At 37.7% G+C, this 72,089-nt stretch overlaps 1 protein-coding gene and 2 long non-coding RNA genes across 5 annotated transcripts; 2 read left to right on the forward strand and 1 right to left on the reverse strand.

Annotated features, from left to right (window-relative positions):
* Positions 1 to 48,921: 48,921 nt before the first annotated feature.
* LOC111877182 (uncharacterized) lies at positions 48,922 to 51,529 on the forward strand. Of its 3 annotated transcripts, none has more exons than XR_002845313.3 (4): positions 48,922 to 49,745; positions 49,898 to 50,001; positions 50,201 to 50,278; positions 51,131 to 51,529. It is a non-coding gene; the product is annotated as an uncharacterized LOC111877182 (long non-coding RNA). The 3 variants fall into 3 exon arrangements; XR_002845312.3 differs by having other exon boundaries at positions 48,922 to 49,152; positions 49,384 to 50,001; XR_002845311.3 differs by having other exon boundaries at positions 48,922 to 50,001.
* Positions 51,530 to 53,853: 2,324 nt separating this feature from the next.
* LOC111877184 (gallate 1-beta-glucosyltransferase 84A23) lies at positions 53,854 to 55,525 on the forward strand. Its single transcript, XM_023873711.3, has one exon. It carries the CDS (start codon positions 53,976 to 53,978, stop codon positions 55,386 to 55,388), a length of 1,413 nt encoding a protein of 470 aa, XP_023729479.1. The 5' UTR covers positions 53,854 to 53,975; the 3' UTR covers positions 55,389 to 55,525.
* Positions 55,526 to 57,579: 2,054 nt separating this feature from the next.
* Positions 57,580 to 58,673, reverse strand: LOC122198309 (uncharacterized). Its single transcript, XR_006192819.1, has 2 exons — positions 58,539 to 58,673; positions 57,580 to 58,369 (listed from the first exon to the last, which is right to left on the reverse strand). It is a non-coding gene; the product is annotated as an uncharacterized LOC122198309 (long non-coding RNA).
* Between the last annotated feature and the right edge of the window lie 13,416 nt (positions 58,674 to 72,089).

Here is a 72,089-nt window from a genome sequence, read left to right on the forward strand (position 1 = left end):
CCCCACCTAATTATCACTAAATTCTGAAGCTTTTGAAGATAAGAAATATTATAATTTCCATTAACTGTATATATATAAACATAACTATACACCAATTAATCAATCAAATTTTAAATTTCAAAAACTTTTCAGCAAAATCAGCAAATAATTTCATCAACTTAGAGAATAATTTCATAAACTTTTTATCACAGATTCCTTAACATCATAACATAACTCCATCAAATAATTTCAGCAAAAACAGAAAATAATCGATTTTAGCAACAATCAACAAATAAACTCCAAATTTCATCAACGATTTTAGCAAGAAATCACTTATTTCAATAAGAAGTAGTCGATTTTATTGTATGGAAGGTGTGAGGGGAGAGCATTACAACTTCATCATTGATTTTAGCACATAACATCGATTTTCAGAGGAAGAACAGACCACATGTGAATGCAACATAAAAAAAATTGAACATCTACATCTACAAACTGAATATCTTGAACTCGTTTTTCATATAAAGAAGAAAAGAAAACAACATATGATTTCAGAAGAACATCATTCAATTTTCAAAAGAAAAGAAAACAACCCCAATATCTTGAACTCGATTTCATACAAAAGGGAAATCAAAACCCTTACCTGCAGAAGCTGGCGGAGGCGGAAGCAGGGTTGTCGAAGCTGTCGGTGGTGGACGGGGAGCTGGCGGTGCCGGCGGCAGCGACGGCGTAAAATGGAAGGAGGCGGACACGAATTAAAACCAATATCATAGGTACAATGTTTTAGCTACAAAACCAATAATAGAATCTTTCAAAAACAAAAGAAAATAAGTAACATTCAAAATAGCTTTGATTTGATGATCCTATCTTCTCTCCGATGTCATCTTCTTCTAACACTTGCATCAACTTGGAAAATGACATTTGTATCCATCGACCAAAAATAAGATCTAAAAAAAATAAATATACCATCAATTTGTATGATTTTGGGATAACAGAAACAGACAAGAGAAAAATTACATCTGCTTGTTATAATTAGAAACTCAAGCTCTGTGACATCCCCATTTTCATGGCCAGAAAAGACCGATTTTGTTTATGCTTTGTTTGAAAATCAGAGTAACATTTTAAATAAAAGTGTTTCGGAATTTGTCCCATAACAAAATATGATAAAGATTTATCAAAAGCATTTCCAAGGAAATGTATTTCATTAAGAGACTTGGGATGTCATGTTTGATACAGATCAAAAGCATAAACAGTACAATATAAGCCTTACTACATTATTTCGTATCTACAGGCCTATATCCGTAATCCCTCATCCCAAAACATCACATCTATGCTCATGCGCCACTACCTGTAATACAAGAAACTGAGTAGGTCAGGCTGGGGAGCCTGGTGAGCACATAGGGTTTTCAACCCACAATAAATAAATTTATTAATTTCATCAATCAACAATAACCCGATTACCCGTTCCCGTTATCCTCACTTTACGTCCCTAAACACCTATCATAAGGGACCTAGCCTAAGGATCATCATCGGGATGGACACTACTGCTAAGGGGATTCCTTAGCCATGAATGTCCTAAAGGCAACCATGTGGGGGATGGAGTACACCGGTGAACACATCGTTCATAACACCTACAGGTTGCGAGCCTGCTAGTGTTCCACTGGACTGTCTAGAAGAGTCCGTGGTCGTCATCCATACTCCGCTAGATGACAGAATCAACAACATCAACATCGAGGTCTCTCATCATTTTATCACACATCACCTATTACATCTACCCATGTTTTACCCCAACATTTTCGTAGATATAAAATACATATACAGTTTAAATCATTGAAAACATGTATAACAATGTTCATCCAGCATAGATAGCAAGTATTCAGATAATATGCACACATAGCACGTAATTTATATAAAATACTTCATATCTATTTGTAAGCTGAAAGTAACTATGCACTCACCTGAGTAGGTAGTGACTCAGCACTCGGACAACGCTTTGATACTCTTAAAACAATTTTCCTTCGATAAAACCTAGTATCAATACCACTAGGGTTTAGTCTAACGATAACCGCGACAAATTAATAGTCTGACTATTATTATTATTATATAAGCGTTAATAACACTCAATATAACTCATAATAATAGACCAAATAATTATTTTAAGGACCTAATAACATTCCTATAATTATTTGAAAGCTATATTAAAAATTGCGTAAGCGTAGCTCACTTACAACGAATTTTATCGAAAACCGGAACTTAATTGGAGCAGCGTTTCGAAACCGAAAGACTCATTTTCTCGGGACTCCGGGAGCCTCGGGGCTTCCCTCGGGAGCTAGGGGTTTTATCTAGGGCTTAGGGGTAGTTTGGGGTCTTAGAGAGAGAAAGAAAAGAGAGAGAGAAAGAGATTTGGTGTGAAAAATGAAGCTGCCTTCGGCCCCTTTTATAGCCTGCGAGGCCTCGGTACGTTGGGCGTACCTCGGACCTACGCTGGGCGTAGTGGCTCGGATAAGGCTTCTAGCTGTCTCGCACATGGCTCATTCTCGGAGTGGATAAGAGCGAAGGTACGTGGGGCGTACAGACTTAGGACGCTGGGCGTAATGCGAGGCGACGTGTCATCATCCGAAGCGAGGACTGTGGGCCACAAGCGACGGTCAGGATTAAGCCACGTCATCAGTCCATGCATCAGTTTCGCAAATTCACTTTCCAACTTTAAAAATTCGTAACTTTCACATACGAGCTCCGTTTTCGACGTTCTTTATATCCACGCGAAGGTGGGAACATACTCTACAACTTTCGTTTAGACTCTGTCGGCTAGTTTTGATTCGATTTTAAATTTTATATTATTAACAGGCCGGGACAGGATTGGTCCGTTAAATCCTCATAACTTCTTCATCCGACGTCCGTTTTCGCCCATCTTTTTCTCGTTACGCTACTCTTAACGAGATCTTCGATTCTCGTTTAGGTCGTGTTGGCTAAAAATCACTCGATCTAATATTCGAATTTCGGGCTGTACACTGCTAATCCGAAACTTCGAAAAATCATAACTTCTTCATACGAAATCAGATTTGGGCGTTCTTTTTATCGATGTTCTTAGTTTAACATGTTCTACGACTTTCATTTAGATCGCTAAGGCTAAATCTTGCTCTATCGTAAATTCACTATTTACGCTTCCCGGTATCGTGCCGGTTCTGTCGCGAAACTTCGACGGGTCATAACTTCTTCGTTATAACTCGGATTTCGGTATTTTATATCCCCAAAATCCTTGTTTCGACCACTACAACTTTATATAAAGATATCGGGCTTATCTCACACTTTAATTTTGACGCTTATTTTTATTCTTTATTAATTATACATTTATAATTAAATAATAAGCACATAAACACACATAATTCACATAATACTAAAATATTTCATCTTGATTACTTCAAAAAGAGTTACAATAGTTGACCTAGACTATTACATTGACAAATATGCTTAGCCCTGAAACCCGGGCATTACAATTCTCTCCCCCTTAGGATGATTCCGTCCCGGAATCATGCATCAGCAAACAGATGTGGATAGCGACTCATCATGTCATCCTCTGTTTCCCAAGTGAGATTCGGCCCATTCGAATGTTTCCATCGGACTAGCAGTAAGTCAACCATCCTGCGTCGTAACTTCTTAGTCTTACGGTCAACAATTGCCTCAGACTCTTCGACCAGCCTCTTATTTTCATTCATCCTTAACTCTGAGATTGGAATTATGTCGGGAACATCTCCCGTGAATTTCCTCAAATAACACACATGGAAGGTGTTATGAATACCATTGAGTTCTTTGGGCATTTCCAGCTTGTAAGCTTGGTTCCCAATCTTCTGAAGAACTTTGAACGGTCCAATAAACCTTGGACTCAACTTTCCTCGTTTCCCAAATCGTATAAGTCCCTTCTGTTGGGTTTTGAGCAATCTAACACTCCTAAGTGTACATGCAACCCTAAATACCTTGGATCTATGTTTTCTCTATTATACATGCAAATATCAACTTTCCAAGGTATTGTTCTATTCTAGCATACAAAACTTTGAATAACACAAGTTAGAATAACATACCTTTTGTTGGTGCTTGTCTTCATGAAGCTTGAGTGCCTAGTGCCCCAAGTGTGACACCTCAAATGGTTCACACAACACCATAAGCACTTGGAATAACTTAGAGAGAAATTAGAACACTTCAAGAATCGGCTTGCCCTCCATGCATATCATAGTGGCCGATTTCTCACATCAATAAGATGCTTATATAGTTGTTACAATTAGGGTAAACCCTAATTGTCATGGCTTTCCATTTCCTTGGATCCATGGATTCAAATACACCATGGAGCATCCAATGGGTTTGAGCCCAACTTGATAATCCATGGAGCATTAGCCCACTGTATAAGTATGGATGATTTACACAATCAACCCATATATTTAATTAGTCTTCTTTTGATCACATAATTAATTCTAAATCAATTATTGATCAATACTAATTAAATAATCTTATTAATATATTAGAACTTATAATATATTAATAAACCTTAAGTGTTATTTCTCTCATTTTAGTCTATCTAATTGCATGATGCCATGCAACCCAAATGGACCATGCCGGGTCGGGTCAAGTCTTACCAATTATAGTTATGGACTTAGACATTAATCCAACAGTCTCCCACTTGGATAAGTCTAAAACTATTATTGCAAGTATGACTTCAGAACCCAACTAGCAATCGTAGCTCTCAAAAGCTTCTGTCGATCTCTGACCTTGTCGATGAACTCTGACCTCTGTCAATGACTTGTCCATTAGATAAGTGATCATATATTCCTCCATTCTAGATATCATATGGACTGAGACATGGATTATAATCATTCTCTCTATCTATTTGTTGTTTCCCAATTTCTGATTTATGACGACTGACTAATTGAACAAATCAAATCAGTCCAGGCCCGGCCGAGCACTTACTTTTGTCATCACTAAATCATCGAGGGGCCCACAGATATCGCTTTTATCCCGAAGGTAAAAGGAATGGATAAACTTCGACTCATATGCTTGTACTAACTATTTGTTGAATCATACACAAAGGCATGTTTTATAACATCGAGTTACCAATGCGTTTACGTGCAATCAATGTATAACCAACTCATAGTCAACAACTCATATCTCTAGGTTTGAAGAATATAAGATATTATTGTCTCATGATTCACTCGTGATAAAATCCATGAAGTGAATCCAAATGAGTGTGGGTTGAATCCAATACTCAGCCCTTATGAGTACTCATGAATGTTGTAGCAACTATTGCATTGTCTAAAGCACTTTAAACAAATCATACAAGCCAAATTCACGACAGTCTTGATTCATATCTACTTCCAACATATGACCAACTGTGGATGGTTTGAATAACTTGGTCATTCGGGAGAATGACCTAGTTATTCTGGAAGTCAAAACATGCAAAGTGAAACACAAAATAATACTAGTCCTATATGGCCTCAACACTTTGAGCGTAAATAAAACACCTTTTATCTAAGCACCATATTGATCACTCATTATTCATGTTTCGATTAATCAACTTAAATACTTAATACTTGAATTGAAACAGTAGTGATGTCATGCTCCAAGCATGCATACTATGTTTCTCTAAACAATAGCTATGCCATACTCCAAGTATGCACACTATGTTTACATATGGTCATCTCTTTGTGAAACGTATATCAATTGAACATGACTTCAATGATTCTCATTTCACAATCCCAATCCTTATTGTAAATGTAAGAATACCAAGTTCTTGTCATTTACCGTAATCTATGCAATTATCCTCTTGTAATGATATTCACACAAGTCACAAAGACTTGGCAACAAACATTACAAAGTATTCCAATGGAAAGCAATTCCATGGAGATGAAGTCTCAAATTCAAAGTACATTCATTTGAACATCCTTCTTTACATTAAGTTCTTTAATCTCTCACAGATTCAAAGAATAACTTCCACCTATGGAAATAATTCCATATTCCCATATCGACCATCACTTTTGAACAAGAGTTGCCTCTTTCCAAAATATGTCAATACGATCCTTACTCTATACTTCCAATTGTCCATGAGTAACCAAACTTTGGAAAACCCCAAATTGTTCTCGACAATTGCTTAATCATCTTAGTCATATCCAGTTCTAATCCCTTTTCCCTTCTTAACGCCCTAAGCATTAGGAAAATTTAGAATGGATGAATACTATAACACATGCAATCGATCTTATATCCGAAGCATATGGGATACGATTTATGCTATAAAAAAATTATTTGCCATGTTCTCATAATTCGAACTATGAAGAGGGATGCCGTAATCATAATCGAATTTTGAGAAAGCAACATATATAGAAATTCCTTATGTTGAACCATTCCAACATAACATTCATATATATTTTTGACTAAACTTGATTGAAATCTCAATCTAAGCTTGTAGAATTGGAATGAAGTATAAATTTCTCTCCTTTAATTATAGTAAAACAACTTTTTCAAAGCGAGCTGAAACTTTTGTTTTCTATAATTAACATTGCTAGCTTGCAACATAATCATCATGCTCCCACTATCATAATGATTATCATCTATCTAGCATAACACTTTATGCTCTCACTAGCTTTGACATGTACCTAGAAATCAATCAGATTTCTGATACTAGATTGCCTTGATAAGACTTTATCAAATCATACACCTGGAGTCTAAACCTTTCCTTAGATAGCTCACATGTGAGTCTAAACCTTTGCCATTCTCATTAGTTAGTGTGCCGGTTAACCACACACGCTCCACTAACGATATGAGAATGCAAACTTCACACTTGTTATCCACTTAAATCTACTTAGTGAAAGAGTTTCCTCACTATCATTTTCATGAATCGGAGAGAAACCTTATGACACTTAGATTTTGATGGTGTATGTGTTCCTATCCATGTGAATTTGACATAACCATAATCACACGACAAGGTTAATGACAAATCCAAATTCATATGGACTGAACTTGTGCAGTCTTAATTTCTTGCCACCTGGTAGCACAAGGGCCTGCCATTGCTTCCAAGTTGTTATGCAACCAGTTGAGAACTCTCAGAACTCCAATGCAAAACCAACTTTAACTGGAATGGGCACAGAATATGTCAACACGATAGGTTACAAACCTCAAGTCGTGGTCTAGTGATTAACAAAACTCTTGATTAGTTCTTGAATCTATCTTAAGATCCTTTTAAGACTCCTACTGACCTCTTGACGTATAAGATTCTCTTTGTTAAGAACCATTCCTTGACAAAAACGAATATTCAAGAGTTAGTGCAGATTCTTATCAAGTTAAACACTTCTCACAACTGGTCTTAGTTGGTCTTTGTTTTATCCAAAATATCACAACTTACCAATTTCAAATGTACAAGAGTAAGAACACATTTTACTCTACATTTAACAAGTGTTTTAAACCTTTCTTAAGATTATGTCACTCAAGGCTTAATCTTGGAGTATGACTCTAAGATTTAATTTTGGAACGAAGTATAATTTATCTTTTGATCTAACCATTTCAACAATTCATGATTCCTCTCCTAAGTCAAACAAAATGAACTAAGGTGTCCTAAGAGGATCAATTGTGACATGGTTTCATAATCACTAAGATAATCATAAAACAAGATACTCAAGTACTCTCCCATCTCTTCAGATTAGAGAAACTTTTATCTTTCTGCCTTATTTGATTCTTCTTACTCATTATGTCTACCATTGAAACTTCTCCAATGATCCAGAACTATACTTAAACTTGTAAGTATAACCACATTTACTAAACTTTAGTAAATCATAATGAATAATCTTATCAACTTTGTGGTGGTCCTGATCAGCGCACACCCAAGTGTATCCGATCCCTTCGTCCTTCACTTGATTCACATATACATGTGAACAAGGAATTAGACTTAATTTCCCAAATATATAAAAAATTCTCATGATCATACAATACAAGTTGCATGATTCCAAGTTTCTATCCAACTGAAACTTGGGCGATGAGAATCTTTCCTTATTTGATAAATTATGACACTTCCACTAATGAAAGAATCAAATCCATTTACCATATTGCTTATCAATGGAAACATCTAATCAACAATTTTTCACAAATGCCATTGTAAGGATACTTAAAATAAATAAAATCAAAACCATTTTTCTTTTATTTTAAAACTTTGCGGAAAAATTTATCCTTACAATCCATATGGAAAACTTGTTGTTATCTATTCCTAAGCAATATATCATAACTCTTAAGTAACAACTCAAAATTCTGATCACCGAACCATGCGATCAAAATCCATCTTCGCGATCAGAATCAGCATATACTTCCTTTAAGTTTCTTCACTTTTTCTTTGATTCTTAAAACATCAACATATGACCTCGTCACATTATGCAATAAGAATCTCAGAATAGAAACTTAATAGAGTTAGACAATGGACTTTACCTGAAGTAGAGTCAAACCTATTGACTTTACCATCCTTAAGATGTTTCAGGTAAATTTAGCAGCTTCGCAACCAATGTCTTTCCTTTGGCAACAGAATCATATGGACTCTTTGGAAACGGTACATGGGACTATCACAGACTTAACCTTTCTCTTTACCATTTGGTCAACCGAGTTAACTATGGCCGATCCCTTTCCATTGGGAAGAGAAAGTTTTTCCTGGACCTCCAATGTCACCATTTTCAATGTCCAAATAGGTTTGGAAAGTAGATCTTCCAATCCAATTTGCTTTACTAATGCTCCAAATCACTGCTGATTTAGCATCATCAAGCAAATAGGTAAGATCATTAAGGGTCTTGTCGCGACCTGTCATCAGGGAGTGACTAAAGAACCAAGTCAGCAGCCAGCTACCTCGAGACTTCGACACCCGACTCTCCCGACTTGTCAATATGTGGCTTAATCCCCAAGATCTAAGTACATATAGACTTTGCTTGCCAATAGGGATTGAGTGACTTAGAACTTATCAAGTCTTAAAACTTGTGGGATAGGGAGATTTATTGGAGGAGGTGGATGAAGTGAAGTATGATTTCTAGTCCCACAAATGCCCAACAAAGGGATTGATCTTTCACCTTGATTGCCATTTAGGATATCATCTTCATTAGGAAGCTTGTTCCTAAAGATTTGGGAAGACCATAGCTGTCTAAACTAGACATCTATAATAGGAGAAATTCAAGTTAGTTGATTTAAAGTCCTTAATATAACACCCAATATGAAATACTAAGGCTAGGACCCAACAACCTATTTATAACTGGAAGAGGGATGCCGTAATCCAAATTATAAAATAGTTGAAGGTAGGTAAATGACGATTTACCAATTTCCACCATGAAAACGAAATATTTTATTATTAGGTTTTATTGGTTTTGAAACTCCTAGATCTTTTGAGATACATTGAACTTTCAATGCCATGTTTGAATCTCGATTGTGCCCTCTCAAATTTGTGACTGGGATGCCGAGGATCACAAACAAGGTGTGAATAACCATACAAATTGACTTGGTACCCTTAACAATATTACCTAATCGATGTGCCGGTTAACCACACATGCTCCACCGATCTATAATAAAGTCAATTTACCCTTTGCCACTCTTACCAGTCCATGTTAGTGTGCCGGTTAACCACACACGCTCCACTAACGACTTGGTAAGGTACAAAGTGTAATTTTATGGGCTAGCACCTTTTCACATTTTCCTAAGTAACTAAGATTGGGAATTTATAAGTGTTTAGTTACTTAGTATTTTTCATTATACTTTTAATGAAGGGAGAATTATATTCCATTCCTACCCGTTCGGCTAACGACCCTCCACCAGTCAAGGAAGCGGTGGGTGAGAGTGGACACCCATTAAACTGCCATTTTATAGGCAGTAACCTTATACCCCCTTATAGACCGGCTTCGTGAATGAGGCCTACTAACGGTAAGATTGACTTCCTCTTATACATATCTATATAATTAAAATTATAATAATAGTATAAGGGTTGAATTTTAAACTTTTTAAAATTTTAATGTTCAATTTGGAATTAAAGTATACATGAGGAGTAACTTTTCAAATTCCAAAACTTGAGGACAAGTTTTGAAACTATTTCAAGACTCTTTAAATCATAACTTATGAGTTTAATGGTTCATTAAAATGAAGACTCTTCATTTTAATGTAACCCCTTATTCCTTAAAAACACTTTAAAAAAGTGTCTCTTCAACATCCATAACTTGAGGACAAGTTATGGAGTCATTAAACTATTTAATGGAAAAAACTCTTACATTTTATGTAACCTACAAAACTTTTATGAGTTTTTAAGATTCATAAATATGACTTTTCACATAACTTGAAGACAAGTTACAAAAACATATTTTATGAACTTCTTTTAGACTAATATGGATTGAAAACAACTAAAACATAATTTTTTCATTATCAATCTAAACTAACTCATAAATCAAGGAAACATAAAATTCTTGAAAATTCATAACTTGAGGACAAGTTATGAACTCCATACAATTTTCAACAAGATCACGAATTATATCACCAAACAATTTGCACACAATTCCTATGATCTAACAAAACTCATAAGCATGATTATTCATAATCAACAATTTTCAAGAATAACATGAACACATATAAACTTGAAACTTTTATTATAGCATTGAAATTGGTTTAACATAATCATTACCACATTCAAAACAAGTTATATAAGCCCAAAACAGTCAAAGGTAATGATTCTAGACCAATTCCACAACCAAAACTCGAAAATATGCTGTCTGGGTGTCCAACTCATCGAGTGCATGAACAAACTCGGCGAGTTGGATGCATTTTGCCTTGGACTCGTCGAGTCCCTTCATGGACTCGGCGATTCTGCTGGGCAGACAGCACCAAAAGTCGATTTTTAAGCAGTTTAAGCAAGTACAACAAGAAAACAAGCCTAGGCTCTGATACCACTGTTGGGTTTTGAGCAATCTAACACTCCTAAGTGTACATGCAACCCTAAATACCTTGGATCTATGTTTTCTCTATTATACATGCAAATATCAACTTTCCAAGGTATTGTTCTATTCTAGCATACAAAACTTTGAATAACACAAGTTAGAATAACATACCTTTTGTTGGTGCTTGTCTTCATGAAGCTTGAGTGCCTAGTGCCCCAAGTGTGACACCTCAAATGGTTCACACAACACCATAAGCACTTGGAATAACTTAGAGAGAAATTAGAACACTTCAAGAATCGGCTTGCCCTCCATGCATATCATAGTGGCCGATTTCTCACATCAATAAGATGCTTATATAGTTGTTACAATTAGGGTAAACCCTAATTGTCATGGCTTTCCATTTCCTTGGATCCATGGGTTCAAATACACCATGGAGCATCCAATGGGTTTGAGCCCAACTTGATAATCCATGGAGCATTATCCCACTATATAAGTATGGATGATTTACACAATCAACCCATATATTTAATTAGTCTTCTTTTGATCACATAATTAATTCTAAATCAATTATTGATCAATACTAATTAAATAATCTTATTAATATATTAGAACTTATAATATATTAATAAACCTTAAGTGTTATTTCTCTCATTTTAGTCTATCCAAGTGCATGATGCCATGCAACCCAAATGGACCATGCCGGTTCGGGTCAAGTCTTACCAATTATAGTTATGGACTTAGACATTAATCCAACACCTTCATGGTGAGACCTTTAGCAAAACCGAATCCCCAACTTCGAAGGTTATCGGTCGTCTTTTCTTGTCAGCATAGCTCTTCTGACGATCCTGGGTTGCTAACATTCTTTCCCTAATCACCTACAACTTTTCAGCAGTTTCATGGACTATCTCGGGGCCCATAAACTGCTTCTCTCCGGCTTCAAGCCAACAAGACGACGTATGACATTTTTGTCCATACAAGGCTTGATAAGGTGCCATCTTGATGCTCGAGTGAAAACTGTTGTTGTAGGAGAATTCTACCAGAGGTAAGTGCTCGTCCCAATTCCCTTGGAACTCGAGGGTATATGCTCTCAGCATATCTTCCAATGTTTGAATCGTTCTTTCGCTCTGACCATCATTTTGCGGATGGTAAGCCGTACTCAAACATAATTTCGTACCCAATTCCTCTTGTAAACTCCTCCAAAACCTTGACGTGAAACGACTATCACGATCTGATACAATCGTAAGAGGAACACCGTGAAGTCTTACAATTTCCTTCACGTAAGCATTTGCGAACTTATCCATAGACCACTTCTCGTTGGCTGCTATGAAATGTGCACTCTTGGTGAAACGATCCAAGACTATGCAAATCATGTCGTGTCCATTCTTCGTCCTGGTAGTTTAGTCACAAAATCCATGGTGATGTCTTCCCATTTACCCATGGGTACAAGTAAAGGTTCTAAACTCCCATACGGTTTCTGATGTTGTGCCTTAACTCTTGCACATGTCACACACTCGGCCACATACTTCGCAACATCGAGATTCATCGTCGGCCACCAGTAGTAGGGTTTTAGGTGTTGGGTTTTGAGCATTCTAACACTCCTATGGTGTACATGCAACCCTATAAACCTTGGATCTATGTTTTCTCTATTATACATGCAAATAAGAACTTTCCAAGGCTTTAATCCTAACTAGCATATTATGAAGTTCTTATACTACAAAGTACTAGTTAGATGACATACCTTTTGATGTAGCTTGATGTTTTCAAGCTTTAAGAGCTTAGCCCCAATAGTGTGGAAGCCTCAAATGGAATCACAAATCACCAAAACACCTTGGAAGAATTTAGAGAATATGAATACTTGGTTCTCTCTAGTGAAATCGGCTAGCCCTTCGTAATGTACCACACTAGTGCCATTTCACCAACCAAGGACATCTTTATATAGTATGGAGACTAGGGTTAAACCCATGACCTTTCATTTCATATGATCCATGGGTTAAACACTCCATGGACTATCCATGAAAGCTTAGCCCAACCTAAATGAACTTGGCCCATTCCATATATATAAGAGTCCATATTTAATTAGTTCATTTTGATCACTTAATTAATTATAAATTAATTCTTGATCAATACTAATTAAATAATATGATTCCATATTAATATATTAGAACTTATAATATATTAATATTAATCATAAACCTACTATTCTCAAAAGACTATCCATATACTTTGTGTCGGTGAAGTGTGTGACATCCCCAAAATCTCGGCCAGAAAAGACCGATTTTCATTTATGCTTTTAAATATTTTCAGAGTAAATCCTTTTGATTTGAAAGAGTTGCGGAATTTGTTCCCAAAAACAAAACATGATAAAACATTGTTTACCGAAGCATTTCATAAAAGAAATGTATTTTCATTATAATCAAAACTCGGGGTGTCATGTTCCGATACAGACCAATAAGCATAAACGAATACATTACAAGTCATATAACAAATATAAACATATGCAGACTTGTAAACAAAACAACTTGATGGTTCATCCATCTCATGCCCTTCCGCCACTACCTGTAATACAATTAAAACTGAGTGGGTCAGGCTTGGGAGCCTGGTGAGCATATAGGGTTTTCAACCCACAATAAATATCATATTTAATTTTCACCAACCAACAATAACCCAATTACCCATTCCCATTATTCTCACTTTAATGTCCCTAAAACAACTAACATAAGGGACCTAGTCTAAGAATATTTCATCGGGGCGACAACACATGCTTCGGGGGTACCTTAGCAATATAAGTCAAATAAGGCAACCATGAGGGGGATGGAGTACAGCGAATGAACACCCAAGTTCATTAACACCTACAGGTGGCGAACCTGCTAATGTTTCCACAAGACTGTCTAGAATAGCCAGTGGTCGTCATCTAAACTCCGCTAGATGACTCAATCGAACAACAACGAGGCCTCTCATCTGTTTATTACACACCAACTGTCTACCCATGTTCTACCCAACATATTAGTAGATAAAAATATACATTTGTATACATAGTTTAAAGAAAACCTGTATAGCATGCTTTAATCAACACATATATCACATAACAGATGAGGCACACACACACATAACACATATCTCATAAAGAAATAAGCAGATCTATAAGATAGAAGAGAGTGAATACTCATTCACACATAACACAACCAAATATATACACATAGCACGTATTTTTATATAAAATACTTCGTATTATTGTATTAGAAGAAATAACTACACACTCACTTGATCAGAAGATGATCGGACAGCACTACGGCTTATAGAAGTAGTAATCCACAGCAGATCTGGAAGATCTTCTCGAAAATCGAACTTCTCGCGGGCAGAGCTTCGACTCGGGAACCGCACTTTTCGGGATCTTCAGGATCTCGGGACTTGCCTCGGGGCTAGAGTATAATACCGGGGCTTTGGGATAGCTTCGGCACGAAAAACGATGCAAAAGACTAGAGAGAAGAGAAGAAAATGAACAACAAAGAAGGCTGTCTTCGGATCCTTTATATAGAGGCTGGAGCCTCGGAGTACGCGGGGCGTACTGCGTTACGCGGGGCGTACTGCCCAAAACGTCATTGCTTACGTATCCGAAGTGCTCGAGTGCGAGTGTCGACATCCCTCGGAGTACGCGGGGCGTACTCGAGTACGCGGGGCGTACCTCGGATCAGATCGGTGACTCCTTCGGATAATACTTCCGAATTTTGAATTAAAAATAAATACAAAATGATTAATAAACTTCGGAAATTCATAACTTCTTCATACGAACTCCGTTTTCGACGTTCTTTATATCCACGCGAAGGTGAGACTACGCTCTACAACTTTCGTTTAGACTCCGTCGGCTAATTTCGACTTTATTTTTATTAATTATTTTTAATAGGCCGGGACAGAAACTTTCGTTATAAATTCATAACTTCTTCGTTTGACGTCCGTTCTCGCCTAACTTTTTATCGTTTCAATACCAACAATGAGATCTTCGATTCTCATTTAGATTGCTTCGGCTAACAACCGCTCGATCTCAAATCGAGTAAAACAGGCTGTATATCGCTAAGCCGGAACTTCGATAAATCATAACTTCCTCATACGAAGTCAGATTTGGGCGTTCTATATATATTCGGAAACCTCGTTTCAACTACTACAACATTAACCAAATATATTAAGTTTATTTTACACTTAAATTTTGACGCTTATTTTTATTCTTAATTAATCAAACCACATAATTAAGCAATTAAGCACAAAACACACAATACTCAAATAATACAATCTTATTATTTCAAAACGGGTTACAGAGGTTAACCTAGACTATTACATTGCTACAAATGGCAAGCCCGAAACACAGGCGTTACAATTCTCTCCACCTTAGAATGATTCCGTCCCCGGAATCACACATCAACAAACAAATGCGGATAGCGACTCAACATGTCACTCTCCGTCTCCCAGGTGAGATTCGGCCCATTCGTGTGTTTCCATCGGACAAGCACTAACCCAACCATTTTGCGTCGCAACTTCTTAGTCTTTCGGTCAACAATTGCCTCTGGTTCTTCAATCAACCTTTTGTTCTCATCAATTCTCAATTCAGAAATTGGAATTATATCGGGAACTTCTCCCGTGAACTTCCTCAAATAACACACATGAAAGGTGTTGTGAATTCCATTCAGTTCTTCGGGTAATTCGAGCTTGTAAGCTTGATTCCCAATCCTCTGAAGGACTCTAAACGGTCCAATAAACCTTGGACTCAACTTTCCCCTTTTACCAAATCTTATAAGTCCCTTCCACGGCGAGACTTTAAGCAAAACCGAATCTCCAACCTCAAAAGTCATCGGTCTTCGCTTCTTGTCAGCATAGCTCTTTTGACGATCTTGAGCTGCTAACATTCTTTCCCTAATTATTTTCAACTTTTCAGCAGTTTGATGAACCAACTCCGGTCCCATAAACTGCTTTTCCCCAGCCTCAAGCCAACAAGACGGCGTACGACACTTTTGTCCATACAAAGCTTGGTAAGGTGCCATCTTAATGCTCGAGTGAAAACTATTATTATAGGAAAATTCTACCAACGGTAAATGTTCATCCCAATTACCTAGGAATTCCAAGGTACATGCTCTCAGCATATCTTCAAGTGTTTGTATCGTTCTTTCACTCTGACCATCAGTCTGCGGATGGTAAGCTGTGCTTAAACATAACTTGGTACCCATTTCCTCTTGTAGACTTTTCCAAAACCTTGAGGTGAAACGGCTATCACGATCCGATACAATCGTTAACGGAACACCGTGAAGCCTCACAATTTCCTTCACATAAGAATTTGCAAGCTTCTCCATAGACCATTTCTCCCTGGCCGCTATGAAATGTGCACTCTTAGTGAATCGATCAACGACCACCCAAATCATGTCGTGACCATTCTTTGTTCTGGGCAGTTTAGTGACAAAATCCATAGCAATGTCTTCCCACTTACCCATAGGCACAGGCAATGGTTCTAAACTCCCGTAAGGTTTCTGATGTTGTGTCTTGACTCTCGCACAAGTCACACACTCGGCCACATACTTTGCAACATCAAGCTTCATCGTCGGCCACCAGTAGTAGGGTTTCAGGTCCCTATACATTTTAGTGCTACCCGGATGAATCGAGTACATGGTCTTGTGAGCTTCTTCCATCAGAAGATCCCTAATTCCTCCTGACTTAGGTACCCAAATACGATCTTGGAATACCTTCAGTCCATGACCGTTAGTACCAAACACCAATGTTTTACCCAACCGTTCCTCCTTTCGGTCATTTTTCTCAGAAGCTTCCTCTTGAGCTTTCTTTATACTTTCCACAATGGTCGAGACAACTTCAATTTTCAACGCTCTTGGCCTCTTCCTTTCAAGATTGACTTTCCGACTGAGAGCATCAGCAACAACATTAGCTTTACCGGGGTGGTAAAGTATCTCGCAGTCGTAGTCTTTAAGTAATTCTAGCCAGCGTCGTTGCCTCATATTCAATTCTTTCTGATTAAAGAGGTATTGGAGACTCTTATGATCAGTGAAAAGTTTGCACTTCGTGCCATAGAGGTAATGCCTCCATATTTTCAGAGCGAAAACTACCGCTGCCAACTCCAAATCATGAGTCGGGTAATTCTTTTCATGCTCTTTCAACTGTCGAGACGCATATGCTATCACCTTTTCTCTTTGGGTCAAAACACAACCCAATCCAACACCAGACGCATCGCTATAAACAGCGAAGTCTTCGACTCCATCGGGTAGAGAAAGTATCGGTGCCTCGCATAGCTTCTTCTTTAACTTCTCGAATGCTTCTTTATGCTTCTCACTCCAAGCATAAGTAGCTCCTTTGTGGGTTAAAGCTGTTAATGGAGTAGCAATCGAAGAAAAGCCTTGGATAAACCTTCGGTAATATCCGGCTAATCCTAAAAAGCTTCGAATCTCCGTGGGACTTTTCGGTTGTTCCCACTTCGTCACAGCTTCAATCTTCGCTGGATCAACCATTATCCCTTCTTGGTTGACCACGTGACCCAAGAATTGGACCTCACGAATCCAAAAATCACATTTGGAGAACTTCGCATAAAGCTTCTCCTTCTTCAAAACTTCTAACACTTCTCGCAAGTGCCTGCCATGCTCCTCCTGGCTTTTCGAGTAGATCAGAATGTCGTCTATGAACACTATCACGGATTTATCAAGGAACGGGTTACAAACCCTATTCATCAAATCCATGAACGCTGCTGGAGCATTAGTTAGTCCAAACGACATAACCAAGAACTCGTAGTGTCCATATCTAGTTCTGAATGCAGTCTTCTCGATATCTTGCTCTCTTACTTTTAGCTGATGATATCCTGACCTAAGATCGATCTTCGAGAAATAGCTCGAACCTTGCAATTGATCAAACAGGTCATCAATCCTCGGCAACGGATATCTATTCTTTATTGTTGCCTTGTTCAGCTCTCTGTAATCGATGCACATTCTCATACTTCCATCTTTCTTCTTTACAAATAACACCGGAGCTCCCCAGGGCGATGAACTAGGTCTAATGAAACCTTTGTCCAATAACTCCTGAAGTTGCATCATCAGCTCCTTCATCTCCGTCGGTGCTAATCGATAAGGTGCTTTTGCAATTGGCGTGGTTCCTGGTAACAAGTCTATTCTGAACTCCACTTGTCTATCAGGTGGTAATCCAGGAAGATCCTCGGGAAATACTTCCGGATAATCACACACCACTGGAATACTCTGCATCACCTTCTTTTCTTTCTTAGCATCAATCACGAATGCTAAATATGATGTACATCCCTTGGTCAAACACTTTCTGGCTTTCATTAGAGAAATGATTCCAGAATTTACTCTGCGTTTGTCCCCATATACCATAAACGAATCTTTCCCAGGCGGGTTTACTTTAACTATCTTCTTCTTGCACAAAATTTCGGCATCATTGGCGCTAAGCCAATCCATTCCCAACACGATGTCGAAACCATTTAGTTCGATAGGCAATAATTCCTCGAGAAACTTATTCCCATTAAGGTCGATCAAGACGTTTTTCATACGATGGCTAACAGGTACAAACTTGCCACTAGCTACTTCGACTAATAAAGCAATATTTAGTCTATCAACAGGCAAAGCTAGCTTTCTACCAAACTCATGCGAAATAAAGGAGTAGTTGGCTCCAGAATCAAACAATATATGAGCAGGTAATTCGTTTACGAGAAAGGTACCTGAAGCGACATCAGTTTCATCTTTCGCAGCCTCAAGTGTCATCTGGAATGCTCTCGCCTTTGGCTTTGGTGGAATGTTGGGCCTAGCTGCCTCCTTCTTCTTCGGACAGTCTTTCAAAATATGCCCCTCTTTATTACACCCAAAACACATCCTTTTGTTGTTCGGACATTCATTGGCAAAATGTCCAACCTTTCCACACTTGTAGCAGGTTACATCCTCGCTACATTTCCCAAAGTGCTTTTTCCTACACTTATCACACCACTTCGCTTCGCCTCCTTTTCCTCCAAACTTTTTCGAATCAAATTTCGAAAATTTACTCTTCTTACTGGAACCAGATGTTCCTTCAAACTTCCTTTTCTCACCAACCTCAACCTTGTCGGTGGTTCTCCCCTTGATCATGTTCTCCACAGACTTGGCAGCCCAGATAGCTGCCTCTAGAGTAAGTGCCTGACGTACTGGCACCTCGTACTCCCATGGAAGTCCCTTCGCATACCGATCCACCTTTGTCAGCTCGTCTGGAACGATACGCAAGGCAAACTCCATCTTATCGGTGAAGTTATTGGTGTATTCATCTACTGACATGCTACCCTTCGTCAATGTCAGAAACTTGTTCTCCAACTCCAACAGATTTTGAGCCGAGCAGAACTTGCGCTTAAACTGCACCAAGAACTCTGCCCATGACAATTGCAGTGGCTCGCTAGGGCTTAAGGTCTTCCCTAGAGTGTTCCACCAACGAACGGCTCCACCTCGGAATTGTCGCACGGCATAGATAGTCTGCAACTTGCCTCTACAGCCACATGTCATAAAGGCTAACTCCATTTCGGAGATCCAATCCATAACCCCAATCGGATCCTCCTTTCCATTGATGGTCGATGGTTTACAAGTCAAAAAGTCCTTGTACTTGCATCCCATTCCATCATTCCTTCCATCATGGTTATCTTGCCTAACTATCGGTGGGTTGGCTGGACCAACAGACCCACTGAAGTTTCCACCTTCCGAGTGCCCTTCATTCAGTTCAGGCTCTTCCACACGAATCGACAGTTCTTCACGATTTTGTTGAAGCAACCGTCTAGTTTCATCCATCTGACGATCCAACATCGTCTGAATCATCAATTGCACACCAGCCATGGTTATTGGCTCAGGTGCTGCTGCTACGACAGGTATTGGCTCAATCACTGGTGGTTGATTCCTGTTTTCGTCAGCATTTCCAACTCCACTTCTTGTTCTCACCATTTTGATCTACACCGAATAAGGTGAAATTAGATCCTCAATCATGATAGATATTCAAATCATCCTTATCACTCCGAAACGTTTACATGCTAGTTCCAATATCGTAGACGTACGCTTAGAATCCTACACACATAAGGTTTCTAGATCCGGTCGGCAACAGACCATAGATCCGAACAAATAATATCATATATGGCAACATATAACATTTAGCACATAAATCATTTTAGGCAACTTTCCTAAAATAAACTAGTGCTCGTGTCTAAATCACAACAGACACACATCTCAAAACTTCACTTAGCATTCTAAGTTTAAGTCTAGAAATCCTACAAATTCCTAGTTCGCTTAAACTAATGCTCTGATACCAACTGTGACATCCCCAAAATCTCGGCCAGAAAAGACCGATTTTCATTTATGCTTTTAAATATTTTCAGAGTAAATCCTTTTGATTTGAAAGAGTTGCGGAATTTGTTCCCAAAAACAAAACATGATAAAACATTGTTTACCGAAGCATTTCATAAAAGAAATGTATTTTCATTATAATCAAAACTCGGGGTGTCATGTTCCGATACAGACCAATAAGCATAAACGAATACATTACAAGTCATATAACAAATATAAACATATGCAGACTTGTAAACAAAACAACTTGATGGTTCATCCATCTCATGCCCTTCCGCCACTACCTGTAATACAATTAAAACTGAGTGGGTCAGGCTTGGGAGCCTGGTGAGCATATAGGGTTTTCAACCCACAATAAATATCATATTTAATTTTCACCAACCAACAATAACCCAATTACCCATTCCCATTATTCTCACTTTAATGTCCCTAAAACAACTAACATAAGGGACCTAGTCTAAGAATATTTCATCGGGGCGACAACACATGCTTCGGGGGTACCTTAGCAATATAAGTCAAATAAGGCAACCATGAGGGGGATGGAGTACAGCGAATGAACACCCAAGTTCATTAACACCTACAGGTGGCGAACCTGCTAATGTTTCCACAAGACTGTCTAGAATAGCCAGTGGTCGTCATCTAAACTCCGCTAGATGACTCAATCGAACAACAACGAGGCCTCTCATCTGTTTATTACACACCAACTGTCTACCCATGTTCTACCCAACATATTAGTAGATAAAAATATACATTTGTATACATAGTTTAAAGAAAACCTGTATAGCATGCTTTAATCAACACATATATCACATAACAGATGAGGCACACACACACATAACACATATCTCATAAAGAAATAAGCAGATCTATAAGATAGAAGAGAGTGAATACTCATTCACACATAACACAACCAAATATATACACATAGCACGTATTTTTATATAAAATACTTCGTATTATTGTATTAGAAGAAATAACTACACACTCACTTGATCAGAAGATGATCGGACAGCACTACGGCTTATAGAAGTAGTAATCCACAGCAGATCTGGAAGATCTTCTCGAAAATCGAACTTCTCGCGGGCAGAGCTTCGACTCGGGAACCGCACTTTTCGGGATCTTCAGGATCTCGGGACTTGCCTCGGGGCTAGAGTATAATACCGGGGCTTTGGGATAGCTTCGGCACGAAAAACGATGCAAAAGACTAGAGAGAAGAGAAGAAAATGAACAACAAAGAAGGCTGTCTTCGGATCCTTTATATAGAGGCTGGAGCCTCGGAGTACGCGGGGCGTACTGCGTTACGCGGGGCGTACTGCCCAAAACGTCATTGCTTACGTATCCGAAGTGCTCGAGTGCGAGTGTCGACATCCCTCGGAGTACGCGGGGCGTACTCGAGTACGCGGGGCGTACCTCGGATCAGATCGGTGACTCCTTCGGATAATACTTCCGAATTTTGAATTAAAAATAAATACAAAATGATTAATAAACTTCGGAAATTCATAACTTCTTCATACGAACTCCGTTTTCGACGTTCTTTATATCCACGCGAAGGTGAGACTACGCTCTACAACTTTCGTTTAGACTCCGTCGGCTAATTTCGACTTTATTTTTATTAATTATTTTTAATAGGCCGGGACAGAAACTTTCGTTATAAATTCATAACTTCTTCGTTTGACGTCCGTTCTCGCCTAACTTTTTATCGTTTCAATACCAACAATGAGATCTTCGATTCTCATTTAGATTGCTTCGGCTAACAACCGCTCGATCTCAAATCGAGTAAAACAGGCTGTATATCGCTAAGCCGGAACTTCGATAAATCATAACTTCCTCATACGAAGTCAGATTTGGGCGTTCTATATATATTCGGAAACCTCGTTTCAACTACTACAACATTAACCAAATATATTAAGTTTATTTTACACTTAAATTTTGACGCTTATTTTTATTCTTAATTAATCAAACCACATAATTAAGCAATTAAGCACAAAACACACAATACTCAAATAATACAATCTTATTATTTCAAAACGGGTTACAGAGGTTAACCTAGACTATTACATTGCTACAAATGGCAAGCCCGAAACACAGGCGTTACAAAGTGCAACCCAAATGGACCATGCCGGGTCGGGTCAAGTACATACCAAATATAGTTATGGACTTAGACATTAATCCAACAGTCTCCCACTTGGATAAGTCTAAAACTATTATTGAGTATGACTTCAAAACCTAACTGGCAATCATAGCTCTTAAAGCCGTTGTCGAACTCTGATCTTGTCAACGAACTTGTCCATTAGATAAGGGATCATATATTCCTCCATTCTAGATATCATATTGACTGAGACATGGATTATAATCATTCTCTCTGTCCATTTGTTGTTTCCCGATTTTCGATTCATGCTGACTGACTGATTGAACAAATCAAATCATTCCTGGCTTGGCCAAGCACTCACATGTGTCATCATTAAATCATCGAGGGGCCCACAAATATCGCTTTTATCCCGAAGGTAAAAGGAATGGATAAACTTCGAATCATATGGCTTGTTCTGCTACTTGTTGAATCATACACAAAGGCACGTTTTATAACACCGAGTTACCGAATGCGTTTTCGTGCAATCAATGTACAACCAACTCATAGTAACAACTCATATCTCTAGGTTTGAAGAATATAAGATATTATCGTCTCATGATCACTCGTGATAAAATCCATGAAGTGATTCCAATGAGTGCGGGTTGAATCCAATACTCAGAACTTATGAGCACTCATGAGTGTTGTAGCCCTTTGTCCAACATCTTAGACCTCTACAAGCCAACCCATGACAGTCTTAATTCATATCTACTTCCAACATATGACCAACTGTGGATGGTTTGAATAACTTAGTCATTCTGGAAGAATAACCTAGTTAATTCTGGATGTTTTATTTATCACCATACTGATTACTCATTATTCATTGTTTCGGTTTAATCAACTTTATACTTGAATTTAAAACACCAGTTTTACCATGCTTCAAGCATGTACACTATGTTTTCTAAACACTAGTCATGCCACACACTAAGTATACATACTATGTTTGTCTATGATCTTTACTTTGCGAAATAGACCGGTTGAACATAACTTCAATGATTCTCATTTCACAGTCCTAATTCCTTACTGCAAATGCAAGAATTCCAAATTCATGCCATTTACTGAAATCTGTTAGATTCTAAACTTATATGCATTGATCCTCTTGTAATGATTATGCACAAATTCACAAAGACTTGACAACAATCATTACAGTGTATTCCAAAGGAGATCAACTCCTTAGAAACATCCTTCTTGCATTAAGTTTCCTAATCTTACAGATTGAATACTTTCTAACTTTGAAGCATTTCCATATTCCATTTTGACTATCACTTCTGAACAGGAGTTGCCTCCTTACAGATTATGTCAATATGGTCCTTCCAGAATTAACACTATACTTCCAGTTGTCCTTGAGCAACCAATCTTTGGTAAACATTAGATTGTCCTCAACAATTGCCTAATCATTTTAGTCATATCCAATTCTAGACCTTTTCCCTTCTTAATGCCCCAGGCATTTGGAAAATATTAGAAAGGATAAGTATAGCACATGTAATCGATCCTATATCCGAAGCATATGGGACACGATCCATGATGTCTCACATAAAGACTAAACCAGTCTTTTGCTATAATATTTCCATTTCTATTTGCCAAGTTCTCATAATTCAGATTATGAAAAGGGATGCCGTAATCATAATCGAATTTTAGAACGCAAATAATGAACCCATATATAGAATTTCCTTATGTTGAGCCATTCCAACATGAAATTCATATATATTCTTGACTAAATACGATTAAAACCTCAATCTAAGCTTTTAGATTTGAGATGAAGTATAATATCCTCTCCCTTAATTATAGCAAAACAACTTTTTCCCAATTGAGACCTTTTGTTTTTCTATAATTAACATTGATAACTTGCAACCTTTATCATAATTATCATGCTCCCACTAACATGATGATTAATAGCATAACACTTATGCTCCCACTAGCTTTGACATGTACTCAGAAATCAACTGGACTTCTAGAAATCAATACTTTATTGACTTTCTTACCAAAGTTCAGATTTCTGATACTAGATTGCCTTGATAAGACTTTATCAATATCATACACCTCTCTTAGATAGCTCACATGTGTGTCTAAACAATTTCAGAACTATGAAAAGGGATGTCATAATCATAGTCTAAATTGTTTAGACCTTTTGCCATTTCTCATAAGTCAATGTTAGTGTGCCGGTTAACCATGCACACTCCACTAACGACTTTGAGAACTGCCAATATCACAATTGTTATCTACTTAAAATCTACTTAGTGAAAGAGTTTCCTTACCATCATTTTCATGAATCGAAGAGAAACCTTATGACACTTAGATTTTATGGTGTAAGTGTTCCCATCCATGTGAATTTGTCAACACCATAATCACAAGACTAGGTTAGTGACAAATCCTAACTCATATGGATTGAACTTGTGCAATCTTATCTTCTTGCCACCTGGCAGCTCAAGGGCCTGCCATTGCTTCCAAGTTGTTGTGCAACCAATTGAGAACTCTAAGAACTCATATGCAAAGCCAACTTTAACTGGAATGGGCACAGAATATGTCAACATGATAGGTTATAAATCTCAAGTTGTGTGCTAGTGATGAAATAGAGGTTTTTGTTCTTGATTACTTCTTGAACCCTTTCAGGATCTTTTAGACTCCCACTGTCTCCTTGACCTATAAGACTTTCTTGCCAAATATTCAAGAGATAGTGTGTGGATTCTAATCAAGACAAACACTTAACACAATTAGCCTTAGTTGGTCTTTGTTTTATCCAAAACATCACAACTTACCAATTTTAAATGTACAAGAGTAGAAAACTTTTACTCTTACATTTGACAAGTGTTTTAAACCTTTCTTTAAGATATGTCACTCAACTTACAGTCTTGGAGTATGACTCTAAGACTTGTTTTGAAACGAAGTATGATTCATCTTCTTGATTTGACCACTTCAACAATTCATAGCTCCTCTTTTTAGCTATCAGAATGTACTTAGAGGATGAATTGTGATAAGGTCTCAAAATCATTAAGATGATCTTAAAACTAAAGTACTCTCCTATCTTTTCAGATTTGAGAAACTTTTATCCTTCTGCCTAATTTGATTCTTCTTATTCGTTCTGTCATACATTGAAAAAAATTTCAATGCTTCAGAATTATACTTAAGCTTGTAAGTATAATCATATTTACTAAACCTTTAGTAAACTATGACGAATAGTCTTATCTATCTTTTGTGGTGGACTTAGCCAGTGCACAAGAATGTGTACTCGATCCCTTAGTCCTTCACTTGACTCACACATCCATGTGAACAAGTAATTAGTCTTAATTTTCCAATACTTGAAAGTTCTCATCCATCATGCTATACAACTTGCATGATTCCAAGTTCCGGTCTAATTGAAACTTGGGTGATGAGAATCTTTCCTTATTTGGTAAATTTAGACATTACCACAAATGAAAGAATCAATTTCATATTTCCACTCTTGCTATTAATGGAATCATATAAGCAACAATTTTTCCTCAAATGCCATTGTAAGGATATTTTAAAATAAATAAAATCAAAAATTCTCGTTTATTTTAAATCTTTGTGGAAAAAACTTATCCTTACAATCCATATGAAAACTTGTTGTTATCTATTCCTAAGCAATATCTCATAACTCCTAAGAAGTAGCTCAAGAATCCGATCTTCAAACTACGCGATAGAAATCCATCTACGTGATCGGATTCAGCATATTCTTTCTTTAAGTTTCTTTACTTTTATTTGATTCTTAAAACATCAACATGTGACCCAGCCACAACATGTAATAAGAATCTCCAAGTAGGAAATTAATAGAGTTAGACAATGGAATTTACCTGAAATAAAGTCAAACTTATTGACTTTACCATCCTTAGGTAACTTTGGCAGCTTCATAACCAAAGCCCCTTCCTTTGGCAATAGAAATATATGGACCCTTAGGTAATAGTACATGGGACTATCTCAGACTTAGCCTTTCTCTTTACCATTTGGTCAACCAAGTTGACTATGGCCAATCCCTTTCCATTGGGAAGAGAATGCATTTCTGGATTTCCTGTGTCACTATTGTCCTTGTCCATAAAGTTTTGGGAAGTTGATCTCCTAATCAAATTTGCTTTACTAGTACACTAAATCATTTCTAATTTAGCAGCACCAAGCAAATAGATAAGATCATTAAGGGTCTTGTCATAGTCTATTTCATAGGAGTCCCAAAGGAACTCACTATGTGACTTAGAAAGTGATTGAACCACTAACTTTCTCAAGACTTTGACACCCAACTCTCCCGGCTTGTCAGCATGTGACTTCATCTCCAAGATGTGATCACACCTAGACCTTGTCTTGCCAATAGGGCTTGAGTGACCTTGAACTTTTGGGTTAGGGAGAATAATTGGAGGAGGTGGAGGAAGTGAACTTCCAAGATATTTGGGAAGATCATAGATGTCTGAACTTGACATCTCTTGGGAGATATTCAAGATAGTTGATTTAAAGTCCTTAATATAACACCCAATATGAAATATTAAGGCTAGGACCCAACAAACTATTTTATAACTTGGAAGAGGGATGCCGTAATCCAAGCTATAGAATGTTTGAAGGTAGGTGAATGACGATTCACCAATTTCCACCATGAAAAAAAATAATAAATTAGGTTTTAGTTGGATTTGAAATTCCTAGATCTTTGAGATTCATTGAACTGTTCAATGGCATGTTTCAATCTCGAGTGTGCCCTTCAAGTTTTATGACTGGGATGCCGAGGATCACAAAACAAGGTGTGAAGTAACCATGCAAATTACTGGGTACCCTTAAGTGTTTACCCCTCAATTGATGTGTCGGTTAACCACACACGCTCCATCGATACTATGATAAACATTAAGTTACCCTTTGCCTACCTTGTTAAATACGAGTTAGTGTGTCGGTTAACCACACACGCTCCACTAACTGACTTAAACAAAGTGCAAAGTGTAATTTCATGGATTAGCACCTTATTCATATTTTCCTAAGTAACTAAGATTGGGTATGTATAAAAAGTTTAGTTACTTAGTATTTATCATTAATACTTTTAATGAAGGGAGAATTATAGTCCTGTCAAACCCGTTTGGCTAACGACCCTCCACCAGTCAAGGAAGCGGTGGGTGAGAGTGGACACCCATTAAACTGCCATTTTATAGGCAGTAACCTTATACCCCCCCTTATAGACCGGCTTCGTGAATGAGGCCTACTAACGGTAAGACTGACTTTACTCTTATACATATATATATATATATATATATATATATATATATATATATATATATATATATATATATATATATATATATATATATATATTATTAACGTATAATATTATAAAGTATAAGGGTTGAATTTTAACTTTTAAAATTCTAAGGGCTAACTTGGAATTAAAGTATTCATAAGTGAAACTTTTCAAATTCCAAAACTTGAGGGCATGTTTTGAAACTATTCAAAACTAATTAATTCCATAACTTATGTGTTTAAAGTAGTTTTAATCCAAAAACTCTTCAAGTTCCATAACTTGAGGACAAGTTATGGAAGACTTTAAACTAATAAAAGAATTAACTTTTCTTTATTTCATAACTTATGGAATTAATTAAGGTTACACCTTTTTTATTATTATTATTTAATGAAGAGACTCTTGGTCCTCCATAACTTGAGGACAAGTTATGGAGTCATAAAATCATTTAATTAGAACTAGACTCTTCATTTTTGTAACCTTTGCCAACTTTTATGAGTTTTATGAAACTTAAATGTGACTTTTCATATAACTTGAGGACAAGTTACAAAAACACATTTTAGAATCAACTCTTAGATTAATTTGGATTGAAAACAACTATTTCACTCAACTTTTCTATTAATCTAAGCAACTCATAAGAACAAGATAAATCAAATCAATTTTTTTTCATGTAATTAGTCTAAACCTTAAACTAATACAAAACATGAATCTATTGACATTTATCTTTGAAATTGGATTAGCATGAACATTACCACATCGAAAACAAGTTTATAAGTCCAAAAACATCTTAGGGTAATGTTCCTAGTCCAATTCCAGCCAAAAAAGTCGAATTTATGCTGTCTGGGGGTCCAACTCGTCGAGTGCACGAACCAACTCGGCGAATTGGATGCATTTTGCCTTGGACTCGGCGAGTCTGCTGGGCAGACAGCATCAAAACTCGATTTTCCAACTTCTTTTACAAGTATAACAAGAAAACAAGCCTAGGCTCTGATACCACTGTTGGGTTTTGAGCATTTTAACACTCCTATGGTGTACATGCAACCCTATAAACCTTGGATCTATGTTTTCTCTATTATACATGCAAATAAGAACTTTCCAAGGCTTTAATCCTAACTAGCATATTATGAAGTTCTTATACTACAAAGTACTAGTTAGATGACATACCTTTTGATGTAGCTTGATGTTTTCAAGCTTTAAGAGCTTAGCCCCAATAGTGTGGAAGCCTCAAATGGAATCACAAATCACCAAAACACCTTGGAAGACTTTAGAGAATATGAATACTTGGTTCTCTCTAGTGAAATCGGCTAGCCCTTCTTAGTGTACCACACTAGTGCCATTTCACCAACCAAGGACATCTTTATATAGTATGGAGACTAGGGTTAAACCCATGACCTTTCATTTCATATGATCCATGGGTTAAACACTCCATGGACTGTCCATGAAAGCTTAGCCCAACTTAAATGAACTTAACCCATTCCATATATATAAGAGTCCATATTTAATTAGTTCATTTTGATCACTTAATTAATTATAAATTAATTCTTGATCAATACTAATTAAATAATATGATTCCATATTAATATATTAGAACTTATAATATATTAATATTAATCATAAACCTACTATTCTCAAAAGACTATCCATATAATTTGTGTCGGTGAAGTGCAACCCAAATGGACCATGCCGGGTCGGGTCAAGTACATACCAAATATAGTTATGGACTTAGACATTAATACAACATTAGGTCCCTATACATTTTAGTGCTACCGGGATTGATCGAGTCCATGGTCTTGTGTGCTTCTTCCATCAGAAGATCTCTTATTTCTCCCGTCTTAGGTACCCAAATCCGATCTTGGAATACCTTCAGTCCTCGACTGTTTGTACCAAACACTAGCGTTTTGCCCAAACGTTCTTCCTTTCGGTCATTCTTCTCTAAAGCTTCTTCCTGAGCCTTCCTGATACTTTCCACAATCGTCGAGACAACTTCAATTCTTAACGCTCTTGGCCTTTTCCTTTCAAGATTGACTTACCGATTGAGAGCATCAGCAACAATATTTGCTTTACCTGGGTGGTAAAGTATCTCACAGTCGTAGTCCTTGAGTAACTCTAGCCAGCATCGTTGCCTCATGTTCAATTCTTTCTGATTAAAGAGATACTGGAGACTCTTATGATCAGTGAACAACTTGCACTTCGTTCCGTAGAGGTAATGCCTCCATATCTTTAGAGCAAAAACTACCGCTACCAACTCGAGATCATGAGTGGGGTAGTTCTTTTCGTTCTCTTTCAATTGTCGAGATGCGTATGCTATCACCTTTTCTCTTTGGGTCAGAACACAACCCAACCCGACTCCAGAAGCGTCACTATAAACCGCGAAATCTTCAATTCCATCGGGTAGAGAAAGTATCGGTGCTTCACATAACCTCTTCTTTAGCTTCTCGAATGCCTCATCGTGTTTCTCACTCCATGTATACGTAGCTCCTTTATGGTTTAAAGCTGTTAATGGAGCGACTATCGAAGAAAAGCCTTGGATAAATCGTCGATAATATCCGGCTAATCCTAGAAAGCTTCGAATCTTCGTGGGACTCTTCGGACGTTCCCACTTCATCACAGCCTCGATCTTTGCAGGGTCAACCATTATTCCCTCCTGGTTAACAACATGACCCAAGAATTGAACTTCTCGGATCCAAAAATCACACTTGGAGAACTTTGCAAAAAGCTTCTCCTTCTTCAACACTTCTAATACTTCCCGTAGATGCTTGCCATGCTCCTCTTGGCTTTTCGAGTAGATGAGGATGTCGTCGATGAACACTATCACGGATTTATCGAGGAATAGTTTACAAACCCTGTTCATCAAATCCATGAATGCTGCAGGAGCATTGGTTAGTCCAAATGACATAACCAAGAACTCATAGTGTCCATATCTTGTTCTGAATGCAGTCTTCTCAATATCCTGCTCTCTCACCTTCAGCTGATGATATCCTGACCTAAGATCGATCTTTGAGAAGTAGCTCGAACCTTGCAGCTGATCAAATAGGTCATCAATCCTCGATAATGGATACTTGTTCTTCATCGTTGCCTTGTTCAGCTCTCGGTAGTCTATACACATTCTCATGCTTCCGTCCTTCTTCTTCACGAATAACACTGGAGCTCCCCAGGGTGATGAAATAGGTCGAATGAAACCGTTGTCCAACAGCTCCTGAAGTTGAGTCATAAGCTCCTTTATCTCTGCAGTGCTAATCGATAAGGTGCCTTTGCTATCGGTGTTGTTCCTGGTAACAAGTTGATACGAAACTCCACTTGCCTATCAGGTGGTAATCCGAGAAGATCTTCGGGAAAGACTTCCGGATAATCACACACAACCGGTATATTCTGCACCTCTTTCTTCTGCTTCTTAGCCTCGATTACAAATGCCATGTACGATGCACATCATTTGGACAAACATTTCCTGGCTTTCATCAGGGAGATGATGCCATAATTCACTCTGTGTTTGTCCCCGTACACCATAAATGATTCCTTTCCGGGTGGGTTCACCCTTACTATCTTCTTTCGGCATTGAATCTTAGCATCGTTGGTGCTAAGCCAATCCATACCCAAAACGATGTCGAAACCGTTTAACTCTATGGGTAATAGCTCTTCGTGGAATTCGTTTCCGTTTAGGTCAATGGCGATGTTCCTAATACGATTACTAACAGGTACGAATTTGCCACTGACAACTTCTACAATTAGGGCATTATCAAGTTTTTCTACAGGTAATGCTAATTTCCTACCAAATTTATGCGAAACAAAGGAGTAGTTTGCTCCGGAATCAAATAGTATACTTGCAGGCAAACCATTTACAAGAAAGGTACCTGAAGTGACGTCTGCTGCCTCCTTCGCAGCCTCGAGCGTCATCTGGAAGGCTCTCGCCTTCGGCTTCGGTGGTATGTTGGGTCTTCCTGCCTCTTTCTTCTTCGGGCAAACCTTTGAAATGTGCCCCTCCTCGTTGCACTCATAACAGACCTTCTTAGTGAACGTGCATTCGTTGGCATAGTGCCCAGGCTTTCCGCATTTGAAACAAGTGACCCCTCCGTCACACTTCCCAGAGTGCTTCTTCTTGCACTTGTCACACCACTTCGCTTCTGATCCTCCTCCTCTCGAACCAGACTTCGAGAATCTACTCTTCTTGTTGGACTTCGAGGATCCATCGAACTTCCGTTTCTCACCAACCTCAACCCTTTCCAGACCTCTTTCCTTTTGTTGGGTCTCCATGTTCTCGACTGCTCGAACAATTGATTTCAGAGTGGCTGCCATCTTGACTGTTGGGCCAAAGTCAGCCGGCAGTCCATTTGCGAACTTCACAATTTTGGAAAGTTCGGTTGGCACTAGGTATGGGAACAACTTCATCTTTTCCGTGAATGCAATAGCATAGTCATTGATGCTTATTCTCCCCTTCTTTAAATTTTGGAATTCATTGTTTAGATAAATCAGATCTATCTCTGAACAGTATTGTGCCTTCAGTTGTTCCAAGAACTCATCCCATGACATTTTCAAAGCTTCTCTTCGCGACATTGTATCTGCTAATAGCTTCCACCAGCTCAAGACTCTAGTTTTCAATTGTCTTATAGCGAAGACAATCTTCTGCTTCTCGCTGCAGTCGCAGCTCTCAAACACCATCTCCATCTCGGAGATCCAGTCAATAATCTCAACAGGCTTTGGGCTTCCTGAGAGACTTGGTGGTTTCGTACCTAAGAAATTTTTTGCTCACCTTGAGTCCCTACTTGACTCACTTGGCGGCTGTAGTTCCCTTCCTCAGATTGCTCGGGAACTGGCTCCATCGGTTCAACATGTATGGTAGGTTCGTCCCTATTTTCGTGGAGCATCTATCTCATTTCTTCCCTTTGTTCAGCTAGCATAACCCGAATCATGGCTTGAACTCCAGCCATGGTGACTGGCTCAGGTGCTACTTCTTCTACAACAAGTATTTGCTAAACCACTGGGGGTTGGTTCCTATCTCCATTTGAGTTTACGTTTCCGCTACGGGTTCTTGCCATCTTGATCTATACACCGAATAAGGTGAATTTAGATCTTTATTTAGGATAGACGTTTAAATCCTCCTTATCACTCCGAAACGTTTACATGCTAGTTCTAATATCGTAGTCGTACGTTTAGAATCCTAAACACATAAGGTTTCCAGATCCGGTCGGCAACAAACCATAGATCCGAACAAATAACAACATATCATGCACAAAGCATTTAGCACATAAAAGCATTTTAGGCACAATTCCTAAAATAAGCTGGTGCTCACACCTCACAATCATCGCTTAGCATTCTAAGTTTAAGTCTAGAAATCCTACAAATTCCTAGTTCGCTTAAACTAATGCTCTGATACCAACTGTGACATCCCCATTTTCACGGCCAGAAAAGACCGATTTTGTTTATGCTTTGTTTGAAAATCAGATTAAAATTTTAAATAAAAGTGTTGCGGAATTTGTCCCAAAACAAAATATGATAAAGATTTATCAAAAGCATTTCCAAGGAAATGTATTTCATTAAAAGACTTGGGATGTCATGTTGGATACAGATCAAAAGCGTAAACAGTACAATATAAGCCTTACTACATTATTTCGTATCTACAGGCCTATATCCGTAATCCCTCATCCCAAAACATCACATCTATGCTCATGCGCCACTACCTGTAATACAAGAAACTGAGTGGGTCAGGCTGGGGAGCCTGGTGAGCACATAGAGTTTTCAACCCACAATAAATAAATTTATTAATTTCATCAATCAACAATAACCCGATTACCCGTTCCCGTTATCCTCACTTTACGTCCCTAAACACCTATCATAAGGGACCTAGCCTAAGGATCATCATCGGGATGGACACTACTGCTAAGGGGATTCCTTAGCAATGAATGTCCTAAAGGCAACCATGTGGGGGATGGAGTACACCGTTGAACACATCGTTCACAACACCTACAGGTTGCGAGCCTGCTAGTGTTCCACTGGACTGTCTAGAAGAGTCTGTGGTCGTCATCCATACTCCGCTAGATGACAGAATCAACAACATCAACATCGAGGCCTCTCATCATTTTATCACACATCACCTATTACATCTACCCATGTTTTACCCTAACATTTTCGTAGATATAAAATACATATACAGTTTAAATCATTGAAAACATGTATAACAATGTTCATCCAGCATAGATAGCAAGTATTCAGATAATATGCACACATACCACGTAATTTATATAAAATACTTCATATCTATGTGTAAGCTGAAAGTAGCTATGCACTCACCTGAGTAGGTGGTGACTCAGCACTCGGACAGCGCTTTGATACTCTTAAAACAATTTTCCTTTGATAAAACCTAGTATCAATACCACTAGGGTTTAGTCTAACGATAACCGCGACAAATTAATAGTCTGACTATTATTATTATTATATAAGCGTTAATAACACTCAATATAACTCATAATAATAGCCCAAATAATTATTTTAAGGGCCTAATAACATTCCTATAATTATTTGAAAGCTATATTAAAAATTGCGTAAGCGTAGCTCACTTACAACGAATTTTATCGAAAACCGGAACTTAATTGGAGCAGCGTTTCGAAACCGAAAGACTCATTTTCTCGGGACTCCGGGAGCCTCGGGGCTTCCCTCGGGAGCTAGGGGTTTTATCTAGGGCTTAGGGGTAGTTTGGGGTCTTAGAGAGAGAAAGAAAAGAGAGAGAGAAAGAGATTTGGTGTGAAAAATGAAGCTGCCTTCGGCCCCTTTTATAGCCTGCGAGGCCTCGGTACGTTGGGCGTACCTCGGACCTACGCTGGGCGTAGTGGCTCGGATAAGGCTTCCAGCTGTCTCGCACATGGCTCGTTCTCGGAGTGGATAAGAGCGAAGGTACGCGGGGCGTACAGACTTTGGACGCTGGGCATAATGCGAGGCGACGTGTCATCATCCGAAGCAAGGACTGTGGGCCGCAAGCGACGGTCAGGATTAAGCCCCGTTATCAGTCCATGCATCAGTTTCGCAAATTCACTTTCCAACTTTAAAAATTCGTAACTTTCACATACGAGCTCTGTTTTCAACGTTCTTTATATCCACGCGAAGGTGGGAACGTACTCTACAACTTTCGTTTAGACTCTGTCAGCTAATTTTGATTCAATTTTAAATTTTATATTACTAACAGGCCGGGACAAGATTGGTCCGTTAAATCCTCATAACTTCTTCATCCGACGTCCGTTTTCGCCCATCTTTTTCTCGTTACGCTACTCTTAACGAGATCTTCGATTCTCGTTTAGGTCGTGTTGGCTAAAAATCACTCGATCTAATATTCGAATTTCGGGCTGTACATTGTTAATCCGAAACTTCGAAAAATCATAACTTCTTCATACGAAGTCAGATTTGGGCGTTCTTTTTATCGATGTTCTTAGTTTAACATGTTCTACGACTTTCATTTAGATCGCTAAGGCTAAATCTCGCTCTATCATAAATTCACTATTTACGCTTCCCGGTATCGTGCCGGTTCTGTCACGAAACTTCGACGGGTCATAACTTCTTCGTTATAACTCGGATTTCGGTATTTTATATCCCCAGAATCCTTGTTTCGACCACTACAACTTTATATAAAGATATCGGGCTCATCTCATACTTTAATTTTGATGCTTATTTTTATTCTTTATTAATTATACATTTATAATTAAATAATAAGCACATAAACACACATAATTCACATAATATTCAAATATTTCATCTTGATTACTTCAAAAAGAGTTACAATAGTTGACCTAGACTATTACATTGACAAATATGCTTAGCCCTGAAACCCGGGCGTTACAAGCTTAAACTTAGAAACAAGAAATAGACAACATTGAATCAATTAGAAAACAAAAACTCAAACTCAAATATTGCTTTTTTTGTTATACTCAACTTCTGGTATATTGAAGCAATCTGAAATCTAACCTGATATATTGAAACAATCAGAAATCTAACCTTTCCAAGCTCAATGAAAATTTTGAAATCACCACAGTAGCAAACAAGAAATTCGAAATCACCACCTAATCGAGTGAGAATCTAGTAGAATGAAGACAACGTTCAACAATATGTATTCAACAAACCAAAACAAGGCATAAATTGAAGATGAGAATACAAAATCGAACCTGGGATGGATTTTAAAATTTGAACCTGAGATAGAATCACCAACAGGAGGAGTTGACGGAGGTGGAGTAGCCGGCTGGAAGTGCAGCCGAAGATGAAGGTGCGGGCGGATATGGCAGCAGATGGTGAGTGTAGTCTTCTTTTGATGTTGTTTATGTGTCCATTCGGCAAGAGCAGAAGTATGGTATGATAGGTTTTTCTTTTTGTTGATGGCTAAACACACGTATTTACCCTTATTTGGTAAATAAGTTATATATATATATATATATATATATATATATATATATATATATATATATATAGAGAGAGAGAGAGAGAGAGAGAGAGAGAGCTAGGTTCAAATGTGGATTGACAGTTATTGTGTGGACGTATGAACAATGTTATTCTGTGAGAATGATAAAGAAAATATGTTGTTTGGTAATGTGAATACGTTCAACCTGTTGGATTAGTGTCTAAGTCCATAACTATTTTGGTATGTACTTGACCCGATGGTGCATGGTCCTTTTGGGTTGCCTTCACCAAAGCAACTTGATAGGATGATTTATGGAGAGAAAGGATTAAATATGATTTATTAATATATTATGAGAATAATATATTAAATGAGAAATCATATTGTTTAATTAATATTAGTCAATAATAGTAATTAGTTTTGTGACTAAAAGAGATTAATTAAACTTAAGGGACTAGAATTGTAATTATAGGATAATTGCAATTTGGGCCATGGATTGCCTTGAATCAAGAGGTGGACGAATTCTACGGGGAAACCCATAAGGAAATCGTCCATGGGCTTGATTAAAGGAGTCTATGGGTTGCTTAGGGCTTAAGCAACCAAATTAGGGTTTCCTTGTTAGATAACCCTAATAGCCTCACTATATAAAGAACCCTTAAGGCTCAAAAACGTGGACAAGCAACCTTCTAGGGTTTTCACATGTTTTGGGCAGCCTCCATCCTCTCTCCTCTTCATCCTCTTGCTTATGGTGTTTTTGAGCCATTAGAGGAGTGACACTTGTGACTCTAAGCCTTCCAAAGTCAATTCAAAGGAGGAATTGGAATTGTTATTGCTACATAACAATCAAGGTAATATCATAAACCTAATTATATGTTTATATTGATTTCCATATGCTAGAATTAGGGTTTATAGTCTTGGATTCAAAGCATGTACAATAGATAAACCAAGATCCAAGTATTAGGGTTTGTATGAGCACATAGGATGTCTTATGACCAAAACTCAATAGTGGTATCAGAGCCTAGCTTGGTTTCAATTGTATTGATGCATTGTATAACTGGAAAATTCGTTTTTTGGGTTTCTGGAGGCTGGACTCGCCGAGTCCATGGTTGAACTCGCCGAGTCCATGCAGACTCGACGAGTCCAAGGCTGACTCGACGAGTCAACTCGTCAGATGGAGGGTACTTCGGGATTTCTTGTTGTTTTTGCTTATGGATAGTTACCTTATCATGTTAGATCAATATTAATCCGATTATATGATATATTTGACAATATTTTTGATCTAATTGAAGATATTTATCAATTAATAAGATAATTGTTTCCTTATAAGATAATTGATTAATTATTTTGAGTAAATTGATAAATTGTTTTGCAAGAAATCATTAAATAAATCAAATATGGATAATTATGTGATTAAATGTTAATTTGAATTATTTGTTATTTGATCCTTGTTGTTATGAAAAGTTTCATATTTTGCCCTTTAGGTTTTATAGTTTAAATTTGAACCCAAAAGTTTTGTTGTTTTGAAATTTAAATAGTTAAAACCCTAATGTTTTGAAAAAGGTTTCAAAACTTGCCCTCAAGTTTTGGAATTTAAATTTTGATTAAATAGTTTAATTTTGATGTATATTTAAATTCTAAACCCTAATGTGTTAAAATGTTTCAAAACTTGCCCTCAAGTTTTGGAATTTAAAAGTTGATTAAAAGTTTAATTAGGAATGTTAAATTCTAAAACCCTAGCAAAGTTTTGAAAAAGTTCAAATAACACCCTTATGGTTTTATTAATTAATTAAGGTGTATAATTAAAAGAGGTTTAATAAATCCATAAAAGTTTAGGTTTACAATTTAATTGAATTAAAAGTATAATTGTTAAATTAGACCACCTAGTATTTTGAAAGTATAAAATACACCCTATACTATATATAACATTAAAAGTCTAACATTATATATATATATATATATATATATATATATATATATATATATATATATATATATATATATGTATGTATGTATGAGTAAAAGTCAGTCTTACCGTTAGTAGGCCTCATTCACGAAGCTGGTCTATAAGGGGTGTTTAAAGAAATTGCCTATAAAATGGCGATTGAATGGGTATCCACTCTTACCCACCGCACTCTTGACTAGTGGAGGGTCGTTAGCCGAACGGGTAGGATAGGACAAAACCTTCCATTATAAGTATAATGAAATATATAAAAGTAACTAAATGTTTTCATAAAATTCCTAATCTTAGTTACTTAGGCAAAAGTGAATTGATGCAATTCCATGAAATTACACTTTGTGCCCTTGCGAAGACGTTAGTGGAGCGTGTGTGGTTAACCGACACACTAAATGGGTCTAAGCAAAGGTAGCAAAGGGTGACTCAATGTTTGTCATAGTTCGGTGGAGCGTGTGTGGTTTACCGGCACATCGAATAGGTGACTGTAACATGTGAGTGCACCATGTAAGTTTGCATGGTTATTCACACCCGCTTTGTGATCCTCGGCATCCCAGTCACAAACAAGAGGGGCATATCGAGATTTAAACATGCCATTGAAAGTTCAATGAATCTCAAAGGATCTAGGAGTTTTCATATATTTAAAACTTAAATTTCTTTTTCGTTTTTCTTGGTGGAAATTAGTTAATCGTCATTCACTTACCTTCAAATATTCTGCAATTAGGGTTACGGCATCCCTCTCCCGAGTTGTAGAATATTGTGTTGGGTCCTAGCCTTAGTATCTCATTTGGGTGATTTACTAAGGACTCAATCAATCAACTAACTTGAATTTGTTTTTCTCCTGTTTTGTAGATGTCAAAGTTCGACAACTATGGTTTTCCTAAATCCCATGGAACAAGCTTTCCACATGAAGATGGTATTCCACGATTCAATTGAGGAACAAGAAATCATGCTTCACTTCCTCCTCCTCCTCCTATTGTTCTCCCCAACCCACAAGATCGAAGAATTGAAAGGTTCAATATCACTAAAGCCCTATTGGAAATGAAACATGAAGATGGTAAACCCGTGTGTGCCCACGTTCTAGGAATGAAATCACACATTGATAGGTTGATAATGTTGGGTGTGTCATTCCCAGATGAGTTGGTTGTGAATTGGGTTTTGCAGTCACTTCCTGAATCATATAATGAGTTCAAAAGAAAGTATTATATGATGGATCATGACGACAACCTCATTGACCTAACTTACATGCTCATTGCTGCTGAATCAGAAATGATTTGGCGAAGCAATGGAGCGTATTTGTTGGGAAAGTCAACCAACCATGCTTCCGAGGACGTTCTAGGAGAACCGACCTGCGTTTGCTGCCAAAAGAAAGGGCGTTGGATACAAGTCTGCCCAAAGAGCCTGAAGAGTCCAGAAGCTGGGAGAGTCAAAGAGTATGGCTGCGCTTCAGGTAAAATCCACTATCTAACTCCATTAAGTTCCTATTCATTGATACATAATGTGATAAGATTGCATTTGAATGTTTTGCAGGATCGGTGAAAAGAAAGGAAGCTTGGTGAAGGAACAAGATGAATCTAATCACAAGGAATGGATCTTGATCGCATGGACTTGAAGATTAGATTTTGAGCTTAGATAGTTATGATAGAGTTGTTAGAAATTTTCTTTTGAAATACATAGTTTTCAATGGATTTTGCATTGTAAGGACAAATGTTTTCCGCTGCTTTTATAAATAAAATAAATTTTCGTTTGACTTATTTATTTATTTATTTCCTTGCAATGAAATCGTTATGAAAATTGGTGTTTGCATATTTCTACAACAAATGGATATGATTCTTATTTATGGTGTTTATGGAAAAGTCGAGAATTTACCAAATAGGGAGAGTTTCTCATCGCCCAAGCTTCAATTGGACAGAAATTTCGAATCATGCAACTTGGTTGCACGATGTATGAGAAATTTCATATTTGGAAATTTAGACTAATTCATTGACAAAGTGTCAAGTAAAGGACTTGGAGATCGAATACACAAAGTTGTGTGTTGATCAAGTTCACTATAAGAGTAACAAAGATATTCGTCATGATTTACTAAAGGTTTAGTAAATATGATTATACTTACAAGATTAAGTGTAATTCTGAATTGATTAAAGGGTTTAGATCAATAGCAGAACGAATAAGAAGAATCAAGTAGGCAGAAAGATAAAAGTTTCTCCATTCTAAGAAGATGGGAGAGTACCTTTTATGCTTTATGATAAGTCTTAATGATTAAGAACCATATCTCAATTGATCCTCTAAGTGAGTCTTAGTACAATTGTATGTCTAAGAAGAGGAATCAAGAATTGAAGAAATGGTTAAATCAATAAGTCAATCATACTTCGTTCCAATAACAAGTCTTAAAGTTAAGATTGTGACATTGAGTGAAAGGTATTAAGAAGGTTTGTAACCTTCATTAAATGTGGAAAGTTGTGATGTCTTGGATAAGACAAAGACCAACTAGGACCAATTTATGAAGTGTTTTGATAAAAGCTACACTAACTCTTGAATATTTGTTTGTCAAGAAATGGTTTTTGACAAGAGAATTTTATATGTCAAGGAGTCAGTTGGAGTCTTAATGGTCTTGAAAGGTTTCAAGAACAAATCAAATAAACCTTATCGATCATCACTAGCACACGAGTTGAGGTTTACAACCTATCGTGTTGACATTATTTTGATTCTGTGCCAATCCAATCGAGTTAATTATGCAGGTGAGTTCTATGAGTTCTCATTTTGAACGCATAAAAGGCAAAGCACCTTAATCAATGAAAGGTACATTGATAGGAAAGGGTGAGCTGCTTAACTACTTGGAAGACATGGTGGGCAGCTATGCTACCATAAAGGCAAGAAATCGAGATCAAGAAAGTTCGATCCATAAGAGTTTGAATTTGTCGTAAACTTTGGTTTTGACAAATTCACATGGATAGGAACACATACACCGCTTAAATCTAAGTGTCATAAGATTTCCTCCTTCATGAAAATGATTGTGAGGAAATGCTTTCACTAAGACCGATTTTAAGAAGATAGTGATTGTAAAATTGCATTCTCGAATTCAATTATGGTTACGGCATCCCTTTCCATAATTTGAAATGTGAGGTTTGGCAATTAATCTTAATTGTTTAGACACACATATGAACTATCAAAGGCAAATGTGTATAAGTTCAAGAAACCTTGATAAAAGATTATCAAAGCACTAAATATTAGAAACATGAACTTAAGAAATTCAATAAGCATTGTTAAGATGTTTATGAATGCATGTCGAAGCTAGTGGGAGCATAAGTGTTATGTTTTATAATAATCATCAAGATAGTGGGAGCATAAAAGTTATGATTGTATGATTATTAAGGAAAGTATTGCAAGGTTATCAATATTAATTATAGAAAACAAGAGTCATACTTTGCAAAGTCGCAATAGTTGAAGAGTTGTTTTGCTATAATTAAGGGAGAGAATATTATGCTTCATTTCAAATCTAAACGTTTAGGTTGAGAAATGTTAATAAAATTTAGTCAAAGGTACAAAGTGTGTTCTTAAAATTTCGATTATGATTACGGCATCCCTCTTCACAATTCGAATTTTGAGAACATAGCAAATAAAACATTATGCGTCGTGTCCCATACGCTTCGGGTATAGGATCGATTGAAAATGCTTTAATGTTTGACCATTCTAAAATTTTCCAAATGTCGAGCGCATTTAGAAGGAAAAGGGACTAGAATTGGATTTGACTAAAATAATTAAACAACTATCAAAGGACAATCCAAAGTTTGACGAGGATTGGTCGCTTGTGATTAGTTGGAAGCATGGTATTGGATGGACCATATCGACATCATTACGAATAGATAAGATTCTATTAAGAATGAGTTGTCATATGGAAAATATGGAAGCGTGTCCATATTGGGAATTGAATATTGAAAATCTATGTCTAGATTAGAAACTTTTATGCAAAAGGATGTTCAAAGGAATGTACTTTGAGTGAGATACATCACGTCTATGGAATTGTCTTGTAACAATCTCTGATAGAGGACTTTGTAATATCATTGACAATAGTCTTTGTGACTTTGGTGCAGTGACATTACGAATGGATCGTTGCATAGAATGTTAGAATCTAGCATATTCTATAAGTGGCAAGAATTTGATATTCTTTCACTTATGAAAAAGGATTTGGAGTTGTGAAATGAGAAAGATTGGAAATGTGTTCAATGTGATCTATTTCACAAAGTGAGAACCATAGGTAAACATTGTGTGCATGCTAGGAGCATGGGACAAGTGTTGAAATTCAAGTAAGAAGTTGATTAACCGAAACGACAAATAATGAGTAATCGATATGGTGATAAATAAATGGAGTTTTATTTATACTCAAAGGTTTGAGGACATATGGGATTAGTATTATTCTTGTGTTTCACATATGCATGTTTTGACTTCCAGAATAATTGAGTTTATTAAGAATCATCGAATTATTCGAACGGGCCACAGTCATTCATATGTTGGAAGTAGATATGAATGAAGACACTGTCGTGAATTGGTGTGTGGATTGTCTAAAGAGCATTAGACATAAGCAAATGTTTGCTGCAACGTTCATGAGTGCTTATGAATATGATTTGAGCATTGGATTAAACCCACGCTCACTTGGATCACCCCATGAAATTGTATCACGAGTGATTAGTGAGACGATAACATCTTATATTCTTGAAACCGAGATGTGTGAGTTGTATCTTGCAAATTGGTTGCACATTGATAATATGTAAACGCACTAGTAACTTGGTGCTATAAAACATATTGTTGTGTGTGATCCGGTGAGTAAGTGCAAGCAAGCATTGTATCAAAGTTTATCTATTCCTTTTATCCAAGGTAGGATAAAAGCAATATCTTTGGGCCCCTCGATGGTTTAGTGATGACAAACGTAAATGCTCGGCCGGGCTAGGGCTAATTTGATTTGTTCAATTAGTCTGTCGTCATAAATCAGAAATCGAGAAGTAGTACAAAGAGAATGATTTGGAATCATGTCTCATATGATATCTAGAATGGAGGAATATATGATCCCTTATCTAAGGACACGCGTATTTGATATGATCAGAGTTGACAGCGGCTTTGGAAAGCTACGATTGCAGATCAGGATTTGAAGTCATACGCAGAATAGTTGTTAGACTTATCCAAGTGGGAGACTGTTGGATTAGTGTCTAAGTCCATAACTATTTTGGTATGTACTTGACCCGATGGTGCATGGTCCTTTTAGGTTGCCTTCACCAAAGCAACTTGATAGGATGATTTATGGAGAGAAAGGATTAAATATGATTTATTAATATATTATGAGAATAATATATTAAAGGAGAAATCATTTTGTTTAATTAATATTAGTCAATAATAGTAATTAGTTTTGTGACTAAAAGAGATTAATTAAACTTAAGGGACTAGAATTGTAATTATAGGATAATTGCAATTTGGGCCATGGATTGCCTTGAATCAAGAGGTGGACGAATTCTACGGGGAAACCCATAAGGAAATCGTCCATGGGCTTGATTAAAGGAGTCTATGGGTTGCTTAGGGCTTAAGCAACCAAATTAGGGTTTCCTTGTTAGATAACCCTAATAGCCTCACTATATAAAGAACCCTTAAGGCTCAAAAACGTGGACAAGCAACCTTCTAGGGTTTTCACACGTTTTGGGCAGCCTCCATCCTCTCTCCTCTTCATCCTCTTGCTTATGGTGTTTGTGCGCCATTAGAGGAGTGACACTTGTGACTCTAAGCCTTCCAAAGTCAATTCAAAGGAGGAATTGGGATTGTTATTGCTACATAACAATCAAGGTAATATCATAAACCTAATTATATGTTTATATTGATTTCCATATGCTAGAATTAGGGTTTATAGTCTTGGATTCAAAGCATGTACAATAGAGAAACCTAGATCCAAGCATTAAGGTTTGTATGAGCACATAGGATGTCTTATGACCAAAACTCATCACAACCGTACATAATTATTGTCATTATCACACATTCTGACTAACTAAATTGTCTATAAGGTTATTATAGATTTTTTTGTTATTATTATTCTCATTCTGTCAGAAGTGTTGTCAGAATGTTTACCGAGTCGTATTCTGTAAGAATAAAAATGAGTAAAAAAACGATGTGTGGGAACAAAAATGAATAAGAATTAGTGAGAATACATGAAAATTACGATACTTGTGTAAGGTTGAACGTATTCACGTTAACAAACAACCTATTGTTGGATTAGTGTCTAAGTCCATAACTATTTTGGTATGTACTTGACCTGATGGTGCATGGTCCTTTTGGGTTGCCTTCACCAAAGCAACTTGATAGGATGAATTATGGAGAGAAAGGATTAAATATGATTTATTAATATATTATGGGAATAATATATTAAAGGAGAAATCATATTGTTTAATTAATATTAGTCAATAATTAATTGGTAATTAGTTTTGTGACTAAAAGAGATTAATTAAACTTAAGGGACTGGAATTGTAATTATAAGATAATTGCAATTTGGGCCATGGATTGTCTTAAATTAACGGGTGAATGAATTCTAATGGGAAACCCATAAGGAAATTGTCCAAGGGCTTGATTAAAGGAGTCCATGGGTTGCTTAGGGCTTAAGTAACCAAATTAGGGTTTCTTTGTTAGATAACCCTAATAGCCTAACTATATATAGATCCCTTAAGGACCAAAAACATGGCTAAGCTTCTTGCTAGGGTTTCACACGCGTTTTAGTAGCCTCCATCCTCTCTCCTTTTCATCCTCTTGCTTATGGTGTTTGTGAACCATTAGAGGAGTGACACTTGTGACTCTAAGCCTTCCAAAGTCAATACAAGGAGATTTGAGATTGTTATTGCTACATAACAATCAAGGTAACATTATAAACCTATTCTCATGTTAATATGATTATTTGAATGCTAGAATTAGGGTTTATAGTCTTGGATAACTTGCATGTACAATAGAGAAACCTAGATCCAAGCATTATGGTTTGTATGAGCACATAGGATGTTCTTAGGACCAAAACCCATCACCTATTCTCTTAGTAATTTTCATAGAATAACAGTGTCCACACTTCCGCACAATAGTTGTTCATCCACATTATAACCTAGACATATATATATATATATATATATATATATATATATATATATATATATATATATATATATATATATACGTTCATGTGAGACCACTATACTTTGTAAGACGGGGAGACGTAATCCTAACCACTCATTTTATAGATAAAAAAACACTTTTAAAATGCAAAATAATTAAAAAATTTCAAAATTTTTTTAAAGATATTACTTTGTCAATTCTTTATTCCAAAAAAATAAAAAAAATAATTATCGTTTTTTTTGGAATATCTGTGAAATATTCTAGTAGAATATTAGAATATTTTACATATCTGACAAATCTACTAGAATGGTAGAACATTCTAACATTTTAAAAATCATATTGAAATATTTACAGTGTAATATTCTATTAGAATATTTCACGTATTTTCAAAAAAAAAAACGGTAATTTTTTTTAGGTAAAGAAAATGACAAAAATAATAATTAAAAAAAATTCGAATTTTTCCTTTTATTTTGCATTTTAAAATTCTTTTAAGATTATGTCTCACAGTATCACAAAATTAACATGATCTCAAATGAATATATATATATATATATATATATATATATATATATATATATATATATATATATATATATATATATATATATATATATATATATATATATGAAATATTTGATAAAAACATATATATGAAATATTTTTTTTATAAAACACTTATTTGGTAAAAACTCTAGAAATTTTGGAGGAGATTAGTTTGATTAAAATGGAGACCGAAATCATGGCCTATTTGACTACTGTTTTTTTTTTTCGAACTTATATGTAGGATTTGTGTGTGTGGTTTCTGTTTTTATTTCATGTCACTTTTTTTGTTTTGAAATTTTAAATAACTTTTTATTATTCTTCTTAATTATTCTTTTATCTATTTTAAATTGCAACAAATATCTTAAATATTTATTAATTTAGTTAAATATGACATTTGATTTTAAGTGGGTAGAATGATGAATAGTAAGAAAAAATTAAAAGGATATTTGATTTCTCTACTTGTTTTTATGGATTTAGAACCTTTAAGCAACCTACCTTAAATTCATGTTTCTTTGGGATTTTTCTAGGATTGTTTTAGATTTGATTTGCATATTTGTATTTTTAGATTTTATTTCGTAGGTTTTTTCATTAAGTTTTCTTTGAGATTTTGGTTTAATTAATTTGATTTCATTGTCGTGTGTGACCTGGGTGGTTCCCACTTCCGAGAGATGAATGAGCTGAGGTGTCACCTATCTTTTTATATTAAGGAGGAAGGTAAGATTTGTGGGTTCCAATAAAAAACAAACAAATAATAAAAATTAAAAAATATATATCTACAATTGTAATATAGTAATTTTAAGTAGGTCCAAGTTCAAAACCGAAACAAAACAAACTATATAGATGGTCCAAGTGAAAAAATATATATAGAGTTGAAATGAAAATTTACCCCAAACCACAGTGTACTTTACTCTATATCTCATGTAAACCTTTCATGTTATCCCATGTAAACCTTTCATGTTTTCTCTTTTGAACAACAAGACTTTATAGAGAAAACGCCTAGCGAGAAGCTAGGAACATTACAATAAATCCAACATAGGATTGATTTACCACTCCCCCAAGGAGTTTACACCCTTATTTGGTTCTATGTTTGATATTCATTTTCAATATGTTTGGACTATCTTGCATTTGGTGTACAGTTGGTATTTGTCATATTACAATACTAGCATGTACTTTGACAGTTTAGAGGCAATTGTTGACATTTTTCTAGTTTTATTCGATTATTTTTCATCTAAACGGATTTATCTTTTTCATGTTCTTTCCTTGGCGACCAATTTAAGATTACGATATTTGTTACGTTGGTCTTTATGTATTTATTTATCACATGTATATACCATTTAAAATCATTTTCTAATTTGTATATATACATGATGTCATGATCATAGAATAATCTTGCATTGTACACATATTTTTGTGGCACAATTTACTTCGGCATTTATGGTTTGATTTTTAGGATTTCAGGATGCAAGGATTAATTTGAAATCGGAAGCTTGGACTTGAAGACACCGACGGGAAAATTTGACAAAAGTTTCTTGGATGATTAAAAGAATAAGAAAGAAAAAAAAATGTTAAAAGAACACATGACTTTAAACTTGATTCAAGTTGTTCAGCATAGTTATGAGTACAGTTTTTCATAAACTTTTTTTAGTATTTAATCATTATTTTCATATTCTATAAAAAATAAAAGATTCACTTTTTGACATCTAGTAGACATATTTTATCAAGAACTTGTTGAGAAATATAATTATTTCTTAACAATTGCAAATCATTAACTTGATATTAATAAATTTGGTTTTCTAACTTTGTAAGTTTGGTGCGGAATGTAGTTGTATTAAAGTTGAATAAAGATTAAGGAGCAACCGGTAATTACTCCAAATTCGTTGGTTGTATGAAGTTTTATGCTTGTAACTATTTGTGTCTTGCATGCATCTTAAACCTAGAGGGTACTAGAGCAAATATGGAGAAAGAGCAAGGTTATCGAAGTCAGAATGAATAATATAAGGACTATATGTGAAAATTGTTCAACTATATGTTTGTGTCATCATGTTAGCTTGGGTTTTGATTAATGGGTTCTTCTTTTCTTCACAAACCTAATTTTTCCGTTTATGTTCTCTTTACGTTCTTGTGATATTCTTGTAGAAACTTGAAGTTTGTAACTTTTGAGATGTACAAGTTAGAGTGAGTTTTTTCTGGTTTGTAATTGTATTAAAAATTATTCATATAATACAAGAGTGTTTTTTTTGGGTTGAGTTTATGTATTTTGACAGAACTTCCTATTTTTGTGTTTGCAAGTCATTTTGATTATAACATGGTTGATGCGGGGACTAGTTTAATTACCTAATTTTGTTTTAGATTCTTGTATAAGATTGTTATATACTTATATCCATAAGATTTATGGTTTTATGATTTTGTTGTGAAAATATTAGTTGGACTTCAAGCAATTTTGATGATGAATTGCTAATCAATTGATTATAAGTGACTGGGTTAGAATCTAATTAGGTTGTAACTAGTTGTTTGATTTTATATCTAACTAACTATGCAAATTGACTATATTACCTTCAGACAATATTTTTTCATAATAATTCCATTATAATTTATCATTTAATTTATAACATTACAATTTTTACCTAAGGCATAGTAAGAACCAAAAAGTCATATCCAAAATAAGAAGAGACAAAAGCAAAGAAGCTAATACAACAAAGACAACTTTCTTAATGGAATCTTGGGAATTTTAACATCCATGATTTAATTTCCGAACAATCCAAACCTAATACAGTTAACACTAATTAAAGACTACCAGCTTTTTTTTTAATTTGATGGGGCAATTATTATTCCAATAAACATTTGGATATATGTTTCAAAACTTCAACTATTACAAGAGCATAAACAAAATATAAAGACAAAGAAAAAAAAAACAATAATAGTAACGATTCAACCAGGTGAAAAATCACTTATTTATGTTCATGTTATATGTTTTAATACAAGTGAGGTTGAGATAAATATAAAAAAGAGTTAAATTACCGAAATCGTCCCTATGGTTTGGTCAAAATTACGTGTTCCATCCCTAACATTTTTTTTTTGTATTCGGACCGTCCCTGTGATATTCATTTGTTTCGGTTTTGGTCCCTAACAGACGTGAAAAGACGATATTACCCTTATTTATTTATTTTTTCATTTGCTTATTATTGATTTATTACTAATCTCTTAAAGAAAATCTATCTATCTATCTAAGACTCTCTAAGCTGCCACATGGCATCTTTATAGACCTTATACTTACACGTGTCATGTTTTAGTTATCGTATAATTTGTTTTCCCGCCCCATTTTGACTCTGTTTTAATGCACCTTCTTCATTTTAATTCACCGTATCCCTTAAAATCAGCATAGCTCCTCTTTATTCTGATTCTACCCAAAAAATCAGAGAAAGTACTCAAAATTCCATTTATACTCTTTCACGATCCTGTTTTATTTGCAATATCATATTCAACATTCAACTCATCCGTTCTCTCTCAACAAACCCTAGCCGTCATCATCACTACCACCGTCTTCCAGTGCCTTCACCTTTGGTGACGAGTCAGACCATCGGTTGTGGCTTTCATCCATCATCTCTCTATTTGGAGCATCTTTTCATCTCTTTTATTGCTCTCAATAACCCTATAAATAATGAAAATTGAGGGAAATTAAAACCGAACCACCGCCATCAAACTGCATCACAATTCCATTTCTCTATTTTTCAATTAAAACAGGAAGAAGATCTGGTTACAGGTATTATATAGAACTGATGCAAACCTAACCTATTAAACCTTTTAATTTCAGGTGTTAAACACACTTTGCCATGAAGCTTGAAGCTAAAACCAAACAACCACTTCACATTTACGATTTATCATCTCCTGGTTTGTATGTGTTTACCCTTTTTTTTTTTTTTTTTTTCTGAAGTATCAATTACTTATGAAAGAGTCAACAATCTCCATCGTAAGTTTTGTTATCCACTCTGCACTCCGTGTAGCGGTTGAAATGCCTTAATGGGTTTTTTGGACGTTATCTATGTTGTTTTCCATATTTTTTTATATAAGTTTTTTTCAAATTTTTTATTTCACCATAACAGAGCTTGCATTTAAGAGGTCATTGTGTTGTTGGTCAGCTGTTAGATGTACAATGTACAATCACGAGGACACTTGGTATCTTACATTTCAAACCCTTTTTTTCTTTAAAAAATTTCTAATACAATTTTAATCAGTAATTTATTTTCCCAATTTGCCAAAACTGTCAAAACATTGATTATTTGACTATAAAAAGTCAAAATGTATAATTTTGTGTCTGTTTTGTTTAGATGAGATTGCGATCTGGGAGCTATAACCCCATGGTGTTTACAAGATGTATAAGGACCATGAAGAAATTTTGTGAAAATTAGTTCTTAGTTGGAGTGATAAATTAGTGAGTATTTTAATAATTATAAACTTCTAATATTTGTATTTTAGAACTACTAATGTCGTTCTGAATTCATCCATCAATATTAAATCAACTTCCTATAATGAATGACATTTTGTGTAATAAAGATAGAATATTCAAATAATCAACCTTGATATCACGAGCAGTCTGAAGTATATAATGTTTTCTTGCATGGTGTTGCCAGTCGTTGGAAGAATCATCTTGAACTTGTCAAGATTAGTGCTATTTGTTCAATAGCCTACTCAAATGGAAAAAGATACAGGTAATTCCTAGAACGTAAACCTTTAGTTTATATATATAAAGTACATAAACATGTACTTTTAAAGTTCTTTTTTCTGGACATTATCCCTTGAGAAGTTTACTGAAATGATCAAATTTTATTTACAATTATATGCATTACTATAACTTTTTAGAATTTTCTAAGTATAATTTTGCAGTATGCATTTTGTTAGGACATTATACTTTGAGAAGTTTACATTTTGGGTCGAAATTAATAGATGCATTCCGCCGAGCTACCTCCGAGGAATGAACTCATTCCGCGGAGGTAGCTCTGAAGAATGAATCTTTTTTGTTTTTTTTTTTTTTCATATCGATTCTTCGGGGTTTAGATTCATTCCCCCAACTAATTATTTTTAAGAAAAGATTATCATACTATTATAATCTTTACTTGAAAATAATTAGTTGGGGAATTAATATAAACCCCGAAGAATCGATTTGGACAAAAAATAAAAATTAAAAAAAAATAAAAAAAATAAAAAAAACTCAAGATCCATTCTGCGGTGCTACCTCCGCAGAATGCATGTCTATATCCAAAAATGTCTATTTTTGTGTTTATATTTTGAAAAAACCCTCCATTTTTTTTACTATTGCCGGTATTTTCCCAAAATTGTTGCCTATCTTTAGCAAAGACATAGATTGTGATCCAATTTGTAAGGGTTGGTTGCATCACTGGTCAAATAATTAATGGACCCGTTGTTGGGATGTTGTCAATGAACCCGTGTTTTGAAAATATAATTTGAAAAAAAGAATCAACATCAACATTTAGTTTAATCCAAGATTTTTAGTTTGTTGTTTTATGAAGCTTTGTGGTGTAACTTTATAAAACACATGGTAGGTTTTGGTGAATACTTTCAAATGCTTTTTGAGGAGACCAACAACAAAGGATTCGAGTCACTGGAGGATTTTACTACTCAGAAGATGTAGACCGGTAAACTTTAAGCATTTTGTGGGACCTTGCTGTTGTTTTGTATTTATGATTTTACCCTTGTCCATAAATTTACTTTATCTTGATGGTTCTTGAACTTCAACCATAATAAGAAGCAAATTATCTAAATATTTTTAAACTGGGAAGTGGCAAGTGCAGTCCAGAGAACTGACAGTTGACTAGGAATAGCAACATATTTATATTGTTTTGTTTATTATAGCATTATACTTTTATTTCTTCTATTTGTAACATCGTAGTTTGAAGAAATCACCAAATTCTAGCAAGTAATTTATTGTGTATTATTTTTTCTATTTTAAGTTGTCAATTCATGTATCACACAGGTTTTAACATAGTCTATCCTTTAACCTATAAGTGTTACATGTCATTTTTCTAGGTTGCATTTTTGACACGTGATATTTTTCTATGATATTTTTCTATGATTTGCTTTGTTTTTGTAACAAATTAACTTCAATTGAAATTTTGAAAATAAAAAATCATATCCTAATAACATTTTCAAAATATACAATTATTTTATTTTTTTATATTTGTTTTCTATATAATAATTTTAAACATACCTACCATGGTTTCCACGGTTATAACCTAGTTTCTTTAATACACTCATCATTCCCAGTTTGCTAACTACCACCGACACCTCCGCTAAACCAACCAGTCACCACAATTGTCATAACTCCACTGCCACCTTATGTATCCTCATCGGAACCACCACCTATTTCATCAAAGATCAACACCATCTCCACCATCAAAGATCAACACCACCACCACCAGCACTAAGGGGGTGTTTGGCTTAGCTTTTTGAGAGCCAAAAGATCTTTTTGGAAAAGTTGCAAAAAGTCAGGTTTTTCTGACTTTTCCAAAAAGTTGATTTTTCTTCTATAAAAAATCCAAAAGTAGGTTTTAAAATTGTTTTGCCAAACATTTTTTGGCTTCTATCTTTTTCTAAAAGATCTTTTGGCTTCTCAAAAGCTAAGCCAAACACCCCTTAACTTTGTCCACCGCCACTTCCCCTTCTTTCCATCTTTTGGCGTGAGAAAAGAGAAAGAAGACGTGTAGGTCGTGGTCAATGACTCATAATTAGGGTATATGTCTAAAGTTGTACGTTAGCTTAAAGGGGTTGTATTATTGTTTATTTTAAAAGAATAAAAGAAATAAATAAATATTAACGAATATAAATAAATATAATTTTTTGAAAAAAGGGTAATATAGTCATTTTAACCTTGTTAGGGACCAAAACCAAAACCAATGAATACCATAGGGACGGTCCAATGCAAAAATAATGTTAAAAACGAAACATACAAGGGACCAGTAATTTACTTTATAAAAAATTAACAAGGGAAGCCACAAAACAAGCAACACATCATCATCAGCGCTAAAATGGTAATAAAAAAAAAAAAAAAAAAAAAAAAAACAGACCACACCAAGGGCAGTCACAAGAACAGCATCACGTCATCATCATGAGAAGAATACTTTGTGTCTACAGTTTTGTTCATATTCTGCTGTAAATTCTACAACACAGCAACACCAATTGTAAAATCAATATGTAAAGCAAAAAACATGTATTTAACCATAGCAACCCCAATTGAAACATCGGTGTGTGAGTGTGTGTACAGCCAACTACTTCATCATCCAATTCAACCAATTGCAAATATTGTTTGTAAAAACTTCAAATAAACGATCAATGATACGACTTAATTGCAAGAGCTTTGATACAAATAAAGACAATTTAAAAAAAAAAAAGCTATTTACAGGGATTTTGATCTTAATATCGCAAACCTTGGCTTGGAGATGATGAAATCGATTGGAGAAATCAATAGGATCGAATTTAGTTTTCTGGGAGATAGGATTCGATTTTGATGGTTATAAAACCAAATTATGAAGGGTAAAATAGGTATCCTTCATCCATCGCAGGCAGGAATGAAGAACGGAGAATATGTATCGTCAAAGGAGAAGTGAAGGAGCATTGCTAGTAGAGGGCAAAGCCAAAGCGTATATTTTTCTTCATTCCCCCGGTCACCCATGTTTTTCCTTTGGACAGAATCAGCACAAAAATAGGGACCCAATCAGCATTTTAGACCAAGTCCAAGGTTGCAGCAACAAATCAAACACACTGACTCAAGAATTCTGACCGAGTCGAGGCTTTGGACCCAATCAGAAGGTGCATCAAACAGCCCCCGAACGAATCCGTTCATTTAATTGGTTTAAGTAAAAATTAATGCATTTAATTTTGTAGTAAATTTGATGTCGTATTATGAAACTCACTGAATAAATTTTGTAGCGTGTTAGCTTAATTGGTTAACTAAATGTGTGAAGCACCGGTCAAAACTTTTGACTATCACGGCCATCACACTATCACAGTTCTCGTATTATCCATCAAAATAGGCACATATTAAATGAGTGGTTCCTCTACGTTCCCATGTATTTTCAGTAGGTTCCACAATCACAAAGCAGCCATCGACAAAAATAATAGAAACTGAAATCTCAAAATTATAGGTTTCCAAATGATTTTCAACTTAGGGTTCCCACATACCCCACTGGTCTTCTTTCAATACGTACCTTTGTCTTCCATGTTCTTTCTCTCGTATGGCTGCTGAATTCGTATATTTTCATGACCTTTCGTTTTCGTTCAATAATTATATGAATAAAGTAGTAATCCAATTTTCGCTATAAACCTTTTCTCCCTATAACTCGATAAAACCACACTTTCGTACTCTCTCACACTAACACCTTCTAATCATCAATGGCTTCTAGCAAAACCCTTACGCACGTGTTTCTAATATCGTTCCCAGCACAAGGCCATGTCAATCCACTCCTGAGACTCGGCAAGCTCTTAGCTTCAAAGGGTAACCTTCTCGTCACCTTCTCTACCACCAAATCCACCGGAAGGAAAATGAAGAAAGCCGGTGCTGCTGTCTCCAGTGATCTCACTCCAGTAGGCAGCTGTGGGGGAATGATCCGCTTTGAGTTCTTTAATGATGGATATTCAGATGACAGCGATAAGGAAATTCATGACTATGGGGCTTACTTTTCTATGCTTGACACTTATGGCAAGAAATCAGTCATTACGATTCTCAATCGCCTAAAAGATCAAGACAACCGACCGGTTTCTTGCGTCATCAACAACCCTTTTGTGCCTTGGGTTTCTGACTTAGCAGAAGAGCTTAACATACCTTCTGCTATGCTTTGGGTACAGTCTTGTGCTTGCTTTTCATCGTATTATCATTACGCGAATTCATCAGTTCCTTTTCCAAGTGGAGAACAACCAGACAACGACGTCCATTTGCCTAACATGCCAGTCTTGAAGTCTGATGAGATTCCGACATTTTTACACCCTTCAACGCAATATCCATCCGTTGGAAAAATTATTGTAGAGCAGTTCAAGAACTTGTCAAAGACTACTTGTGTATTAATTGAAACATATGAAGAACTTGAGGATGACCTGATCAACTACGTGTCTGATCAAGTATGCCCATTAATCCGAGCAGTGGGTCCGTTGTTCAAAAGCCCATTACTCGAAGTTGAAACAGCCGCGAATATCACCGGGGACATGATAAAAGCCGATGACTGTAAGGGGTGGCTCGACTCGCAGGATACTTCATCTGTAGTTTACATAGCGTTTGGAAGTCATGTCATCTTGAACCAGGAACAGTTGACTGAGATGGCTTACGGTGTTCTAAATTCTGGTATGTCGTTCTTGTGGGTCATGAGGAGCAGGTTGCCGGAGGAGTTCTTGGAGGCGGCATGTGGGAGGGGAATGGTTGTCGACTGGAGTCCACAAGCTCAGGTTTTGTCCCACAAGGCGGTGTCTTGTTTTGTGACTCACTGTGGGTGGAACTCGACATTGGAGGCGTTGTCAACCGGTGTTCCAGTAGTGGCGTTCCCACAGTATGGGGATCAGGTGACGAATGCCAAGTACTTGGTTGATGAATGGAAGGTTGGGATTAGGATGTCTAGGGGGGGTGAGGCTGAGAAGAAGGTTATTGGGAGGAAGGAGGTGGAGGAGTGCTTAAGGGAGGCTTCTTGTGGTGTAAAGGCTGGAGAGATGAAGGATAATGCGTTGAAGTGGAAGAAAGCGGCAATGGAAGCGGTGGCGGAAGGTGGAAAATCTGACCGGAATCTTCAAAAGTTTATTGATGAAATTAGGAGGTTATAAAGCGATTTGATTAGATGAAAGCATTAACTACAAATATAATTGTTAAATGTTTAAGACAATGTTGGGAATTTTTTGTGTCCATAAAGAAACTCGAACCTAGACGACTGATTAACTACAAAGTAGGTCTCCATTTAATTCGTTTGCCCTTTCAAAAAAAAAAAATGTTTAAGACTATGTCTCTTAAATCTCAATACAAGTTGTTATATATATATATATATATATATATATATATATATATATATATATATATATATATATATATATATATATATATATACTTAGGTTTTTCTATTCAAAATAATATTGTGTTATTGTATGTATAAATGTGAGCCAATCATTTTACTTATTTTATGAAAGTAATTAATACATATTATTTAATTGAATATAATTGAAAAATACCATCTAATTTAACTAGAAGGGTATTTTAGTCAGTTAACATAGATTTAATAAAGAAAATTTGCATATTTTAAGGGATCAAAGATTCTATTAATTTTAAAAATCCAATCTTACAAATTATGGGGTTTTTAGTTCGGACATTCTGACAGAATATGTTTGAGTATGTTCAAAAATAACAAAATTTCTTGTAAAATAACAAAATTCTCGAACCATCAATTGAAGAATTAAAACAAAAATTACATTAATTCTTATAGAATACATGTAACAATTGCTAAGAATTACATTTATTTTTAAAGAATAAAGCTAAAAAAATTCAAATCTAGAAAAACAAAACATCAAAATCTAACAAAAACACTAATACATTCTAAAAGAATAATGTTGTTAAGAGGCGTCGTTCAAATGTCGTGATCCGTTCTTCAAGCATCAGCTTCTGTAGAAAATACAATGAATAAATTAGTGAGAAAATATTCATACTCCATTCCAACATAATTGGAATTCGTGATTCCATTCTAATAGAATTGGAATTCATTTACCAATAATTATATTAATTCGGGGGATTCTAACATAATATGTTCATAATTACCATAAAAAACATTCTTTTCTGATAGAATGCTATATATTAATCAATACCATTCAGTTGAAGCATTTTAGCGAGCACTTGGTGTGCATGAAAACAACTTTCAATTCAGTTGAAGCATTCATCAGTCAAATAAGCAACCAAAACAACCATGATTTGTGTTCAACCAATCAAACCCAAAAACTCATCTAAACCTATCGATTAAACTTCATTGATTTACAGTAAATCAATCACATTAGACGACCAATTCACATTAGGTATTCTGATACAATATTTAACATGAATCACAAAGTAGTATTGGAAAAAATATAGTTCTTACAACAGAGAGAACGATAAAAACACCTAATTTAACTATACTAACAATCGGTTTGGGTTGAAGTATAGCCCTAATTAATCAGAATGTGATAAAATTTAAAGCAACTAAGAACGATACCTTTGTGAAGACTTCTGGTGGGTTCTTCATCAGTCAAAAAAGAGGCATCGTCAATATTTATTGGACAGCGTCGTTCGTGACATCAATCCACTAGAAGAGCGAAGGAGATGAGATAGAGAGATATCATATGCTCTTACTCGAGGATTTCTGATCGCTCATGACCACGCAACTGCGAACCAGGTCCATTCGTTAGCCCCGATGGTCGTCCCGATTGCTCCCAACATCACCGGGGAAGGAAGAAGCGGCGGTGACCGCGAACTCATCAATCCTTGCAGTCACAGGCGACGACATCGTGCAAGATTCAGCTCTAGGCTTCCAACTTCGTCGGCAATAGCGTCGCAAAAGAATGCTCGGCTATTCAGGGCGTCATCGGCAACAGTTGATGTAACAATTGGTAAAATTGGTTAACAATTGTCGGTCAATCGCCGTGGACGTTACGATAATCAGAACTATTTTACGATAATCCAACATTTTAAATAATAAAGTGAAGTTGAATTATACTTAATTGATTGTGAACTAATCCATTTTGAGCTAAGATTTATATTTAACATTCAATTCCATTTCAAAATATTTCATCCTAAAGGGAAACCGGGTTCGTGGAAAACTATCAAATTGTACTCATTAGAACATGAAACTCTAATTATCGTTTAAACATGATTTCGAGTATCAGAATCTCTAACCATGTACATATTTTTTTTTGGAAGTCCGAAAAATTGACACAATCACCAAACATGTATGAAGCTTCTTAAGTAACTAAATTTGGTTGATTTTAATAAAGATGAGGGGAAAATAATAACACTATTATAGAACTTGTGTTTGTACAAACGATTGTGACAAAATTTTATAAATACCTAATATGTATACACCTTGTATTTTTATAAAACCAAAATAAAAATACGTGAATGTTATATATATACTTTTTATATATAAAAACCAAATGTATTTTGGTTGTGTATTTTAAATATTAAAATACATCTATGATTAAATGCATTTAATTTATATAAATACCCATGTATGTATTAATGCACAAACTTTACTAGCAATCTTCAGTCTCCCAAGTCTTGCACTGTTGCACATACACGCTCTCACACATGGGCAATTTAGTGTTGTACCTCCACAATCCTTCAGAGATTTCCAAATACTTCCAATATCTCAAGAACTTCTAAATATCTGTTGTGATCGCATAGGAAAGTCACACAATCATTCACAAACTCACTCTTTCTCTCCCTTCTTTCTGTTTCGATGCACAGCCAAGAACACCTCCATTGGAGGTGGTTTTCTTGTGGTTTCTCCAGTGAGCTAAGCAGCAGCACCCTCCTTCTGTTATTCCTTCTATCTTCTCCTGTAGAATATCAACCAAAACAGCCCTCCACTTGCTGAGGTACCACCATCGATCAGTCCCCTGTTCTTTGAGTTTCAATGATCGAACCAGAAAAGGAAACTGGTGGAGCCAAGAGACCTCCAATCGCCACCCTCACAGCTCGCTCCTGCCTCCAACGACCCCCATCTCTCTTTCCTTTTTTGTTTTGATGAGAAAAACAGGTCCCAAACACCCACTGAATTCTCTTTCTTTCCCTGTCAAATAATCAAACCCAGTCACCCATCTAAACCTGGTGATCAAGCTCCATTGATTTATAGCCAAAATAAAAAGAAAAAGAAGAAGAAGCCTGTGAAGCTGTCGGCCATGGCAGCCCTCTTCCTCCTCCTCTCCACTTGTTTCCGTCAAACACAACCAAACACCCACCTTCCTTGTGTGGTTGATGTCGGCAGAAGGAGCAGTTTTTGCGGCCCCTGTTCGTTCCTCACTTCTTCTTCTTCGACCGGATTGAGCACCGGTGGTGCTTTTCACGGTTCATCACTGCCCATCAGCCCTACATCTTCTCTTGATGCCGTTCTTCTTGCTTCCTCAGTCACATCGAGTACTGATGATGCTCGCCTCGATCGGCGACTGTTGTTGCACTTCATTGGTTTGTATGTTGTCGGCTATAAAAGAAGAACTGCAGAAGGGCGTCGGAGTTGGGCGATTACAATTTTGACTTTTATCTTTTAGAAGAAGTGATGATTAAAATGAAATTTTTAATCAACTTTAAAAAAAAGTCATGGTTAAAATGAAAATTACTTTTTAATCGACTTTAAAAGTAAATTCAAGCTTTTTGAAAAGTCAAGGAATCATGATTTTTCTTAATTTTTCATCAGCTAAAACATTAAATTACATTTATAATTTTATCTAAAAGTTAAATCATGTCATTTTAGTCATTTTATATGTAAAAGTTAAACCAAATATTTTAATTTTTGATTTTTTTTCTTTTAAAAGCTAATCTAAACACATTTTAAAAAACAATTTTTACAAACAGTTCTTTTTGTAAAAGGATTTTTGCCCCGAAAGCTAAGCCAAACAGCCTCTCATTCTCGCTCGTCTGATTAGCAAAAAAGGAAGAAGCCGATCCTTTTCCCATTTGTTTGAATTACTTATCAATATCAGCCCCTCATGTTTATCAAATGGCCAAAAATCAACCCCTCACTTGTATTAACTAATCAAATCAGTTCCCTTCCCAACCTAAATTTTGTCAATGGGTCAAAAGCAGCCCCTCTTTTGGATTATTTAATCAAAAGCAGCCCTACACATATTTTACAAGATTTAATAATCAACCTTTGACCTAAATCATTCTAAAAACAATCCATTTAGTTTTAAATATTACAAAACAAACCCCAAAGTGTCTCAAAGTTCAAGAATGTTTATTTAGCGGTTATTTACAAAAAGACTTCACCAAAAAGCGAACCGGGATCGATATCACGCAACGAAAGTGAGTTTCTACGGCCCCTCTTTTAATGTTTTAATATTTTGTGACTCAAAGCGATAAGTGTCAATACCAAAAATTAAGTCGGATAACACTTAATTAATATCATGACACGGCTCGACAAGATTTATTAACTTACATAAAATAAGTTATTTATATAAACCATTTGTTTTTATAAGAAAACACAATATTTATGTGGGAGGAGTTTGCCCCACCGACTAAGTGTTGGTTTTCAAATTAAGTCAGATAATACTTAATTATTGTCACGGCACGATTTTACAAACTTCATAAATTCAATACTTATGAGTTTTTCATATAAATGATACAAATTTTTGTATAAGGTTTCAAGAGTAAAGTTGGTTATTTTATGTTCTCACAAAGGGTAAGATCTCCTATTTTTATATAATTTGATATTCAAAATCTTTATATAAAAATGAATTTTGATACAAGTCTGAATTACTTATATGTATTTTCCAACTTTTGTACATTTGGATTTGAACAAATGGTATTTACGAATGAGTCATAACACATTGTTATAACTCAATTATTTTATACTTTTAATAGAAAAGTAAACATTTATAAAAGTTGGTCAACCAACTAAATTTTATCAAACAATGTTGGGTATAAAAATACTTTGTGTCAAAACCTGTAGAACCCACCAACAATTTTGTTGACATATTTTAATGCATGTATTCTCAGGTTATTTAGCAGGCCGGAAGTGTTCGTTCAGAAGACTCTCCGTTAGTTATATTATATCTTTGTAAACGCCAGATTGTTAGGCGTGTGTCACGATTTAGTGATAGCCATTATCAATGTAATTTCTATTTCGGTTATAACAGAAAATTATATTTGTACTGTTCAATGTATGTTTAATAACTGTGATTACTGATTTACGTCGCGCACCTCGGCGTTTCCGCCGGCGGCCGAGGGTGTGACAGATTGGTATCAGAGCTATTGGCTATAGTGAACTAGTACTTTCTTAGGAAAGCGCGTCTATAGCCTAGGGCTTACTCTCTTAGGTTAAGTATATTCCTTAACCCACAAATATAGGGTTATGCATATATAAACTCAAACCCTTGAATGCTAATACAATGCAAGGTTTTAGGTCAAACACCTTAGCTAAGTTGGTTGTACATGGGCCGAACCACAACTAGACATAGACTGATCACGTATGTTTAATTATGGTTGGACCGATGCACAATCAAGCTTAGATTCGGTTGGTAGACTAAAACGCTTGGAATCAAGAATATTTAAAGAACATAACTATTCAAAAACACTTGAGAACTCTTACAGAGTTTAGTGAACACTTTACGAATACTTGGAAAATAAGTACCTTAAATGCTCATAAAAAGATGAGTATCATAAACGTAAATCATGTCCGAATTTTATCTTGGAATACTAATTACTCAACTATGATATCCTATGAATGCATATGTTAGATCTCGTAGGAATACCTTGCAAAATATATGCACCTTCGCGAATCATTTCGAATTCGGTTTAGGTATTCAGTCACTTTGTTTGTTTCTGGTTGTGAATTGTCTGACTTATGATGGGACTATCCAAGTTCAAAAGGACACCTACGCCTACCCTTCGTCTTTTGTGACCCTTTTTGAAGGAGAATAAATCGGACTCGATAAAAACGTGAAAAATGAAGATTGTTAGGAATCTTACCTAGTTTCCAAAACATCTCGATTCAAATGAATCAAAATTTCAAAACTCAAGATATAGTCAAAACATTGGGCCGTAGTCAACTTTCTCTGTAACATTCTCTTCGTGAATTTGTACCATTTGTCCCAATACTTGGTGGTTTCTTCTCCCTCGTTCCAAGTGTAAAGTTTCACCCTTGTTAGTACTGTAAAAGTGTGTTGCATCTAATACTCATAGTAGAGTCAATCTTGGGCAAACCCACGACAATTCTACACGTTTCACATAATGTTAGCACTATCGCTTATAGTCACATCAACATTTCATGCGACTCATTTCTCCTTGAACCAATTGTAACAAGACGAAGATATGTCTCATAAGAGATCAGTCGGTGATTTTCCAACACCAGCATAATCGGTTGCCGCAACTACGATCTAGATAATGATCGAACAACTAATAGCTAACAACTTGGTCACTTACAAAGTCAATAGAAACAACGAATCTAAACAAGGTAGATTTCGAAAGTGACAAACATGGAAGTAATAGTGACGTCAACCTAGATCCTTTTACGACATTGAAAGGATTGTAGGAATGACTCCCTGGAACGAAAAGATGGAATTGGTATTTCATATCATATACTGTACGACAGGCTATCGTGTTAAGTTATCACCTACACTTTTAAAAACACAAATTTTATCGAGTACAACTATTATGTGTAAATCGTGGGCGTTGACTATGCTTATGCCACCACTTGAGAAGCACCACAAGTGATGCACATGGAAGTGAGGTATAGTAGTTAGAACAAGCACTAGTTAAATTAAAGCTAGTTATGAAGATGGTAAAACTGCCCAAGGATGAAGAACCAGGAGGTAACCGCTCGAGATAGAGTAATTGTGAACGGAACAAGGAATGAAATCTAGGAACCATCGGTAGTGACTAGTGCGTTTCTCATTAACCACTTTTATACTAAAGTAATTGTAATACAGATGTGGAATGAAATATTCGTGAACCTTAAACTTAAACCTATTTTGAGTCATAAACCTAGTAGTTTGGAGAAAACCTGGAGACCATAGACAACTGGTGAACCGTCGAAAATCTACTCGTGAAATTTTAATAAATTTCATCCTAACACTTACCAAATCATGTTTGTCACGTCAATCTTGTGCGTATGTCACCGAAAGTTCAATATCATTGTCTATATGACACGGTTTTGTTTGTGTCACGTCAAGTTATTATACGACCCCCTTTTAAATGATAAATCAACAGTGAATGATCGATCTTTACTTATAGACATCATATCAATTCCGAACGGAAGCTTCGACATTATCATAGGTACGAATCAACTACCTTCCCATTGTGTCTAGATCTGTAATACAAGAAAGTTGCACGACCAAATCTTCCCACGAGAAAAACCATGGTCATGTATGATGACAAGCTGGAGAAAAACCAAAAGTATCCTTCCTACTGTAGCACCTGGTTCCTGGTACGTAAAATTTATCTAAGTATTTTATATTTTTAGCCTTGGACTCGGCGAGTTGTAGGCCCGACTCGCCGAGTGGAGACGGGTTTGGGAGCACATTTAAGTTGGTGACTCGGCGAGTCCCAGCTGTCTGATGAAACCCTAAATTCCAAGGGTTTGCACCCTATTTAAACCCTCTTATCCACCCCCAAGCTCGCCCCCTTCACCCTCAAAGCTCTCTACTTCGGTCAAGCCTTGTTCCTTGTGAGATTGAAGAATTTTGGTGTGTTTTCTTGAAGATTTGGAGAGGGGAGGAGAGTAGATCAAGAAGAGAAGAAGGAGGCCAGGCATCCTTGTGTTATCTCAGTGATTTCCTTGAGGTAAAACTCAGTTTCCCTCTGTTTTCATGCTTATTGTCCCTTGTAGCTCCATGAAAGTCCTTCTTGAGCCTTTCCCCAAGCTTGTTTGTATATTAGGGTTTGTAATAAGTTGTTTAGCCTCTAGATCTAGGCATGATTGAGCTCCAGGAGCTTGGATCTACTGTCTTTATGGAGCCATATTGCATGAAAGCCCTAGATCTACTCTTTTAGTGCATTTTGAGCCCTAAAACCTTCATTGGTGTTTATTTACACGTAAAGTTGGAAACTTTACGTGTTAACCAGGCCCTAGAAACCCAGATCTATGTATGGTATGAGCTGGATTCAAGCAGAATCGCGTGTATAGTATTTGCATGTGGCAGACTCGCCGAGTCAATGCCCTGACTCGGCGAGTCCAAGGCAATCTTCTTGCCTCAAGAACAGACTCGGCGAGTTGTTCATACAACTCGGCGAGTCCCAGCATATAGTGTTCTTCGGATGAAGACGAACTCGACGAGTTGTTCATACAAGTCGGTGAGTAGGATGAAGGATGTTTGGACACCAGTTTAGAAGGAAAACTCGTCGAGTCAATGCCAAACTCGACGAGTAGAGTCGGGACAATGGTCAGACAAAGGGATAGGGACTCGGCGAGTTGGCAGGCCAACTCGGCGAGTCGGGTCAACTGGAAGTTGACTTTGACTTTGACTCTTGGCTTAGTTAGGGGTAAATGGTCATTTTACCCCGAGGTCGATTAGCAGCATTTGACTGAGTGTTTTGTGGGGATTATAGCTGGAGGATTTCCGGGGCAGCAGCAGCAGGAGATAGTTAGTTCCCACGCAGATCAGCAGCTACTTTGAGGTGAGTTACCTTCCAGTAGCGGTGGGTCTACGGCCACAATGCCGGCCCACCAGTAGGGTTGTATGATAGATGTTTGTCTCTGTGATATTCATCTTGGTTGCTACTACCTGTGATATGTTATTGTGCTAGTATGATATGATGCTATGTGCTAGTGACAGTAGGGGGAGATAGTCCCCCAGAACACCAGTCGATAGGGCCGAAGGGGCGGTTATACCCAACCATGCTAGATAGTTTGAGATATATGTGTTATGTGGTAGTGGTAGGGGTGAAATAGTCCCCAGTATCCGGTCGAGAGGACCGAAGGGGAGGCAAGCTCCCAGATATACTGGTCAGTATCCGGTCGAGAGGACCGAAGGGGAGACCTACACCCGGATATGCTAGTCAGTGTATGGTCGAGAGGACCGAAGGGGAGGCAAGCCCCCAGATAAACTGGTCAGTATCCGGTCGAGAGGACCGAAGGGGTAGGTCGAGCACCCAGATATGCCTGACAATATTTGTATGTTATATGATTGTATGGTATGTGGTATGTTGGGGGAACTCACTAAGCTTCGTGCTTATAGTTTTCAGTTTTGATTTTAGGTACCTCTTCTTCGAAGGGGAAGGAGCTGGCGCGGTAGCGGCCCATCACACACACGCCTTGTATTCCGCACTATGAGACCCTCCTGGGAGTTTGTACTCTGACTTTATTATGTTTTTATGAAATGTTTTTCAGGACATGCGATAACTTTTATGAAATGATATGATTAGTGAACATTTTATTTTTAAGGTTCGCTAAGAATATGTTTTAAAAATGAAATTGTTGGCTCGTATTTTTGGGATCTTACAAGTTGGTATCAGAGCCCTGGTTTGAGGGATTCAGACACACCTTCGGGGGTGTTTGAAATCAAATTGAGGGATTTAAAAGATTCTGAAAAAGAAAATGTTTTCTAAAAGGCTAAGTAAAGGGTTTTAAGAAAGAACAAAGTGTGTGATGTGTGCGACCGACCGAGCTCAAGTAAGTATTCCCCAAAGTACCCATACAAGCTTATGTTATGCTTATCAGTTTCAGTAGAACAGCATGCTAGAATAGGACTAAGGATCTAGGAGTGATGCCTTATGTGCCTGCTTTATGTGCTTCAGTGTATGAAAAATTGCATACTAGAATTGAGTAGACAGCAGTAGGATAGCCTGTTTAGGTTATGCCTGATAGTATGAGTTTAGCATTGTATGCTAGTTCAGCTTTTCTCTATGAGGATGGATTTGCTTGAGATTGTTCCCTTTTGTCTGAATGATGCTTACTTTGTGCTTCATGGGGCTCTGAGTGATGGGAGTTAGACATTAGGTGAGTATGTCACGTCACATGTGATCAGGGTTGAATAATCTTAGAGTGCTGGATTTGGCCCTATCGCGTAGCTCTTGTCTGAGTCTAACCGTTGTAGAGTCGAGTCTGTTACTCGAAGGATTATCTGAGCCTCACCACATGTGATGGTATTCAGGTAATGACTAATTGGCATTATAAGGAGACCTTAAGCAGCTGAAGACCGGGTAGGGTGGAGTTAGAGATTTTCCTGGGGCAAGCCTAGGATGAGTATAGCAGTGATCAACAGTAGTGAAAGGGACCTGGTGGAGTCAAGGCAGTCCTTGGAGAAGGTACGGATAGATGTGGAAGGTAGTATGGGTCCGTACTACTGAAAGTAGAGGATTCGTACCCGAATCGAGGAAGGCCAAGATAAGACCAGGGAACTTGTAGTAGGTGTAATCCCTTCATAGGTATCAGTATCGCTAACAGTTATTATTGGTGTATTTCAGAATGTTGGTGCTACGCTCGAGGCCAGTAGTTGGCAGTGTAGGAGAGGGATCGGGTTCGGGATCAGGTTCCGAGCTAGTAGATGAGGGGCTGCGTGAGTTCATCGCGTCAGAGATCACCAGAGGCATCCTTGAGTCGACCCCCATTATCTTCGGGTCGATCAAGGAAGGGATATTGGAGATGATGGAGGATCACCTCCGAGCATTCAGGAGCGACATGGCATCTGGCCATTCGGGATCTCACGCACTGTCCTTCAAGGACTTCCGGGGCAGTGGTGCGCCGGATTTTCACGGGGCGAAGGACCCATAGCTGCCAAACGATGGATTGCAGACATTGAGTCTGCACAGTTGACTAGCTTCTGCCCTGAGGGGTCGAAGGTGAGATATGCAGCAGGATGTTTGAGAGATCGAGCTAGGGATTGGTGGGAGTCCGTTGGTAACTCGTTGGGAGCCTCGGCTGTCGAGGCTATGACCTGGTCGGACTTCGTGACCAGGTTCATGGCAGAGTTTATGCCGGCTGTCGAGCTTCAGCAGCTGGCCAGGGAGTTCCTATATATGAGACAGACGACGAAGACTGTGGCGGAGATCATCCCCAAGTTCTGGGAGAGGGAATTGCTAGTGCCCCAGTACGCCGGTGACGAGGATATGAGGAGGACTCGTTATCATGATCTGCTACGAGCTGATATTCGGGAGCATGTCAGTTTTTCAGCTTGCCCTACCCTGGACTCTATGATTGCCAGGGCAAGGGAGAGGGAGATAGATCTGGAGCACATTCGGAAGAGGAAGGCGGAGGAGGGGCATGTTATGGGGCCTTCAGGGAAGAAGCCCAAGGGATTAGATGTGGGGCCGAAAGGCCAACAGGGGCGGGGTCGCTGCAGGAAATGCGGCAAGGCGCACGAGGGAGCGTACAAGTTGGGATCGTCAGGCTGCTACAAGTGCGACAAGTTAGGGCACTTCAACAGGGATTGTACCGCCCCTGCACCTGTGATTCAGACATCGGAGTTTCTATGTTTCCACTGCAACCAGAGGGGCCACAAGAAGGCCAATTGCCCCCAGTAGACAGCATCAGCGCCGGTTAAGGCGCCAGCTCCGGCTACCCTGCGGATTACAGATGGCCGGCAGGGCAAGGCAGAGGCTCCGGCAGTGCGGAGTCGGGCGTCTCAGCTGACTACAAAGGAGGCTCGCGCCGCACCCGATGTGGTGACGGGTATGATTCTTTCCCTTTATCTTATTTTTATGATGTTATGATATTGATATGTGCTCTGTGTATATGCGTTAGGATCGTTCCATGTGAACGGTATTCCTGTTCAGGTGTTGTTTGACTCGGGTGCCACCCGATCATTTGTTTCCCTTGCGCTTAGCAAGAGGTTTACGGAGTCTTCGGGCATGTTGGATTGCCCTTTAGAGGTAGAGATTGCCGATGATCGATCGGTGCGAGCGTCTTCAGTATTCAGGGATTGTGTCCTAAGGTTATTTGAGGAGCGCTATTTGGTGGATTTGGTTTCCATCCCTTTGCGGGGGAACAAGGTGATTATAGGAATGGATTGGTTGAGCCCTAATGGGGCGGTGATAGATTGCGCATAACAGTTAGTGCGGGTCAGGACCCCAAGTGGGGGAGAGTTGCTGATCCACGGCGAGAGGCCACAGCATGGACCCACAGTATGTTCAGCAGCGAGAGCTAGGCGCTACCTTCAGCAGGGTTGCGCGGGATATGTCGTGTACATTATGGATACCCGGGATACGGGTAAGGCGAAGGTGAGCGAGGTTCCAGTGATGCGAGACTACATTGATGTGTTCCCCGAGGAGCTTCCTGGAATACCTCCGGAGCGTCAGGTAGAGTTCAGGATCGACCTAGTTCCTGGTGCGGCTCCGATAGCCAAGGCACCGTATCGGTTGGCTCCTCCCGAGATGTAGGAGTTGTCTACGTAGCTGCAGGAGCTGCTAGATAAGGGATTTATTCGACCGAGCAGTTCACCCTGGGGAGCCCCGATCCTGTTTGTGAAGAAGAAGGACGGGTCGCATCGGATGTGTATAGATTACCAGGAGCTGAATAAGGTGACGGTGAAGAACCGTTACCCACTCCCAAGGATTGATGACCTCTTTGATCAGTTGCAGGGAGCATCTTGGTTCTCCAAGATCGATTTGTGTTCAGGTTATCATCAGATGAGGGTCAGAGAGGAGGATGTGCAGAAGACCGCGTTTCGGACGCGTTATGGCCATTATGAGTTCGTGGTGATGCCGTTTAGGCTCACCAATGCTCATGCCGCGTTCATGGACCTCATGAACCACGTGTGTAGACCGATGCTGGATCAATCTGTGATAGTTTTCACTGACGACATCTTGGTTTATTCTAAGACGCAGGAGGAGCATGAGGAGCATCTAAGAGAGGTTTTGGAGACCTTGAGGAGGGAGAGCTTGTACGCCAAGTTCTCCAAATGTGAGTTTTGGTTGCGCGAATTGCAGTTTCTTGGGCACCTCGTCAACTAGAACGGGATTTCAGCAAACCCGGCCAAGGTGGAGGCCATGATGAGATGGGAGGTTCCGAAGTCTCCATCCGAGATTCGGAGTTTCCTAGGATTAGAAGGCTACTATCGGAGATTCATTCAGGATTTCTCCAAGATAGCCGTACCCCTTACACGGTTGACTAGGAAGGCCGTGGTCTTTCGATTGGGGCCTCAGCAGCAGGCAGCGTTCGAGATTCTGAGACAGAGATTGTGCGAGGCGCCAATCTTAGCCCTGCCCGAGGGCGTAGAGGATTTTGTGGTATATTGTGATGCGTCCATCTCGGGCTTAGGCGCGGTATTGATGCAGAGGGGTCATGTCATTGCTTATGCCTCGAGGCAGCTGAAGCCTCACGAGGCGAACTACCCGACGCATGATTTAGAGTTGGGGGCGGTGGTCTCCGCCCTCAAGATTTGGCGGCATTACCTCTACAGGGTTCGATGTACCATTTACACGGACCACAAGAGTTTGAGGTACCTCATGGATCAGCCGAATCTGAACATGAGGCAACGTCGGTGGTTGGACGTGGTGAAGGATTATGATTGCGAGATCCTTTACCACCCGGGGAAGGCCAACGTGGTGGCCGATGCACTTAGCCGTAAGGTGGCACCGATCAGGGATTTGTGTATGAGGATGACGGTGGTGACTCCACTGTTAGAGCAGATTCGGGAAGCTTAGCAGGAGGCTATGAAGGAGGAACATCGGAAGAGCGAGCGAATAGTGGGTCAAGTCACCTCCTTTGATTATGATAGCCGAGGATTATTGACACTACACCATAGGGTGTGGGTGCCGTATCTCGGAGGCGTGCGCCAGATCTTGATGGAGGAGGCGCACAAATCCTGATTCTCTATTTATCCAAGGGCGACGAGGATGTATATGGATCTTCGTCTAGACTATTGGTGGCCCTGCATGAAGCGGGACGTGTCATGGTACGTCGAGCGGTGTTTGACCTGCAGGAAGGTCAAGGCCGAGCATCAGAGACCGCACGTCAAGATGTAGCCGTTGGACATCCCGTTGTGGAAATGGGAAGATATTACGATGGATTTTATCACAAAGCTTCCCAGGATTGCGCGAGGGGTAGATTCGATTTGGGTCGTCGTGGATCGATTGACCAAGAGCACCCATTTCATTCCAATCCAGGAGAGTATCTCGGCCGAAAAGTTGGCCGATATCTATATCAGGGAGATAGTGGCGCGGCACGGGGTGACAGTGTCAGTGATATCAGACCAAGATGTGTGGTTCACTTCCAGGTTTTGGAAGAAGTTTCATGATGAGTTGGACACTCGTCTGCATTTTAGCACCGCCTTTCACCCGCAGATGGATGGTTAGAGCGAGCGGACCATCCAGACTTTGGAGGATATGTTGCGGGCATGCGTGCTAGATTTCGGTGGTAGCTGGGATACCAATCTTCCCTTGGCTGAGTTCTTATACAACAACAACTATCACGCGAGTATTGACTGTTCCCCATTCGAGATGTTATACAGACGGAGGTGTAGGACCCCGATATGTTGGGGTGAAGTTGGCCAGAGGGTCATGGGGAGCACCGAGGTGGTGCTCAAGACGACCGAGAAAATCCAGCAGGTTCGAAGCAGGCTTCAGACTGCGCAAAGTCGACAGAGAAGTTACGCTGACAAGCGTCGATCAGACCTCGAGTTCCAGGTCGGGGATATGGTTCTCCTGAAAGTGTCTCCTTAGAAAGGCGTCATTCGATTCAGGAAGCGGGGCAAGTTGGGCCCTAGATTCATTGGTCTGTTCAGGGTTGTAGCCCGGGTGGGTAAGGTGGCATATAGGCTGGATCTGCCAGCCGAGCTCAGTCAGATCCATAGCACCTTCCATGTCTCCCAGCTGTGGAAGTGCCTAGTGGATGATTCGGCGGTGGTGCTGCTAGAGGATATACAGGTTGATGACAGCCTGAATTACATTGAGCGCCCAGTCGCAATCCTCGATCGGAAGTCGAAGGATCTGAGGAACAAGAGGGTGGAATTAGTAAAGGTGCAATGGCGGCACCGAAAGGGTTCGGAATGGACTTGGGAGCCGGTGGAAGAAATGATGGAGCATTACCCCGAGCTGTTTCAGGATCGAGCAGCAGACTTCGAGGACGAAGTCTAAAATAAGTGGAGGAGATTTGTAGCACTTGGTTCCCGGTACGTAAAATTTATCTAAGTATTTTATATTTTTAGCCTTGTACTCGGCGAGTTGTAGGTCCGACTCGCCGAGTGGAGACGGGTTTGGGAGTACGTTTAAGTTGGTGACTTGGCGAGTCCACATTCTGGACTCGGCGAGTCCCAGCTGTCTGATGAAACCCTAAATTCCAAGGGTTTGCACCCTATTTAAACCCTCTTATCCGCCCTCAACTCGCCCCCTTCACCCTCAGAGCTCTCCACTTCGTTCAAGCCTTGTTCCTTGTGAGATTGAAGCATTTTGGTGTGTTTTCTTGAAGATTTGGAGAGGGAATGAGAGTAGATCAAGAAGAAAAGAAGGAGGCCAGGCATCCTTGTGTTATCTCAGTGATTTCCTTGAGGTATAACTCAGTTTCCCTCTGTTTTCATGCTTATTGTCCCTTGTAGCTCCATGAAAGTCCTTCTTGAGCCTTTCCCCAAGCTTGTTTGTGTATTAGGGTTTGTAATAAGTTGTTTAGCCTCTAGATCTAGGCATGATTGAGCTCCAGGAGCTTGGATCTACTGTCTTTATGGAGCCATATTGCATGAAAGCCCTAGATCTACTCTTTTAGTGCATTTTGAGCCCTAAAACCTTCATTGGTGTTTATTTACACGTAAAGTTGGAAACTTTACGTGTTAACCAGGCCCTAGAAACCCAGATCTATGTATGGTATGAGCTGGATTCAAGCAGAATCGCGTGTATAGTATTTGCATGTGGCAGACTCGCCGAGTCGTTCATCCGACTCGGCGAGTCGAGTCGCAAGTCCCCGAGTTTTCCCCTTTTCGTGTTTGCGGAGTGGATTAGTGAGTTGTTCATACAACTCGACGAGTCCCAGCATATAGTGTTCTTCGGATGAAGACGAACTCGACGAGTTGTTCATACAAGTGGGCGAGTAGGATGAAGGATGTGTGGACACCAGTTTAGAAGGAAAACTCGTCGAGTCAATGCCAAACTCGACGAGTAGAGTCGGGACAATGGTCAGACAAAGGGATAGGGACTCGGCGAGTTGGCAGGCCAACTCGGCGAGTCGGGTCAACTGGAAGTTGACTTTGACTTTGACTCTTGGCTTAGTTAGGGGTAAATGGTCATTTTACCCCGAGGTCGATTAGCAGCATTTGACTGAGTGTTTTGTGGGGATTATAGCCGGAGGATTTCCGGGGCAGCAGCAGCAGGAGATAGTTAGTTCCCACGCAGATCAGCAGCTACTTTAAGGTGAGTTACCTTCCAGTAGCAGTGGGTCTACGGCCACAATGTCGGCCCACCAGTAGGGTTGTATGATAGATGTTTGTCTCTGTGATATTCATCTAGGTTGCCACTACCTGTGATATGTTATTATGCTAGTATGATATGATGCTATGTGCCAGTGACAGTAAGGGGAGATAGTCCCCCAGAACATCAGTCGATAGGGCCGAAGGGGCGGTTATGCCCAGCCATGCTACATAGTTTGAGATATATGTGTTATGTGGTAGTGGTAGGGGTGAAATAGTCCCCAGTATCCGGTCGAGAGGACCGAAGGGGAGGCAAGCTCCCAGATATACTAGTCAGTATCCGGTCGAGAGGACCTAAGGGGAGACCTACACCCGGATATGCTAGTCAGTGTATGGTCGAGAGGACCGAAGGGGAGGCAAGCCCCCAGATAAACTGGTCAGTATCCGGTCGAGAGGACCGAAGGGGTAGGTTGGGCACCCAAATATTCCTGACAATATTTCTATGTTATGTGATTGTATGATATG

This window comes from Lactuca sativa, chromosome 5 (assembly GCF_002870075.4).
Source record: "Lactuca sativa cultivar Salinas chromosome 5, Lsat_Salinas_v11, whole genome shotgun sequence".
In the NCBI taxonomy this organism is placed as follows: Eukaryota; Viridiplantae; Streptophyta; class Magnoliopsida; order Asterales; family Asteraceae; genus Lactuca; species Lactuca sativa.

What these genes read in the sequence shown, in the direction of transcription:
- LOC111877184 (XM_023873711.3), top strand. Translation starts at nt 53,976, where the DNA reads ATGGCTTCTAGCAAAACCCTTACGCACGTGTTTCTAATATCGTTCCCA.